The sequence below is a fragment of the Ptychodera flava genome (assembly GCF_041260155.1).
Source record: "Ptychodera flava strain L36383 chromosome 23 unlocalized genomic scaffold, AS_Pfla_20210202 Scaffold_23__1_contigs__length_28996876_pilon, whole genome shotgun sequence".
Taxonomy (NCBI): Eukaryota; Metazoa; Hemichordata; class Enteropneusta; family Ptychoderidae; genus Ptychodera; species Ptychodera flava.
In genome coordinates, this window is record NW_027248277.1 from 8,171,940 (window position 1) to 8,234,429 (window position 62,490).

The 62,490-nt window shown below is 35.6% G+C and overlaps 3 protein-coding genes and 1 long non-coding RNA gene across 5 annotated transcripts in view; all 4 read left to right on the forward strand.

Annotated features, from left to right (window-relative positions):
• The window catches only part of LOC139123736 (tripartite motif-containing protein 2-like), a 12,796-nt gene extending 1,975 nt beyond the window's left edge, over positions 1-10,821 (forward strand). The window contains exons 3-6 of the mRNA XM_070689890.1: positions 6,402-6,417; positions 6,940-7,030; positions 9,635-9,763; positions 10,765-10,821. Coding sequence (XP_070545991.1) covers positions 6,402-6,417; positions 6,940-7,030; positions 9,635-9,763; positions 10,765-10,821 — 293 coding nt within the window. The remainder of the gene's footprint in view (positions 1-6,401; positions 6,418-6,939; positions 7,031-9,634; positions 9,764-10,764) is intronic.
• Positions 1-16,099, forward strand: part of LOC139124174 (uncharacterized) — a 28,300-nt gene extending 12,201 nt beyond the window's left edge. Inside the window, exon 5 of one of the 2 annotated variants that reach the window (XM_070690315.1) lies at positions 15,954-16,099. The gene's annotated coding sequence lies outside the window, so the exon portion shown is untranslated. Of the gene's footprint in view, positions 1-5,487; positions 5,613-15,953 lie in introns of those variants that run through there. The other variant, XM_070690316.1, reaches the window with a different exon arrangement.
• Positions 11,745-12,791, forward strand: LOC139123737 (E3 ubiquitin-protein ligase TRIM56-like). Its single transcript, XM_070689891.1, has one exon. It carries the CDS (start codon positions 11,745-11,747, stop codon positions 12,789-12,791), a length of 1,047 nt encoding a protein of 348 aa, XP_070545992.1.
• Positions 16,100-30,368: 14,269 nt separating the features above from the next.
• On the forward strand, positions 30,369-60,728 carry LOC139124175 (uncharacterized). Its single transcript, XR_011549879.1, has 6 exons — positions 30,369-30,512; positions 30,715-30,888; positions 31,844-31,934; positions 34,117-34,362; positions 58,829-58,911; positions 59,721-60,728. It is a non-coding gene; the product is annotated as an uncharacterized lncRNA (long non-coding RNA).
• Positions 60,729-62,490: the final 1,762 nt, after the last annotated feature.

Consider the following 62,490-nt stretch of genomic DNA (forward strand, 5'->3'; position numbering starts at 1 on the left):
CTGCCCCTGTAAAGCAATTCAATGTGAAAGAATTTATGCGTTGACTTCAGATTGTCATAAAGTTATTCTACTTTCGCATTGTCGGTAAAATATAGAATAAACTTTAGAGGAACTTGTAATATTCTATTTATGATTATCATTTCATGTCTCCCATTGTTTGACAAATATTTTCTTTTTTGATATTTTATCTTATCAGTTTATTGTATTGGGGTTGATTTACAAACATAACTTGTCTTTACATAGAGAGTTCAACGATTATTTGTTTATGTCAATGACTATAGATAAGACATTTATAGAACTATATTTTATGAAGTAGATGTTGATTTTCATGACAGAAGATACTGACTTTAAAGACTAGATTAAAAAAGTATTGATCAGACAGTCATTTTAGAACCAGAATATCTGTCTCTGAATGCACATTTATTTATTTATTTTTATTTATTTATTTATTATTAAACTTCATCACTGGCATACAAAGACAAAGAAGACACAATGACAAACAACGAACTCACCAGGAGTGACACTCAACATTAGAATAAAATGGCCGCCAGTGAAAGGTTGAGACAAACAGGTGACGAGCACCATGCATTAATGCACATAATGTAACTCAACGTGACATGTCTCTGTATTTTAATTTATATGTACTGGTATTGGTGTGGATATAGTCCATAGTTGTGTTCATCAACACTGCATTTTTAGCTCCCATAGCCATATGTATATATGGCAATGGAAGCTATTCTTATAGGCTAGGGAAATGTCTGTCTGTATGTATGTCTGTATGTCTGTATGTCTGTATGTATGTCTGTCTGTATGTCTGTATGTCTGTCCGTCAACATCAAAAACTCCGAAACCCCTGCACATTTCATCTTGATATTTGGTGTGTACATGGATGATGGGCTGTAGATGAGATTTTGTTCAAATGAAGTTGTCATTGCCAAAAATATGCAAATTAAGTGAAAAAATGTAAAAACAGTCAAAATTGAAAATCTCAATAACCACTGAGCAGATTACATGAAAAATTAGCATGTAAGTACTTTGGGTTGACCAGAAATAATTGTGCTTTTTTTGATTTTTGATATTGTTGAAAATATACAAATTAGTGCCAAAAAAGGCGTTTTTGGTAAAAAATCTTCTTCTTCATGAACCGCTGGTCAGACAGCTTTGATATTTGGTATACAGGTCCCTAGGGATAACTCAAATTGGATTTGTTCAAATTGTGATGAAATATGCAAATCTGTATTTTTAAGGAATTTTTTTGTCATTTTTGGTCAAAAATTTATTTCATCAAAACCGCTCGTCTGACAGCTTTGATATTTGGTATACAGGTCCCTAGGGATAACCCAATTTGGATTTGTTCAAATTGTGATGAAATATGCAAATCTGTATTTTTAAGGAATTTTTTTGTCATTTTTGGTCAAAAATTTATTTCATCAAAACCGCTTGTCTGACAGCTTTGATATTTGGTATACAGGTTCCTACAGATAAACTAAATATGATATATAGAATATATGATGAAATCTGCAATTTTGTATTTTTGGTGCAATTTTTGACATTTTTGGTCAAAAAATGTGTTTCTCAAAAACTACTTGTCTGATGCCTTTGATATTTGGTATACAGGTTCCTGGGGGTTCTCCTAGTGTGATATAGTGAAATTGGATGAAATCTTCAATTTTTGTATTTTTGGGTCAATTTTTGCCATTTTTGGTCAAAATATTTGTTTCTCAAAAGTTACTCATGTGATAGCTTTGATATTTTGTATACATTTTTATACATAATTATGATGAAATCGTCAATTTTGTATTTTTGCAGCTAATGTTGCCATTTTAGGTCAGGCCATCCTGAAATGAGCTATCAAAGATCTCAACCATCTTCATCAATACATATGTCACAAAAAGTTGCTCTCTACATAACACAGCAGAGCTCTGTCGACTATTGGGTCGCTTGTTTTTTTCAAAACCGCTGGTCAGACAGCTTTAATATTTGGTTAACAGGTCCCTAGGATGACCTTAGTGAGATGATTTCATACAGTCAGGAAATACTTAATTTTGTATCCATGTCTATAGTAGCTTCAGGGACATTGGCCCTATGTTTAAGATAATGTTGTGATTCAGTAAGCATTTGAAATGGTAAACTGTATTTGGTGTTGAAATGTGGTAAAAAATAATGAGAAAACATAGCTGAGGTGATTTCAGCAGGTTTGGTTTCCAACAAATATATTCAAAGTTTTTTTTCAATGTTAAAGAGTGATGGAGGGGGGGGGGGGGGGGTCCTGGCAGATTTTGAAAAAAATCCAAACAAATGTCAATAAAAAAATCAGCCACAGAAGGTTTGTCAAAAAGAAAAGGTGGGATAGTGGGAAAAAAAGAATGTACAGTGTATCGGATAAAAAAGATGTTCCTCATCAATCTTTGTTTTGTGTGCCATTAAACATGCAGTGTATTTTAGTTTAGGATGTCAATCAAGTTAGGTAAGGATTTGAAAGGAATAGTTAAGTTCACCACAGTTTAACTTTATCTCTTGTGTCATCATCCTTGTGTAATTGGTTAAGTTTGTAAGTTGCTCCAGATGTGGATATACCAGCTGTTCTGGAAGAAAACAATGTTTACTTTTCCCTATAGGGTTTCTGAGTTAATGATTGCATGTTGAAATCTCTCCATGTATCTGGTGCATGGGCAAAATGTAAATATTGGTTGCATGTTATGTATTTCAGTCAATGTCAAATATTGTAAATGAAAAATCAAGAACAGTTTGCTGTGTGCTTGTAAAAGATAACATGTATGTCAATTAAATTATATAAATAATTAAATATTAAATATTAAATTTAATTATGTCAATTAAATATTAAAACTGCCTTGCAGTTTGATTGTCTTAAAAATTATCACAGAAGTAGAAAACGAAAAGAAACTAATCAAATTGCTGTAACATATTCACCCTCAGTGTCTGCAGGCCTATACTTAACTATTTTATCATTACATTCAGTTTTTGTTATATCTTTATCACTCTTCATGGGCCAAGCACACTTGGGGTCAATGTCATCACTCTGTGCCAGTCTGTGAATGTCAGTCTGTCTGTATTTAGGCCCATGTTTCATACAATTGATGGTTTGTTTTGATAACTATATTTGGTACATAGGGATAACCTAGCAATACAATTTTTTTGACAAAATGTGACATGACTTCGGTGACCTTTGACCTCAAATATACATATTTGTCCATAACTCAGTAACCACAAGTGCTACACCCTTCATGTATAGTATGATGGGACACCTTATGATGCCACATATTGTACCTCATTAATTATGTGCATATCTAATTTTGAGCAAGCCAATAGAGCCAGAGGTCTGATTTTTGATATATAGGGATAACTATAGGAGAGAATTTTTTTTGACAAATGTAATGTGACCTCGGTGCCCTTTGACCTCAAATATACATATTTGTCCATAACTCAGTAACCACAAGTGCTACACCCTTCATATCTGGTATGATTGGACACCTTATGATGCCACATACTGTAGCTCATTAATTATGCACATATCTCATTCTGAGCAAGCCAATAGAGCTGGATGTCTGATTTTTGGTATATAGGGATAACTATAGGAGAGAATTTTTTGACCAAATGTCATGTGACCTTGATGACCTTTTACCTAAAATATATGTTTATGTCAATAAATAAGTAACTACAAGTGCTATGTCCTTTGTATTTAGTAGGATGGGAGACCTTATGACAACACATGCTTTACCTCATTAATTTTGCACACATCTAATTCTGGGCAAGTGAATAGAGCTAGAGGTCTGATTTTTTGGCATATAGGGATTAATTAGCAATATAATTTTTTTTCAAAATGTCATGTAACCTCAATGACCTTTGACCTTGATTATACATATATATGCATATCTCAGTAACCACAAGTTCTATACCCTCCAATTTTGATAGGATATTAGACCTTAAGATGTCACATCTTGTACCTCATTTATTATGCACATATGTATTTCTTGGCTGGCCAATACTGCTAGAGGTCTGATCTTTTTTCCCAATTTAGAACCATAACTTAGACATGCCTCATGTGTTTCAAATTGGGAACAACGACATAGACCTATTTGCCCATAGATCTCAACATATACACTCCAGTGATACTTCTTAATGACCACATTTCCCTGCCCCATCAAGACTAATACTCCTATTACAAGTGGGGACTGTCATTGTCAATGACTTGTTTAGTTAATGGTTGTATCACAGTATACGATATTTCTAATTCTGTATTTTTTCCATTTTATATTCTGAATAAATACATTAAAACATATTTCACTGTCTCCAGTACATTACATTTAAGTATTTTCACTTCATGCACTTTATCCCTTTCACACATGTTCAAATATCTGACCAGAGAACAAACACTAAATAGTCCAGGATGGGAGCTACAGTGTCATTGACGCTATTTTTAGTCACACTAAAGATGAACTTTGACCCATCACAATGCTGAGAGTGAAAATAGAGGGAGACTGACTGAAGAATTACAAAATGATGCAAAAGTTTTGCTACAGGTGTTTGAGTTCATGTAAACCCAACATCATGAAGTCAAAAAGTAAATGTTTACCAATGATCATTGCATTCAAACTGGGCTGGTACTTGTTCATTGACACTGTAGCTTATTGATAATTGCACAGACAATCAGCCAGCACTGACATTGTAACTCTTATTTCTCTTTTTTGACTAGGTATATTCATTGTCCATATTCTTTTAATTTGTGTGTGATATAGACTTGTCAATATTACAGTAATGGTTGCAAGATGTTACAGAAAAATAAATTAGAATTTTTTGTAAAATAAAAACTGGTGTACCTCCCTTCTATCTCCATCATACACATCATTCATGTTTCTAAGTTCTTCTGTACAGCCTTTGCAATTCCTACAGTGTAACCATGCAGCAGCATCTTCAAACTTACTGGTGATACAGAAGGACATGATGCTTATGTTTGAAGGATGTTTGTTTTCGTAAGCAAATTCCAAAGTAACTCAAAAGATGTCACTTTGTCGGCCAGTGAGCAGAGGAAATATGGCTTGATGGGTCATTGTCAACAGGCAAAGACCATATTTTGCAAAAACAAATAGACTTAGCAGTAGTGAGATGTGGGAAATAAAGCAGGCTTTAATCAGAATTTTATGGCAACTTGATTCTTTGTGTTTGGGGGGGGGGGGGGGGTTTTGACAAAATGACCAGCCTTTCACCAATTTTTGCTTGCTATCTCTCCTAATCCAAATTGGTCTTATTTAGGGAAAAAACTTCAGTTTTCACTTCCTTCCCAGGCCATGTGTTAATTACATTTAGCCACCTTTTCAATAAATATTTAAACTTCTCACATTCTTTTCCGGTAAAGGTAGAACAAATGATCATTTTCTCACCAGCAAAATTTTAGTTTCAGACCTTTGTACTTACAATTGTAAATTTTATTATCACGATATCCATTGTCTTTGAAATTGAACCACTCAGTTTGCAGACATTCAAAAGGAAGAAGCAATGTATGCTGGGAATTTACTCATAGTTCTTTGTACAGATGAGTTGGATCTGCTTGAAGATGTTCATCAAGCAAAGACCATGGACTGTCTGCCACTATTAGTACCATAGGTAAAATATTCCAGAATTTGAATTAACCAGTCATTCTATTTGTATTGTAGTTTATGAATGAACCAATCACCTTGCTGCATAGAAGCTCTACATTGTTAATTGAATTTTTTGTACAGCTAAGAGTTTTGGCCAATTAAAAGTCATTGTGTAATGTGCTGTTACAGTAATGTACCATGTACGGTATGTATTGCAACTTATTTTATAGGGAGTGAAAATATTACCGAGTTGTGTTGAGGATGGACTGCGCCATAAGGCCAAATTGAGACAGAATGTTTCTGGAGTCGGTGTAGGTGCACTTGACAGGGGGGATAAAGCTGGTGGTCAGAAGCACTTTCTGCACACCGGAAAACGTTGAATCAATCTCCATTCAGTAACCATGTATGAAAATGTGTGTGTATTTGTTTAGTGTTTTTACCTGGCAATCGCTCCTGATTTCGTAGACCTGATTAGTGGATTTCAACTACCCAGGGTTACCCAGGATTACTATAAATAAGGTTGTCACATTCTACCTGTGTTCAATAATCATGGTAGTAGTCATGGCGACTTGTGCAGTAGTTATGGCAACTTGTACTGTAGTAACGGTAAATTGTAACAACAGGCACACCTTAAGATCACATGGCTCAATCTGTATTATATGAACAATCAGGATTCTTAAGGGGACTCCCTACCATTATGAACCACCTTGACCCCCCTTAGGATAATAATGATATGTAAACTGTACAGTGCAGGTCCAAGCATCAGTCTTGACCAACAAGATACCATGTTCTCACTCTTTCCAGACTTCTCTTTTGTCACGTACTTTATAGTACGGTAGAATACATTTTTTGAAAAATGGATATTAAGAGTGTCAAATTTTGAGAAAATTTGCTGGTCTGCTGTTTGTGCAAATTCATTTTCAAAATTATTTAAAATTGCAGAATTAATTATTCCACATAAATTTAACACAATTTGTTAAATTCTGTCGTACAAGTTGACAAGTCAATAATTTAAATAAATAAAGTAGACAAAATTTACTGATATTTAAATTGCAAAAATATTTTAATTAGTGTGAATTTAAGCCAAAAGTAATAAGTCATTTCAGATCATTTTCAAAGAACAGTAATTTTTGCCTAAATGTCAGTTTCGACATTCTTGCACTAACAGGACAATTTAGCGAACTGCCCCACTACCTGAACCACCCATCAATATTTAAAAATGCAGTCTTTATGAAGCATTGTTCCAAACCAAGATAAATTATTTCTACATTTTCAAAGGAAACCTGCTGTAGATTTGAATTGTGAAATTTAAAATTAACTTTTACATTCTCTTTTCCATCAGTCTGCCAGACTGGATTGTCAAGGTGAAGAATGTATCAAATTTCTCAACTTTAGTTGTCACGGGAACAAATGGTACCATGGAATTATTCCAGGTAAATATATTTCATCTTATACTTATTGCAGAATTAATCTAGGGTATAAATTGTCAGACCTTAGTATTTATTGCTTGTCTATCCCCTATATTCTCCACAGAACAATTAAACAGTATGCGCCTCAAAAGTGAAACAGACTTAAATTTTTGCTCAAACTTTCCCATACCTGTACTTGGTGGATCACAATGGAACAGTTTGGAACTTGAGTTCTCCATAACCTGTAGAATACCATTCTGAAGAAATACCCTTATGAGGTACGTCTTGTGTGCATGTGTGTCAATATACACACGAATTAGACAGAAGATTTTGTACCATACAATTTGCAGTACATGCAGTCTATTGTACCTAGGGTATTCAGACTTTATTTACCAGCTTGTATGTGTCAATGTATGGTATCAAGGAAACTACCCTGTACAAGTGTCCTGTAAGAGAAAACTGACAAGACACTGGACGTAGGTAGCTGTGATTATATACGCAGCGGTGCTGGAGCTTATCGTTCATGCTCAGGTCAAGGGTCACCACCATAGAACCGCTGCAAGCCAACCCCATAGAGTTTTGATAGTTTACTACGCCACCGATAGGTGTCGGTAGCTCACAAATAATGAAATGTAAAAGTCTTTGAATAAATCAACTTATACCAACTTCATCATTGACTATTTATGACTCATTCTCTACTCCTGCTAACTTCCTTGACAATAAGAACATATTTTCAACCATTTTGCCATAAGGCGTCGATGATTTTATGCGATGTTTGCCCTCTCACGTAAAACATATGGAATAAGTAGTGGAGGTCAAAAGTTCAAGTTCGAGCTGAAGCCAAAAAAACTGTTGAAAATGCATGTTGTCACTGTCAAAATAATTAGCAGGAGTAGAGATGAGTAGGAGATGAGTCGTAGATAGTCAGTGATAAAGTAGGTAAAGATTGATTTATTCAAAGAGATACCTTTTTCATTATTTTGTGAGCTAAATCAGTGACACCGATCGGTGCCGTAGTAAGCTACCATACAAGTCTATGAGGTGGCTCACAGTTCTGTGGCACTGACCCTTGACCTGAGCACGATCGATAAGCCACAGCACTGCTGCTAATCACAGCTATGACAAGGGATGGCCCTTTGTGCTGTAAAAAATATATGTCATTAAAGGGACAAAGTCGCCATTTTTCATGAATTTTGTTTGATACAAGATACTATACTTATATTGTTGGACATGTTGAAAGATACTGAATAATGAGTGACCATGCATATATTCGACCCCAGTTTTAGACACAATTAATGAAACAATCATTACCATTAATTAATTTTCGCTATGGTTTCATTTAATTTGTCTAAAACCGGGGTCGAATATATGCATGATCACCCATTCATTCAGTATCTTTCAACATGTCAAACAATATACCGTAAGTAGTATCTCGCATCAAACAAAATTCATGAAAAATGGCCGACTTTGTCCCTTTAATCATTTGTCTATGCACTGTATCTGGTATTTTGAATACAATGTACATACAGAACAATGCAGTGAATACACGTATGGTAAATTGTATCCATATTATGAATATTATCTACACTTTATGCATTGTGTATTGATCAGTTCTAAATACTTTGTAGCATTCCTCTGATGAACTGTCACATCTCCATCTCAATAAGAGTCAGTGATACACAGAAATTTAGAAATTTTCAAATATTCCTATGAGATAGAGCTGAATGTGTGCCTTCTAAATTAACTGGATGTTGCATTGACTCAACAATATTTGCTTTCTCCGAAGGAAATTGAACTTGTGGTCGAATGCACCTCAGGGACAGATATTCAGACTCTCAAATTCTCACGATGCTTTTCTGGTCTACTGGTCGGGCTCATGTAAAAGCTCTGGGAGTAAGAAATAATTTCACGATCTTGTTTTTTTGAGAATTGAAAATTTTATTTTTCCATAGCGTTAACACATGGATGGCGGCAATTTGAATTTCAAATATCAGTAAATGTAGGGCAATTTGTTTCTTAGTATTATCAGGTGCCACTAAATGCATAGTGACACCTGACTTTTATAGAGTTGTTAACCTTTTGAGCGCCAAAGTCAATTTTTATCGCCTATATCAAAATGTACACCCAGTGCAGTCAATTTTTTTTCTAATTTTTGCTAAAATTTTGATAAAAATCTGAAGCCAATAAAATGTGATGTTCATTTGGTCCAAAATTGCCAAAAATATTGCGAAAAAAAATTCACAAAATTGGTAAAATGTTGCACACTATAATTTTGGTGGGAAAAATTACAGCGCTCAAAGGGTTAAGAGAATAGTTGAAAGTGTTATTGAAGAAAGTTTGACCAAAAGTTGAAGTCTTTCACTTACAAGGTATGTTATATAGAGCTGACTTAAGGAAAATTAATCTCTGTGCAGTCACAGGCTAAACTGTACCACCGTACATGTAAGAACTACAATCATGGATATGCAACTTCAACTCTGCTTCTTCCACTCAGTGTTACAAATATACTGACTTGATCTTTCAACATTACACTCTTAGCAAGTATATATATCTATAATACCACAAAAAAAATTATATCAGCCATAGTAACAGATAAAACGACAGAGTTTATTATCTGTGTCAATGCAGGAGGTGGTTGAAGATAGAATTTCCCATGAAGCCTTGCTCCATGATGCCTACCCTGAAAACCACCTGGAGACATTTGTTGGCAGGAAGGCCATCTTGAATGCATGGATTCAATCCAGGCTTGCAGGCAGGGTATGCTTGTTATCCATGGGAAAGGTCCAATATGAAAATTTCTGTACTTAGCAAGAGCAACAGACAAAACTTCATAATTGCAGCCACAATGTCATCTGTCTTATAAATATTCAGCAATAATTCAGCTGTATACACTTTCACCTTTCATGTTTGAATTTTAGCATGTGTATAACTGGTCAATCTAGGTGATTTTCAGCAGAATAGTTCGAATTAGTCACAACTCTCTTGCCTCTGACTACTGCACATGTTCAGTCAAAGTGGCAAAGATCATTGTCTGTTGCTCTTGCTAAGTACAGAAATTTTCATATTGGACCTTTTTACACTGATCATCTGGTGACCTTACTGGTTATGTCCCCAGCATTTAGAACACCCTTGTAATATGCTTCTTTCTGTTGGTATCTCTGCTCTGAAGCCACAAGTCACGAATCATCCTAAGGCTAAGTCATAAAATTTATTCCCATTTTTTTTCAGGCTGCTTTGGCCAGATAGTGTGCAGAGAAGTTCTCTGACTCACACCATGTGATGGCGCACTTGCACTGCCTGGTTGTGTATGTACATGTACCAATGTTGTTGCCATAAGCTGCAATGAGGATTCAGTTTATCAGTACAGGTACCAAACTATGTCAAGTAAGGAAACTAATTTGTTTACTTGAAATTTCTTATTATTTTTATAACTTTTACTCATTTGATATACACATCATGGTTTCAAATCATTTGTCATCAGAAGATCTTCAAAGTTCATCATTATTAACAGACTGAATAATATGATGTCAAATTTTCATAGATTCAGGATGTGAAATATATGTCTGTCTGATTCCTGTGATATTACTGTAAAGTTCCTCATTGAAGCTGCATTATCAATAGATTTTAAGTTAATTAATTTTTTTTTTGTTAAGGTTTGTGTTTTACCATTGTTGATACAGATAGAAGCTACCCCCTTTCTTGTAGCAGTCAACATGATACAATAAGATCAAACATGCAGGTGTCATTCACGCTTACAGGAGCAACAACAATTGGAAAGGATTTTAGCCTTGTCAATTGTGGCATTGGATGAATGAAACTGCTGTGTGTGTGCATGTTTGTGTGTAAACATACACACATATTCAGCAGTTTCATATGTGTGTGTATTTTTGGGAATAAGTCATTACGGAATACATGACTTGCCTAAAACTGCTTGCATCATGCGTTTGTTTAATATGATTTTAATGAAAATCAAGCTTGTATTCCAGGTAAACTACTTCATAAGAATTTTTAAAATTTTCAAATTAAATTAGATAAATCGATGAGAGGAACTTTACCCTTGATGAAATCAATCTGAGGATGCTTCCCATTATGTTCATTCCAATTTCCACAAAATATTATCTTATAGTGTGTCATATGAGTCATGGCATATTAGTACTCAGTCACTGCAAATATGCTTACCGGTATAGCTACCATACCTATCAGTCATATATCCATGGATCACTGAATAACACTTTTTGGCAACATTTAATAGAAATAAACCTGCTATTTGCTGACATACATACAGTAGTATTCAAAGTTCTTTAATCAGTTAATGTGTAATCAACGCACTCTCTTAAATCATTTGGGAGTCAATCTTGTGTACAGCATACTGCTCTTAGGGTTCTTTATAAAGTTCAGCTTAGGATTCTATACAAGATCTGTAATGCTATCATTTAACAGACCTAACTAGTAGGAAATCCGTACAGGTCCTTGACAGTATTCTTGTCAAAATGACCCTTGTCCTTGGTCACGGGATAACAGCATTCAATGGAATGAATCGTCTGATCAAGAAGTAGGTCATCCAGGGCTCCATAAGTTAGTGAATATTGTTAATATAGGATTTGCATAGGTTCAGAACTTTAGCCATTCATAAGTCACATGACAACATTTACAGTATCTGCAATATCAGTCTGAGGGTCCTTATCTGCTATCAGCTCTGTACCTGTCTCAAGTTGGTTTACTGACACACCTATGCACAATGGCTGCTGCTCCTGAACGTAAAGTTTTGGAAGAAATTGGTGAAGATTTCCTGTGTTGTACCATCTGTCTGGAGCAGTTCAAGTCTCCTAAAATTCTACCATGTCTGCATACATTCTGTGAGCAGTGTTTAGTCACACTGGTTGAGAAGACTGGATCTCTAAACTGTCCAGAATGTCGACAGCAATATCAGCTTCCTGTTGGAGGAGTGCCAGCGATAAAAGGCAACTTCTTTATGAGCAATCTGGTTGAGATATTCAAGCAACGACTGGAGTCTATGCAGGGAACTGAGATCAGGTGTGGAGGTTGCACAAAGAACACAGCCACTCACAGGTGTATGGACTGCAGACATTATCTTTGTAACAACTGTGTTACAGTACATCGAAATCTACCATTTACGCAGACACATCAACTGATGACCATCCAAGAATATGAAACAGCAAAGTCAACCAATGTAGTAACACTACAAGCAGTGGAATATTGCAGTCTCCATAGAAAGAATGAAATCGAATTCTACTGTCAAACCTGTCAGGTACCTGTCTGTACAAACTGCACCATTGTCAAACACCGCATACCAGAACATGTACACAGAGACTTGAAAGATGCAGCAGATGAGTATCAAACAGAATTGAAAGCCATGGTTGACAAACTGAAAGTGAAAGAACAGGAAGCTGAAAAGAACAAAACCCTGGCCAAGCAGATACACCATGATCTTACAGAGCAATGCAGCAGTGAAGAAAGGAAGGTGAGAATGAAAGCAGAAGAAATCATCAAGAAAATAAAGAGAGAAGAGCAGAGACTGATAGATGAACTGAAAAACACTTACAAAATGAAAATTAAAAGAGCAGCTGTTGATATTGATGAGATGGAATTTAAACATGGTAACATTAAGAGTGCATGCAGTTACATAGAGACACTGATGCATCATGGGAATGCTGCTCAACTTCTCTCCACAAAGGGTGATGTTGGTACCTGCGTCAAGCAACTTATCACCATGGAAACTACTGTAGACACCAATCATGAAGACTTAACATTCACACCAGAGTGATCAATACAGTAAGCCTGGAATTCTTGGAATACTGAAATCTGATGTGTTTATATCAAAGTGTACGGTTAAAAACATTCCAAAACAATTCTGGAAAGGTGACTCTGCAGACCTAGTGATCACAACCAGAGATTCTGCAGGAAACCAAGTCATCCAAAACAACAAGTGAAAGCCAAGGTAAGAAAACCTGATGCATCATGGGAAGACATCCATGTAGCCGATAACAGAGATGGTACACACAGAGTTACAGTGGCTGGACAATTGGATGGAAAATATCAAGTTACCATGACAATAGGAGATCAACCAATACCAGGCTGTCCTGTCATCATACCTGTCATCAAAGGATTGGTGAAGACCATTGGCAGTCAAGGAAGTGCTGAGGGACAGTACAACGAACCCTGGAGTGTGGCCATAAACAAAGACAGAGACATTGTCACTGCAGACTATGGCAATAATAGGTTGCAGATAACTACCAGAGAGGGAACATTTAAGAAAATTTTAAAATTCAAACAATTTGCGAAGCCTTTCTTACCATGTGATATAGCTATATCAAGTGATAACACACACTATAGTTTAGATAACAGCAATAAGCAAGTAACTGTTAGTGATGAGAATGGACATGTCATCAGATACTTTGGACAAAATGAGTTGAAAAATCCATATGGTATTGGGATTAGTCCTGTAGATGGCAATGTCTATGTGACAGATGATGGTGGGGATTGTGTCAGGGTTTATACACAGCATTGCAAATACCTTAGATCATTTGGGTCAGGAGGTAAGGGGAAAGGGCAATTCAGTTTGCCGTGGGGTGTAGTCATTTCAAGTACTGGAATGGTATTTGTAGCAGACAACAATAACCATCGTATCCAAGTATTCAATGCACAGGACCAGTATTTGTATTCCTTTGATTGTTAGAGTGGGGATGGTAAGATCAGATACCCCCATGGAATAATAATTGAAAATGATAAATATGTCTATGTTACTGCACATCCTAGTAGTGTACTGAAGTTTGAGAGTAGTGGTAAGTTTGTTTGCCGTATTGATAGTGATGGTGATGGGCTGAACTATCCCATTGGTATAGCACTGACAGATGATGTACCTTGCAGGGTGGTTGTAGCTGACACTAACAACACTGCATCAAAGTGTTTGTACAGTGAAAGCATTGCAATAAATTATACCAGACTGTGTTGATTGATATATATCAGTCAAATTGCAAGACAAAGAGCCACTGACAAGATTACAAATAATGCAATCATGTAAATGTACATGCATGTATGTTGCAGAACAAGAAAAATGTAGTATTTCAGTAGACTTGGTGATTCATCTCCTTGCCATATATAGACATGTATAATTTGCACAGCAGAGGGAAGATTTAGAGTATTGTATATTTTTATTTGAGTTTGTGGAAAAGTATTGAAACTTTGGTTTTTCCAGGTTTAAAAGGGGCAGCAAACTGTGTCAAACTTCAGAGGAGAAGAAAGGACTAAAATCACACAAACAGTGAATGTCAATAACCTATAATGATAGAAGCAGGGATTGAGGTCTGCCCCTGTGAAGAAATTCAATATGAAAGATTTTATGGCTTGGCTTCAGATTGTCATAAAGTTATTCTACTTTCGCATTGTCGGTAAAATATAGAATAAACTTTAGAGGAAGTTGTAATATTCTATTCATGATTATCATTTCATGTCTTCCATTGTTTGACAAATATTTTCTTTTTTGATATTTTATCTTATCAGTTTATTGTATGGGGGTTGATTTACAAACTTGTCTTTCTTTACTTAGAGAGTTCAACGATTATTTGTTTATGTCAATGACTATAGAAAAGACATTTATAGAACTATATTTTATGAAGTAGATGTTGATTTTCATGACAGATGATACTGACTTTCTAAAAACTAAGACAGTGAAATTTTTGCTTACTCCAAGAGCTTTAAAATGAGAACCCAACAGCAGTAGATCAAAAAAGTATTGATCAGAAAACATTTTAGAATTAGAATATCTGTCTCAGAATGCACAATTGTACCTCAAGCAGAATAATGTAATTCAATGTGACATGTCTGTGTATTTCAATTTATATATAATGGTATTTGTGTGGATATAGTCCATAGTTGTGTTCATCAACACTGCATTTTTAGCCAAACTCAAGATGAACTTTGACCCATCACAATGCCGAGAGTGAAAATAGATGGAGACAAACAGATGAATGGCAAAATGATGCAAACGTTTGCTACAGGAGTTTGATTTCATGTAAACCCAACATCATGAAGTCAAAAATTAAATGTTTATCAATGATCATTGCATTAAAGCTAGACTGAAATTCATGAATCATATCAGTTGTACGTGTTCAACAACACATTAGCTTATTGATAACTGACTGTACAGACAATCAACCTGCATATGTAACTCTTATTTCTCTTTTTTGACTAGGTATATTCATTGTCCATATTCTTTTAATTTGTGTGTGATATAGACTTGTCAATATTACAGTAATGGTTGCAAGATGTTACAGAAAAATAAATTAGAATTGTTTGTAAAATAAACACTGGTGTACCTCCCTTCTATCTCCATCATACATATCATTCATGTTTCTAAGTTCTTCTGTACAGCCTTTGCAATTCTTACAGTGTAACCATGCAGCAGCATCTTCAAACTTACTGGTAACAGAAGGAGATGATGCTTATGTATGAGGACATTTGTTTTCATGAGCAAATTCCAAAGTAAATCAAAAAATGTCACTTTATTAGGCCAGTGAGCAGAGGAAATGTAGTTTGGTGGGTTATTGTCAACAGACAAAGACCATATTTGCAAAACAATAGACTTAATAGCAGTAGTGAGGTGTGGGAAATAAAGCCATAGCTTTAATCAGAATTTTATGGTAACTTGATTCTTTGCACTTTTATTTTTTTTTGACAAAATGACCAGCCTTTCACCAATATTTGCTGGCTGTCTTTCTTAATCAAAATTGGTCTTGTGTAGAGAAAGCAACTTGAGTTTTCAACTTCCTTTTCCGGCCATGTATTAGTTACATATTGCCATCCATTTGAATAAACATTTAAACTTCTCACATTCTTTTCCAGTAAACCAAGGACCAGCAAAATTTTAGTTTAAGACTTTTGTTCTTAAAAGTGTTAATTCTAATATTATGGTATCCATTGTCTTTAGGAATTTAACAACGCAGTTTCCAGACATTCTGAAGGAAGCAGCAGGGTATGCTGGGAGTTTACCCATAGTTCTTTCCATGGATGGCTTTGATCTGCTGGAAGATGTTTGCCAAGCGTAGAACATGGACTGGCTGCCACGATTACTACCTGAGGTAAAATATTCCAGAATTTGAATTTACCAATCATCCTATTGTTGTTTTTGAATGAGGCAATCATGTTGCTGCATAGAAGCTCTACATTATTAATTGAATTTTTTGCACACCTTTAGAGTTTGGCCCAATTAAAAGTCATCGTGTAATGTGCTGTTACAGTAATGTACCTTGTACAGCATGTATTGCAACTTATTTTATAGGGAGTGAAAATATTTCCGAGTTGTGTTGAGGATGGACTGCGCCATAAGGCCAAACTGAAACAGAATGTTTCTGGAGTCGGTGTAGGTGCACTTGACATGAGGGATAAAGCTGGTGGTCCGAAATTCACTTTCTGCACAACGGAAAACGTTGAATCAATCTCCATTCAGTAACCAGGTAAATATGCGTTTATTTGTTCAGTGTTTTTTACCTGGCAATTGCCCTTGATTTCTTAGACCTGATTGGTGGATGTCAAACTACCCAAGGGTTACATGTATGTATAAATAAGGTTGTCACATTCTACCTGAGTTCAATAATCATGGTAGTAGTCATGGCGACTTGTGCAGTAGTTATGGCAACTTGTACTGTAGTAACGGTAAATTGTAACAACAGGCACACCTTAAGATCACTGGCCTCAATCTGTATTATATGAACAATCAGGTTTCTTAAGGGGACTCCCTACCATTATGAACCACCTTGACCCCCCTTAGGATAATAATGATATGTAAACTGTACAGTGCAGGTCCAAGCATCAGTTTGACCAACAAGATACCATGTTATCACTCTTTCCAGACTTGTCCTTTTGTCACTTTATAGTCCGGTAGAATAAAATTTTTTGAAATATGGATATTAAGAGTGTTAAATTTTTAGAAAATTTGCCAGTCTGCTGTTTGAAAATTATTTAAAATTGCAGAATTAATTATTCCACATACATTTAACACAATTTGTTACAATTCTGTTATACAAGATGGTAAGGCAAGACTTGAAGAAACATAGTAGCCAAAAATTTACTGATATTCAAATTTCAAAAATATTATACTTGGTGTGAATTTAAGCCAATGTAATAAGTCATTTCAAATCATTTTCAGAAGTAACAGTAATTTTTGCCAAAATGTCATTTTCAACCTTCTTGCACTAACAGGACAATTTAGAGAACTGCCCCATTACCTTAACCACCCATCAATATTTAAAAATGAAATCTTTATGTAGCACTGTTCCAAACCAAGATAAAATATTTCTATATTTTCAAAGGAAACCTGCTGTAGATTTGAATTGTGAAATTTTAAAATTAACTTTTACATTCTCTTTTCCATCAGTCTGCCAGACTGGGTTGTTAAGGTGAAGAATGTATCAAATTTCTCAACTTTGGTTGTCACAGGAACCAATGGTACCATGGAATTAGTCCCGGTAAATATATTTCATCTTATACTTATTGCAGAATTAATCTAGGGTATAAATTGTCAGACCTTAGTATATATTGCTTGTCTATCCCCTATATTCTCCACAGAACAATTAAGACAGTACGTGCCTCAAAAGTGAAACAGGCTTAAATTTTTGCTCAAACTTTCCCATACCTGTACTTGGTGGATCACAATGGAACAGTTTGGAACTTGAGTTCTCCATAACCTGTAGAATACCATTCTGAAGAAATACCCTTATGAGGTACGTCTTGTGTGCATGTGTGTCAATATACACACGAATTAGACAGAAGATTTTGTACCATACAATTTGCAGTACATGCAGTCTATTGTACCTAGGGTATTCAGACTTTATTTACCAGCTGGTATGTGTCACTGTATGGTATCAAGGAAGCTACCCTGTACAAGTGTCCTGTAAGAGAAAACTGACAAGACACTGACGTAGGTAGCTGTGATTATATACGCAGCGGTGCTGGAGCTTATCGTTCGTGCTCGGGTCAAGGGTCAGCACCACAGAACCGTTGCAAGCCACCCCCATACCGTAGACTTTTGATAGTTTACTATGCCACCGATAGGTGTCGGTAGCTCACAAATAATGAAATGTAAAAGTCTTTGAATAAATCAACTTATACCAACTTCATCATTGACTATTTATGACTCATTCTCTACTCCTGCTAACTTCCTTGACAATAAGAACATATTTTCAACCATTTTGCCATAAGGCGTCGATGATTTTATGCGATGTTTGCCCTCTCACGTAAAACATATGGAATAAGTAGTGGAGGTCAAAAGTTCAAGTTCGAGCTGAAGCCAAAAAAACTGTTGAAAATGCATGTTGTCACTGTCAAAATAATTAGCAGGAGTAGAAGATGAGTCCTAGATAGTCAGTGATAAAGTAGGTAAAGATTGAATATTCAAAGAGATACCTTTTCCATTATTTTGGGGACTAAATCAGTGACACCGATCGGTGCCGTGGTAAGCTACCAAAAAAGTCTATGAGGTGGCTCACAGTTCTGTGGCACTGACCCTTGACCCGAGCACGATCGATAAGCCACAGCACCGCTGCGTAATCACAGCTACGACAAGGGATGGCTCTTTGTTCTGCAAGAAAATATATGTTATTAAAGGGACAAAGTCAGCCATTTTTCATGAATTTTGTTGATACAAGATACTATACTTATATTGTTGGACATGTTGAAAGATACTGAATAATGAGTGACCATGCATATATTCGACCCCAGTTTTAGACACAATTAATGAAACAATCATTACCATTAATTAATTTTCGCTATGGTTTCATTTAATTTGTCTAAAACCGGGGTCGAATATATGCATGATCACCCATTCATTCAGTATCTTTCAACATGTCAAACAATATACCGTAAGTAGTATCTCGCATCAAACAAAATTCATGAAAAATGGCCGACTTTGTCCCTTTAATCATTTGTCTATGCACTGTATCTGGTATTTTGAATACAATGTACATACAGAACAATGCAGTGAATACACGTATGGTAAATTGTATCCATATTATGAATATTATCTACACTTTATGCATTGTGTATTGATCAGTTCTAAATACTTTGTAGCATTCCTCTGATGAACTGTCACATCTCCATCTCAATAAGAGTCAGTGATACACAGAAATTTAGAAATTTTCAAATATTCCTATGAGATAGAGCTGAATGTGTGCCTTCTAAATTAACTGGATGTTGCATTGACTCAACAATATTTGCTTTCTCCGAAGGAAATTGAACTTGTGGTCGAATGCACCTCAGGGACAGATATTCAGACTCTCAAATTCTCACGATGCTTTTCTGGTCTACTGGTCGGGGCTCATGTAAAAGCTCTGGGAGTAAGAAATAATTTCACGATCTTGTTTTTTTTGAGAATTGAAAATTTTATTTTTCCCATAGCGTTAACACATGGATGGCGGCAATTTTGAATTTCAAATATCAGTAAATGTAGGGCAATTTGTTTCTTAGTATTATCAGGTGCCACTAAATGCATAGTGACACCTGACTTTTATAGAGTTGTTAACCTTTTGAGCGCCAAAGTCAATTTTTATCGCCTATATCAAAATGTACACCCAGTGCAGTCAATTTTTTTCTAATTTTTGCTAAAATTTTGATAAAAATCTGAAGCCAATAAAATGTGATGTTCATTTGGTCCAAAATTGCCAAAAATATTGCGAAAAAAATTCACAAAATTGGTAAAATGTTGCACACTATAATTTTGGTGGGAAAAATTACAGCGCTCAAAGGGTTAAGAGAATAGTTGAAAGTGTTATTGAAGAAAGTTTGACCAAAAGTTGAAGTCTTTCACTTACAAGGTATGTTATATAGAGCTGACTTAAGGAAAATTAATCTCTGTGCAGTCACAGGCTAAACTGTACCACCGTACATGTAAGAACTACAATCATGGATATGCAACTTCAACTCTGCTTCTTCCACTCAGTGTTACAAATATACTGACTTGATCTTTCAACATTACACTCTTAGCAAGTATATATATCTATAATACCACAAAAAAAATTATATCAGCCATAGTAACAGATAAAACCGACAGAGTTTATTATCTGTGTCAATGCAGGAGGTGGTTGAAGATAGAATTTCCCATGAAGCCTTGCTCCATGATGCCTACCCTGAAAACCACCTGGAGACATTTGTTGGCAGGAAGGCCATCTTGAATGCATGGATTCAATCCAGGCTTGCAGGCAGGGTATGCTTGTTATCCATGGGAAAGGTCCAATATGAAAATTTCTGTAATTAGCAAGAGCAACAGACAAAACTTCATAATTGCCGCCACAATGTGATATGTTCTTAAAAATATTCAGCAATAATACAGCTGTATATACTTTCACCTTTCATGTTTGAATTTTAGCATGTGTATTACTGGTCAATCTAGGTGATTTTCAGCAGAATAGTTCAATGTTAGTCACAACTCTCTTGCCACTGACTACTGCACATGTTCAGTCAAAGTGGCAAAGATCATTGTCTGTTGCTCTTGCTAAGTACAGAAATTTTCATATTGGACCTTTTTACACTGATCATCTGGTGACCGTACTGGTTATGTCCCCAGCATTTTGTAATAGGCTTCTTTCTGTTGGTATTTCTGCTCTGAAGCCACAAGTCACGAATCATCCCAAGGCTAAGTCATAAAATTTATTCCCATTTTTTTTCTGGCTGCTTTGGTCAGATAGTGTGCAGAGAAGTTCTCTGACTCACACCATGTGATGGCGCACTTCATATGTGCCCTGCCTGGTTGTGTATGTACATGTACCAATGTTGTTGCCATGTTGAGAAGGTCATGCCATAAGCTGCAATGAGTATTTAATGTATCAATACAGATACCAAACTATGTCAAGTAAGGAAACTAATTTTCTTTACTTGAAATTTCTTATTATTTTTATAACTTTTACTCATTTGATATACACATCATGGTTTCAAATCATTTGTCATCTGAAGATCTTCAAAGTTCATCATTATTAACAGACTGAATAATATGATGTCAAATTTTCATAGATTCAGGATGTGAAATAGATGTCTGTCTGATTCCTGTGATATTACTGTAAAGTTCCTCATTGAAGCTGCATTCTCAATAGATTTTAAGTTTATTAAATTTGTTTTTGGTTAAGTTTTGTGTTTTACAATTGTTGGTACTGATAAAGGCCATACCCTTTCTTGTAGCAGTCCACACGATACAATATCACACATGCAGGTGTCATTGACTGCTTACAGGAGCAACAACAATTGGAAAGGATTTTAGTCTTGTCAATTGTGGCATTGGATGAATGAAACTGCTGTGTGTGTGTTTGTGTGTAAACATACACACATATACAGCAGTTAATATGTCTGTGCGTATATGTGAGTATTTGTGTGAATAAGTCATTACGGAATACATTACTTGCCGAAAACTGCTTGCATCATGCATTAGTTTAATATGAAAATGAAGCTGGTATTCCATGAGACCTACTTCAAAAACTTTTTCGAAATTTTGAAATTAGAATTAGACAAATAAATGAGAGGAAGTTTACCCTCAAGGATAGTTTGTCTGAGGATGCTTCCCATTCTGTTCATTCCAATTTCCACAAAATATTATCATAGTGTTTCATATGATTGATGGCATACATGTATTGGTACTCAGTCACTGCAAATATTCTTACCAGCACCATCATGCACATCAGTCGTGTTTACCCAATGTTAGATCACATAATAACACCTTTTGGCAAGATTCAATAGAAAACCTGCTATTCGCAGCCGTAAGTAGTATCCAAAGCTCTTTAATCAGTTAATGTCTAATCAAGGCACTTTCTTAAATCATTTGGGAGTCAATTTTGTGTATACTGCTCGCAGAGTTCTTTATAAAGTTCAGCTATGGGTTCTATACAATAGCTGTAATGCTATATAAGAAATCTATACAGGTCTTTGACACTATTCTTAAATGACCTTTGTCCTTAGTCACATGACAGCTTCAATATAATGGATCATCTGATCAGGAAGTAAATCATCTAGGGCTCCGTAGGTTATTGAATATTGTTAATATATAATTTGCATAGATTCAGAACTGTAACCATTCATAAGTCACATGACAACACTTACGGTATCTGCAATATCATTCTGAGGGTCCCTATCTGCTATCAGCAGTACCTGTCTCTGGTTGGATTACCGACACACCTATGCACAATGGCTGCTGCTTCTGAACGCAAAGTTTTGGAAGAAATTGGTGAAGATTTCCTGTGTTGTACCATCTGTCTGGAGCAGTTCAAGTCTCCTAAAATTCTACCATGTCTGCATACATTCTGTGAGCAGTGTTTAGTCACACTTATTGAGAAGACTGGATCTCTAAACTGTCCAGAATGTCGACAGCAATATCAGCTTCCTGTCGGAGGAGTGCCAGCGATAAAAGGCAACTTCTTTATGAGCAATCTGATTGAGATATTCAAGCAACAACTGGAGTCTATGCAGGGAACTGACATCAAATGTGAAGGCTGCAAACAGAATACAGCAACTCACAGATGTGTTGACTGCAGATATTACCTTTGTAGCACCTGTTCCGAAACCCACAGAAATCTGCCACTTACACAGACACATCAACTAATGACAATTGAAGAATATGAAACAGCAAAGTCAACCAATCCAGTAACATTACAAGCAGTGGAATATTGCAGTCTCCATAAAAAGAATGAAATTGAATTCTACTGTGAAACCTGTCAGGTACCTGTCTGTACAAACTGCACCATAGTCAAACACCGCATACCAGAACATGTACACAGAGACTTGAAAGATGCAGCAGATGAGTATCTTACAGAATTGAAAGCCATGGTTGACAAACTGAAAGTGAAAGAACAGGAAGCTGAAAAGAACAAAACCCTGGCCAAGCAGATACACACTGATCTTACAGAGCAATGCAGCAGAGAAGAAAGGAAGGTGAGAAAGAAAGCAGAAGAAATCATCAAGAAAATAAAGAGAGAAGAGCAGAGACTGATAGATGAACTGAAAAACAATTACAAAATGAAAATGAAAAGAGCAACTGTTGATATCGATGAGATGGAATTAAAACATGGCAACATTAAGAGTGCAGGCAATTACATAGAGACACTGATGCAACATGGGAATGCTGCTCAACTTCTCTCCACAAAGGTGATGTTGGCACTCGCATCAAACAACTAATTACCATGGAAACTGAAGCAGCCACTGAATATGAAGACTTAACATTCATACCAAATGATAAGACCAGTGAGCATGGAATTCTGGGAATACTGAAATCTGATGTGTGTATGTCAAAGTGTACAGTTGAAAACATTCCAAAACAACTCTGGAAAGGTGACTCTGCAGACCTACTGATCACAACCAGAGATTCCACAGGAGAACTAGTCATCCCAAAACAACAAGTGAAAGCCAAGGTAAGAAAACCTGATGCATCATGGGAAGACATCCATGTAGCTGATAAGAGAAATGGTACACACAGAGTTACAGTGGCTGGGCAATTGGATGGAAATATCAAGTTACCTTGACAATAGGAGATAAACCAATACCAGGCTGTCCTGTCATCATACCTGTCATCAAAGGATTGGTGAAGACCATTGGCAGTAAAGGAAGTGCTAAGGGACAGTACTACACACCCTGGAGTGTGGCCATAAACAAAGACAGAGACATTGTCACTGCTGATACAGACAATACTAGGTTGCAGATAACCACTCGAGAGGGAACATTTAGAAAATTTTGAAATTCAAACAGTTTGAGGAGCCTTTCTCACCCTGTGATATAGCTATATCAAGTGATAATACATACCATAGTTTAGATTATTACAATAAGCAAGTAGTTGTCAGTGATGAGAATGGACATGTCATCGGATGCTTTGGACAAAATGAGTTGAAAGAGCCATTTGGTATTGGGATTAGTCCTGTAGATGGCAATGTCTATGTGACGGATGCTGGATTACATTGTGTTAGGGTTTATACACAAGATGGCAAATACCTTAAGTCATTTGGGTCAGAAGGTGAAGGTCAAGGGCAATTCAGTTGGCCATGGGGTGTAGTAATAGGAAGTAATGGAATGGCATTTGCAGCAGATTCCAATAACAAGCGTATCCAGGTATTCAATGCACATGACCAGTATTTGTATTCCTTTGATTGTCAGACTGGGGATGGTGAGAAGAGCTGTCCCATAGGAATAGCAATTGAAAATGATAGATATATCTATGTAAGTGCTATTAAGAGCATACTGAAGTTTGAGAGTAGTGGTAAGTTTGTTTGCCGTATTGATAGTGGTAGTGATGGGTTGAGAGACCCCACTGGTATAGCAGTGACAGATGATGTACCTTGCAGAGTGGTTGTAGCTGATACCAACAACCACTGCATCAAAGTGTTTGTACAGTGATAACATCACAATGAATTGTACCAGACTGTGTTGATTGATATATATCAGTCAAATTACAGGACAAAGAGCCATTGACAAGATTACAGTAATACAATCATGTAAATGTACATGCATGTATTTTGCAGAACAAGGAAAAATGTATTTCTGTAGAATATTGGTGATTCAGCATCTTTTGCCACAGACATGTATAATTTACACAGCAAAGAGAAGATTTAGAGTATTGTATATTTTTATTTGAGGTTGTGGAAAAGTATTGAAACTTGGGTTTTTCCAGGTTTAAAAGGGGCAGTTTTTTATTATTTTTATCTCTGAGCAAATTGATAAACTGTGCCTAACTTCAAAGGAGAACAAAGGACTAAAATCACACAAACAGTGAATGTCAACAAGCAATAATGAGAGAACCAGGGATTTAGGATGCCCCTGTAAAGAAATTCAATATGAAAGATTTTATAGGTTGGCTTCAGAAAGTTATTCTACTTTTGCATTGTGGGTAAAGTATAGAACAAACTTTAGAGGAACGTGTAATATTCTTTTCATGATTATCATTTCATGTCTTCCATTGTTAGACAAATATTTTCTTTTTTGATATTTTATCTTATCAGTTTATTGTATGGGGGTTGATTTACAAACAGAATACTTGTCTTTCTTTACTTAGAGAGTCCAACGATTATTATTTTATGTCACATTCATAGAATTATATTTATGAAGTAGATGTTGATTTTCATGACAGATGATACCGAAAATATTTCATTTAAAATGTTTGTGTAAAAACTAATTTATCATACATAGCATTTGCAAGCAAAAAGGAATAGCTGCAAAGTATTTTTTGAAAGATAAGCAAATTTGATAACATTGTGCATTCCTGCATGTTAACATGTTATCAATGTGTATTTCTCTGCAATGCTATTTCTAAAACTGATGTCAATAAATTCTTCTCAAGAATAAGAATTATGGGTTGCCATGCAAAGTTTTGTACCAGAGAAACGAACTACCTATTTGTAACATTTACCGATATTTGAAATTCAAAATGGCCACCATCCCTGTGTTCACGCAGTTGGAAAAATAAAGATTGTGACTTTCTAAAAACTAAGACAGTGAAATTTTTGCTTACTCCAAGAGCTTTAAAATGAGAACCCAACAGCAGTAGATCAAAAAAGTATTGATCAGAAAACATTTTAGAATTAGAATATCTGTCTCAGAATGCACAATTGTACCTCAAGCAGAATAATGTAATTCAATGTGACATGCACTGTTTGATCTGTGTTTGTCCATTTCAATTTATATGTAATGGTATTGATGTGGATATGGTCCATAGTTGTGTTCATCAACACTGCATTTTTTGTCCAAGTCAAGATGAACTTTGATCCATCAAAGTTCTGAGAAAGTGAAAATAGAGGGAGACTGACTGAAGAATTACAAAATGATGCAAAAGTTTTGCTACAGGTGTTTGAGTTCATGTAAACCCAACATCATGAAGTCAAAAAGTAAATGTTTATCAATGATCATTGCATTAAAGCTAGACTGGTACATGTTCATTGACACTGTAGCTTATTGATAACTGATTGCACGGACAATCAGTCTGCACTGACATTGTAACTCTAATTTATCTTTTTTTCACTAGGTTTATTCATTGTCCATATTTTTCAATTTGTGTGTGATATACCGGAAGGCTTGTCAATATTATAACGGTTGCAAGGAGTTACAGAAAAATAAATTAGAATTGTTTGTAAAATAAACACTGGTGTACCTCCCTTCTATCTCCATCATACACATCACTCATTCACTTATGTTTCTAAGTTATTCTGTACAGCCTTGCAATTCCTGCAGTGTAACCTGCAGCAGCATCTTCAAACTTGCTGGTGAAACAGAAGGAGATGATGCTTATGTATGAAGGATGTTTGGTTTCATGAGAAATTCCAAAGTAAATCAAAAAATGTCACTTTGTTAGGCCAGTGAGTAGAGGAAATGTTGTCAACAGGCAAAGACCATCGTTTGCAAAACATTTGACTTAGCTGTACGTAGTGAGGTATGGGAAATAAAACTATGGCTTTAATCAGAATTTCATGGTAACTTGATTCTTTGTTTTTTTTATTTCTTGACAAAATGACCAGCCTTTCACCAATATTTGATTGCTGTCTTTCTTAATCAAAATTGGTCTTGTTCAGGGAAACAACTTCTGATTGGTTTTCAACTTCCTTTTCCGGCCATGTATTAGTCACATTTTGCCCCCAGTTGAATAAATATTTAAAACTTCTCACAGTCTTTCCAGTAAACCAAGGACCAGCAAAATTTTAGTTTGAGACATTTGTACTTAAAGTGTAAATTCTAATATTATGATATTGAAAAGGCCTTCGATAAAGTGAGATGGGATTTTATTTTTAAGTGCTTGGATTTTTTCAATTTTGGTCCTTCATTTATGTCATGGGTGAAAGTTATGTATAACAACATTTCTACTCGTATTATTAATTATGGTCATATTCTGATAATTTTAGTCTCTCTCGGGGCGTTCAACAAGGTTGTCCGCTGTCACCTTACTTATTTGTAATTGCTGTAGAGATTCTAGCGATTCGAGTAAGAAGTTGTAAAGAACTAAAAGGTCTTAAAACAGGTCCCTTCGAAAATAAGATTTCACAATACGCCGACGATACTAACTTCCCAACTGAACCAGACCCTGGTTCTTTTTATGCATTACTTGATATCTTGAATGTGTTTTCCATAATATCAGGGTTACAACCTAATTATGATAAATGCAAGGTGCTACGTATTGGGTCACTTAAAAACACAGATTTTCATATCAATACCAAATGTCCCCTAATTTGGACGGATGGCGATGTTAATGTTCTTGGTATCCAGATTCGAAGAGATTTATCATATCTTGTTGATGCTAATTTTTATCCACGTTTTGAAAAGGCGAGGAAGTTACTGCAGCCATGGCAGGGTAGGGGGCTCACTCTTTACGGGAAAGTAACAGTCATTATAATTTTGGTTAATTCACAGTTTACCTATTTTGTTTATGTCTCTCCCTTCACCGAATAGCGACTTCTTCAAGAAGTACAATACTTTAATTTTTAATTTTTGTTGGCAGGTAAACGAGACAAGATGAAGAGATGTACTATACAAAACTCCTATGAAAATGGGGGTCTTAAGTTAACAAATTTGAGTGTTTTTAACCTCACACTTAAGACTGCCTGGTTTATTAGACTCTTGTGTAATAATAGTTTATTTTGCAGTAAGTGGTATAAATATTTGCTTTCCAGTTTTGGTGGTCCTCCTTTTTATTATGTTAATTTAGACAAGACTGATTTTGATCTCTTAAAGCCCATTAGTTCTGTTTTCTTACGAGAAATTTTTTCAGCGTGGCTGCAGTATAACTTCACCACTGTTGTTGACAAGGTAGATGTTTGCCAACAACTGATCTGTTATAATTCTAAAATACGTATTACAGACAAGCCAATAATGAGGAAACGCTTTTTTGAGAATGGTATAATTTTTATTAGCTACTATAGACTATAGTCTATAGAAGCTATTGGATGGGTATCCGTCTGGCGTCCGTCGTCAGTCTGTATGTATGTATGTATGTATGTATGTATGTCCGTTTGTGAGGCGTCCGTCCACTCAAATATCTTGAGAACCACGGTACTTGCTGATTTGATATTTGTTGTGTAGATGAAAAATATGATTTGAGAAAACTATTTTTTTAATTTTTTGATATTGTTGAAAATAGGCAAATTAATGCCAAAAAAGGTGTTTTGGTAAAAAATCTTCTTCTTCACAACCGCTGGTCAGACAGCTTTGTTATTTGGTATACAGGTCCCTAGGGATAACCCAACTTAGATATGTTCAAATTGTGATGAAATATGCAAATGTGTATTTTTAAGGAATTTTTTGTCATTTTTGGTCAAAATTTGACTTACATTGTATGTAATTCTTGTACTGTATAAACCCTATCAATTCACCAGAAAAAAATAATTAATGTGATTTTAAATAATTGAATTAATTAGGAAATCATCAAAGCCAAAATAATTTGAGTGTGGAATTATCAGAACGTTCAACTTTTTTGACAGTTCATAGTGAAATGCTTACCATCTTGGAGGATTAAAACATGTAAAGGCAACTTTCCTGAATCCCAACTTTGATTTATTTTGAACCATCATTTATGTTATCTAAAAGAAATTGCTCATAATAGTTTTTCATGATAGGGTGGTCAAATAAATAGAGATAGAGAAAGTTCTAATTTCTATTTATGGTTGACTTGGTAAGGATAAAATAAGATTACTTTTTGAGGAGAAAAATAGAGTGGTCAATTAAAAGAGTGGTCAAAGTGATAGGGTTTTTATGGTAAAGCTTGGCTGTAAGATTCCTCATGTGCTATTTATAGCAATTATGCAATCTGTGTAAACAGTGCAATGAAAGTGTAACATGATTCCTTATCATGCTTTTGATGACCTTGAACTTCTTAAGTTACAAACATTTGTCTCTTCAGTGTGCTTTCTCTGAGTACGTACAGTCTCAACTATTCAACATAACTTACTTACAATGTTAATTTGAAAGTTAAAATGTGCTTGGTTAATAGGATGAAAATACAGATATAGATCACCAGCTGAAGATTCTTTATAACCTGACAGAATTGCTGTTTTATTATGAAGTAAATCTTGATTTAAGCAAGTCTTGTTTACTTTAATTAGAATGTAATTAACTCTCGTTTATTTGCTATTATAGACTAATATAGTCTGATGAAATATGCAAAGTTGTATTTTTACAGAATTTTTTTCCATTTTTGATCAGGTCATCCTGAAATGAGCTATTAAAGATATCCACCTTCTTCATCAATACATGTGTCAGTCACAAAAGGTTATTCTCTACATAACACAGCAGAGCTCTGTCAACTGTTGAATCGCTTGTTTTTTCAAAACCGCTGGTCAGACAGCTTTAATGTTTGGTTTACATGTCCCTAGGATGACCTTAGTGAGATAATTTCATACAGTCAGGAAATACTCAATTTTGTATCCATGTCTATAGTAGCTTCAGGGACTTTGGCCCTATGTTTAACGATCTTCTTGACGATAATTGTAAGTTTTTAGTTATGAAAATGTCATCACAATGTATGGTAATATCTGTACTCGCTTTCAGTACAATCAATTATTGTCTGCAATACCAACAGATTGGAAGAATATTTTACAGAGTTCACATTCATCAAAATTACAGGTCTGTAGGCCTAATTTTCGCAATCCTAAATGTTTGTCTGGTTTAAAAATTAACAGAGAGATTTACACTTTCTTTGTAAATATAGAAACACCTGAGGACCTTCCTCCACACATAGTTTGTTACTGGTACGATTTATTTGATGAGATAATATTTCTGAAAAAGTTGTTAGTGCTTCCATTCCAATTAACTAGTGATATTAAGCTATGGAATTTTCAATATAAGTTGATAATGAAGATTCTTCCCTCAAATCGATTACTTTATAAATGGCGACTAATTAATTCACCGATATGTAATTTTTGCAATGAGGTTGAAGAGGATTAATATCATTTATTTTGGAATTGTATTTATGTAATCGTTTTTGGATTTCAGTAAAGGAGTGGTTTCAAATGGTTACACTAAATACCATAACGCTTACTGCAATCTACTGTATACTTGGTGACTCGTGTTTGAGTTCTAGTTTACTTATAAATCTCATCTTCCTTATGGGACGCTTTTATATTTTTAGATGTAAAAATGCTAATTCACTGCCAAATATTCTTCGGTTTAAAGTGTACATGAATTCTTTTTACAAAACAGAAAAGTATGTAGCAATGTCAAAAGATAGACAAAGATACATGTTGAAAAGTGGGGAGATTTTGTGAACTTTTTTGATGGTTAGCTTTTGTTCTTTCTGTGTTGTCTTTCTTTTTCCTCAGGTCTTTTCTGTTGTCTTTATGTTTGTTTTTTCAATTAAAAAAAAAAAAAAAAAAAAAAAAAGATATGATATTCATTGTCTGTAGGAATTAAACAACACAGTTTCCAGACATTCTAAGCAGCAATGCATGCTGGGAATTTACCCATAGTTCTTTGCATAGATGGGTTAGATCTGCTGGAAGATGCTCACCAAGCAAAGACCATGGACTGTCTGCCACCATTACTACCTGAGGTAAAATATTCCAGAATTTGAATGAACCAATCATCTTATTGTTGTTTAGAAATGTACCGATCACCTTGCTGCATAGAAGCTCTACATTATTAATTGAATATTTTGTAGAGCTAAGAGTTTTTGGCCAATTAAAAATCATTGTGTAATGTATTGTTACAGTTATGTACCATGTGTGATATGTATAATTGCAACTATTTTATAGGGAGTGAAAATATTACTGAGTTGTGTTGAGGATGGACCGTGCCATAAGGCCAAATGAGACAGAATGTTTCTGGAGTTGGTGTAGGTGCACTTGACATGAGGGATAAAGCTGGTGGTCCAGAAGTCACTTTCTGCACACGGGAAACGTTTGAATCAATCTCCATTCAGTAACCAGGTATGAAAATATGTGTTATTTGTTCAGTGTTTTTTACCTGGCAATTGCCCTTGATTTCTTAGACCTGATTGGTGTTTTCAAACTACCCGAGGGTTACATGTATGTATAAAAAAGGTTGTCACATTATTCTAGCAGAGTTCAATAGTCATGGTAGTAGTCTTGGCAACTTGTACAGTAACCATGGCAACTTGTACAGTAGCCATTGCAACTTGTACTGTAGTACTGGTAATTGTAACAACAGGCACCCTTAAGATCACTGGGCTCAATCTGTATTATATGAACAATCAGGTTTCTTAAGGGGACTCCCTACCATTATGAACAACCTTGACCCCCTAGGATAATAATGATATGTAAACTGTACAGTGCTGGTCCAAGCATCAGTCTTGACTAACAAGATACCATGTTATCACTCTTTCCAGACTTGTCCTTTGTCACTTTATAGTCCAGTAGAATACATTTTTTTGAAAAATGGGTATTAAGAATGTCAAATTTTTATAAAATTTGCTAGTCTGCTGCTTGTGCCAATTCATTTTGGACCTTATTTGAAATTGAAGAAAAACATTAATTATTCCACATAAATGTAACACAAATTGTTACAATTATGTTGTACAAGATTGCAAGGCAAGACTTTAAAGAAACAAAGTAGCCAAAAATTTAGATTTCAAAAATATTTTACTTGGTGTGAATTTAAGCCAATGTAATAAGTCATTTCAAATCATTTTCAGAAGTAACAGTAATTTTTGCCAAAATGTCATTTTCAACCTTCTTGCACTAACAGGACAATTTAGAGAACTGCCCCATTACCTTAACCACCCATCAATATTTAAAAATGCAGTCTTTATGAAGCATTTTTCCAAACCAAGATAAAAATTATTGCTACATTTTCAAAGGAAACCTGCTGTAGATTTGAATTGTGAAATTTTGAAATTAACTTTTACATCCTATTTTTCAGCAGTTTGCCAGACTGGGTTGTCAAGGTGAAGTATGCATCAAACTTTTCAACTTAAGTTGCCATGGGAACCAATGATACCATGGAATTTGTCCAGGTAAATAAATTTCATCTCTCACTTATTGCAGAATTAATCTAGGGTATGAATTTTTAGACCTTAGTATTCATTGCTTGTCTATCCCCTTTGTTATCCGCAGAGCAATTAAGGTTGTATGCGCCTCGAAAGTGAAACAGGCTTAAATTTTTGCTCAAACTTTCCTTAAGGAATCTTTCAACCATTCTCTTTTAAAATCAAGAACAAAATTGGGAGTCAACTTTCAAATTTTGGTACTAGAGAAACAAGATTTACCGATATTTAAAATTCAAAATGGGCACCATCCCTTTGTTCACTTTGTGGAGAAAAATAAAATTTCAAAACACTAAGCCAGTGAAAAGTTTTCTTACACCAAGAGCTTTAAAATGAACGTCCACAAGTTGTATATCAGAAAATAATTGTAAAAGTTTGAAAGAGTGAATATCTAGTCCTGAGACGCATGGACTAAAGATGGTATAACAGACCAAGCCAAGTGGGTGAAAATACATAATAGTCGCGTAAGGGAAAAGGTACTTAATGGTCAAAAATATCGATTTTGAGATTTTTACATATCATGAATTTCCACATTTTCAGCTCTCAAATGATGCCTTGCTTAGTCGGATTTGGACTCCGTAATTTGACAAAAAGTGTATTAGAAGATGAGACCCCCTAGCACAGCATTTCAGCCCTTAGATATCAAGCTGATCAGCTGAAAACTGTCACTGATCAATAATAGTGGACTGTATTTTTCTCAGTGTGTGGATTTATGCCATATGAAGTAAAAAATACAAACTCATGCAAGAACACACTTGTTATATTTATGCCTTTGAAAAGCACAGTAAAATCTGGTATAACCTAAGCTGATATGCAATCTGCATTTGCATTTTCTCCAAGACTTTTTATTACTAAAAATCTGCAACATGTTACTATTTTCTTTCTTCAATTTCAAACATTTCATCCATTGAGTTGGAGAAGTAAAGTCAGAGTTATAATAATGTTAGGGGAGTGGGGGAGGGGTGTTTGGTATCGGAAGATTCCATTTTTCTTGTAGGGTGGAAACAGCTATAAGATTATCATGCATCCACCCATACGAATACATAGATACATACATACATACACACACATCCATTTATCCATCAATCCATTCATTCATTTATTCTTATACTATAAGAAGCGTGTGATACCAGATTAAAGCAGTGTAGAACAGAAAAAAAAGAATTCCAAAAAATCTGTAATCATGTGAACTGTTTCTGGGAAATTTAACATTAACATGAGTCCTCGTAGTCAATAAAGCTTCATTTTGTGTGTGCTAAGCAAACTTAACGAATTTCGTCAACAAAAGGAACCAGCACACCAAAATTTCAAAAGTCAAGCTAGCAGTTTTTACAAAGGAAACCTTTTGGCCAAAAATGTTAATTTTCGCCCGAAACACAAAGAAGCAAATTTTGCCATCATTTGAAGAAACATCCTGCATTTCAATGCAAGCACACAAACAAAAATTGGACCAAGCCGTCAAAGTCATATCGAAATCTTGATTTTTGCCTTTTTCCTCGCCTTGTCTCCTCAGATCCATACCCCATAGTATTTCCTTTTCACTTTTTTCAAATTCGAGCATCTGAAGGCGGTGGTCGTAAACAAGGTCGACGTTCAGCTTACGTTAGCAGTGGTTATTGCAACCACAGCCCGTCTCAAACGCACTCAAGACTACATCCTGTTTTTTTAAAAACAGCGCTCTCACATGCACATTTTGAATACCAAGGAATACCCCTTTGACCATATATGGACCCATATATGGACATATTTAGATTACAGGTGACTGTAAACCTTTAAGCTTAAGAATAGTTGAAAGTCTTGTTGAGGAAAGTTTGACCAAAAGTTTAAGTCTTTCACTCGCAAGGTGAATTATATTGATCTGACTAAAGGAAGAATCTATGAGAAACTGAAAACTGACTCACTCAAAGAATTCAAATATTTTTGAAGTCACAGGCTACACTGGCTACTACATGTATTACCGGTACAAGTAGTGTAAGAACTACAACCATGGATATGCAACTTCCAACTTTGCTTCTTCCACTGTTACAAATATACTGACTTGATCTCTCTCCAATACACTCCCGCAAGTATAGATTGATGATAACCCCCAAAAAAATATATCAGCCACAGTAATGGATGAAACTGACACAGTTTATTATCTCTGTCAAAGCAGGTGGTTGAAGCTGAAATTTCCCATGAAGCCTTGCTCCATGATGCCTGCCTTGAAAACTACCCAGAGACTTTAACCCTTTGCACCCTGACCCCCTGGTACTCTATGACGTCATCGTACATTTATGTCAGAGCCGGGTTCAAAGGGTTAATTTGCAGGAAGGCCAATGCTTGGATTCAATCCGGGCTTGCAAGCAGGGAATGATTATTATCCAATTGGAAAGCAGGATCAGGAAAAGTGGCACTTATGGTAGGTTAATGTTCATAATGCTTTCAAACATCTTTCCCCTCTCATTCCCATTTTAGCTACAATGAAATAAACCGTTACTAGGATTACCAAGTGCGATCTCACATAAAAAACTTTTGTTCATGTAAATTAATGGTTGTAGACACACATAACCATACAGTGTAAGATGTACATGTACAGTATAACACTCGCTGAATTTGAAATCATCCATGTACAGCATTGTCATAATAAAAACCATGAAGTCAAATTCAAAGATATAATCGACCACAATAACAGAAGTGGTGGGGGAAGGAAGGCCATGCCACTCTTTATGAACTTTGTGAAATCCTCAGCTGGGAGATCAACAGGAGATAAACACATAAGCCATTTTTAGCTTACATTTGGTATACCAGTGTGAGATTATTGTATAAGCTGAAGCCGGTGGCGTCTGTATGTGTATGTGTGTATGTATTGTTTCTAGAGCCTTCAATCTCTTGGTTTTATTAAGCAACTCTGCCAGCCATTCCATGACATTTCAGTAATTATTTCTCTGTATTTTGTTTATGTGAGATCTATTCTAGAGTATGGCTCTGTTGTGTGGTCACCCCACCAGCAGGCCTGTCAGAAAAAATTGAGCGAGTACAAATTAAGTTGTGAAATACATTTGTCGCAAACTCAGTGTTCCACTGCAGTAAATCCAGCTATTACTGTTTTGGGGCAATTTTTGTCATTTTTGGTCAAAAAATCATAAAAAAAACTTTTTTTCTTTAAAACTACTGCACAGAGAGCTTTTATATTTCCCATTTTATAGATACCAAGGGATGACAATAGTGGGATATGTGGATATTAGAAATATGCAAATTTGTATTTTAAAGACAATTTTGTCATTTTTGGTCCAGAAAATGTCATTTTATGTCAAGAAAACTTGTTCTCAAAAACTACTTGCCTGATAGCCTTGTAATTTGGTATTAAAGTCCTGAAGGATGTTATCTTCTGCTCAAAGTGTTGGGAAACCCCAAATTTGTACAATGTAGGTAATTATCTCAGTCTGTGACCTTAAGTGACCTATACCCACCCAGAATACCGGGTATGTTGTGAGACAGTTGTTAAGGCTGTGAACATAATTATGTCATGTTTGGTATCAATTTGTAGTGAATTTTGATCTAGAAAACAAAGCTGAGGTTAATTTTTTCATTTCGGACCAATGTTTACAACTTTTCCATGTAAGACACACAATAACTGATAAGCAATTTCGATCCAGGATAATTCCAGATGTCACAGTCAGCCCCCACAGTGGAAGGCATTTCACTGTCTGTAACTAACTTAAGTGATGTTTACATTCGAATGACAGCACTGATAGCATTTAAAAAATCCCCAAGGTTGTAAATAGCTCACCTACTTTAAATTTCCTGCTATCTGGCCATTGTAGCTCTTCATGTAACATCAATACCAAGGGAGGAGGGGTATCGGTACAAAATTGATGAGGTAGCATTTAAAATTTTTACCAGATCCTTTGTATTGTATTTTCTCCCAGCTTTTCTTTTTGTCAAGCTGCCTCTGGCTGAGTTTTGTTATTGACATTTGCTAATGTATGTAGGATCTGCGTGTCCCATTGCTATAGAAGTTGGTATGCATGTTTCTAAAGTTGACCTCCAGTACCTATGTTGCAGACCTTATTTGCTTTTGTCGTTCTTTATTTACTGGTTGTACTGTGTAGAAATCTTTGTCATAACATCAACGTACATGTAGAATTTTGTAACATTCATTGTTGATCTCTGGTACCAATAGTAGTATGTACCAATTCTGATCAAATGTGAGCAACACCGTATCATTGGCAGTATGTTTGGTGTTGCCATGATGCCCAACATGACTGTAGGGGGTGTCTTGGTCGATGTCAGTTTCAAAACAAAGACCCAGACTTAAAGGCACAGTTCACGATCCCTGGGATCACCTTTGTTCTAGCCTGTAAGAGGATTATGGAGGTGTGATAGTCTTTTGTTTTCTATTGAAATTGTACATGGGTAAATTTTCTGATGAGACAATCTGGTGCCAACACAGGCCTTTAAGCTTGTGGACGCACACAGTTTCCTCGGGCTAATCTCCTGCATTTTTACAGCAAAAACACAGACCCTGCAATGCCCTAAGAAACTCACAGTGAGAACAAGACTTAACTGCTTAATTTGTATGCCCTTATTTAATTTCATCTCTGCAGATATTAAACTAATCAATGAATAAGTCAAAGTTGAATCTAAAAGTTGAATCTAAAACTTAAACAATTCTTCCACTCTAAGCCAATGCTTGGCAGAGATTAGTTATTATATCAGGCCATGGCCTTCATGAAATTAAGTTTCATTTTATGCCAGTGTGTCCAATTAAGCATGGTATCGGGGATGGATATGATGATATTCTCAAATTTTACCACTATCCAGCCTATGAAAGAAAAGCAAATATTTAAATGGCAGAATATGAGTAAATTGTCTTCTTGTTCATTCTCATAAAATTTGGCAGTAGCTTTGAATTATATTTACATGTAAATAACCTTGATACCGTGTGAGTTTGGACAAAATTATGGAGTAAAGAATCACAAGATAACAGGGTTTTTTTCAGACTTTTCATTATGAGACAATATTTCTTTCAGTCGGTTGTGACCTCTAACTCACAAAATTTTACACATCTTTGGGTCATTTTAAGAATTTGTGGAAATTTCTGTCAGTCACCTCTATACCTCTATAATTACCAGTTTCAGATATTATAAATGTGAAATCACGGCACTTTCTTATATCACTGGGGAGTCAATCTTGCTCCTTTGGTTCTGTGTAAAGGTTCAACTTAGGGTTCTATACAACAGCTGTGAAATGCTATTAAAGAACCCAGGAAATCTGTACAGATCTTTGACAGTATTTTCTTCAATATCACGTCAACCTTAGTCACATGACATTCAATAAAATAGATCGCCTGATCAAGAAGTAGGTCACCCAGGGCTCCATAAGTTAGTGAACATTGTTAAAATACAATTTGCATAGGTTGAGAACGTTGCAACATGGACCACACCTGCAATATCATGCTGAATGGACTAATCTGCAAACAGCTCTGTACCTGTCTCAAGTTGGTTCACTGACATACCTATGCACAATGGCTGCTGCTCCTGAACACAAAGTTTTAGAAGAAATTGGTGAAGATTTCCTGTGTTGTACCATCTGTCTGGAGCAGTTCAAGTCTCCTAAAATTCTACCATGTCTGCATACATTCTGTGAGCAGTGTTTAGTCACACTGGTTGAGAAGACTGGATCTCTAAGCTGTCCAGAATGTCGACAGCAATATCAGCTTCCTGTTGGAGAAATGCCAGCGTTAAAAGGCAACTTCTTTATGAGCAGTCTGATCGATATATTCAAACAACGACTCGATTCATTGCAGGGGACTGAGATAAAGTGTAAAGGTTGCCTAGAGAATACAGCCACTCACAGGTGTGTGGAGTGCAGACATTATCTTTGTAACAACTGTGTCAAGGCTCACAGAAATATGCCAATCACAGAGGCACATCAAATAATGACCATTGGAGAATATGAAACAGCAATGAAAACCAGTCCAGTTCTACTGCAAGCAGTGCAATATTGCAATGTTCACACCGAGAATGAAGTCAAATTCTTCTGTGATACCTGTCAGGTACCTATCTGTAAGAAGTGCACCATAGTCAAACACCGCACACCAGAACATGTACACAGAGACTTGAAAGATGCCGCAGATGAGTACCTTACAGAATTGAAAGCCATGGTTGACAAACTGAAAGTGAAAGAACAGGAAACTGAAAAGAACAAAACCCTGGCCAAGCAGATACACAGTGATCTTACAGAGCAGTGCAGCAGAGAAGAAAGGGAGGTAAGAATGAAAGCAGAAGAAATCATCAAGAAAATACAGAGAGAAGAGCAGAGACTGATAGATGAACTGAAAAATGGTTATAAACCGAAAATTAAAAGAGCAACTGGTGATATTGATGAGATGGAGTTAAAACATGGTAATATTAAGAGTGCATGCAGTTACATAGAGATACTGATGCATCATGGGAATGCTGCTCAACTTCTCTCCTCAAAGGGTGATATTGGCTCTCGTATCAAGCAACTGATTACCATGGAAACTAAAGCAGACTCTGAATATGAGGACTTCATATTCACATCAAATGATGAATTCTGTGAGCAAGGAATTCTGGGAGTACTAACATCTGATGTGCGTTCAAACTGTACAGTTGAAAACATTCCAAAACAACTTCTGAAAGGTGACTCTGCAGACCTACTGATCACAACCAGAGATTCCACAGGAAAACAAGTCATCCCAAAACAACAAGTGAAAGCTAAGGTAAGAAAACCTGATGCATCATGGGAAGACATTAATGTAGCCGATAACAGAGATGGTACACACAGAGTTACTGTGGCCGGTCAATTGGATGGAAAATATCAAGTTACCATGACAGTAGGAGATCTATCAATCCCAGGCTGTCCTGTCATCATACCTGTCGTCAATGGATTGGTGAAGACCATTGGCAGTAAAGGAAGTAGTGAGGGACAGTACAGCTATCCCTGTAGTGTGACCATAAACAAAGACAGAGACATTGTCACTGCAGATGGGCACAATAATCGTTTGCAGATAACCAACAGAGAGGGAGAATTTAAGAAAATCTTGGAATTCAAACAGTTTGATAAGCCTTTCATACCATATGATATTACTATATCAAATGATAATACACACTTTAGTTTAGATAACAACAATAAGCAAGTAGTTGTCAGTGATGAGAATGGACATGTCATCAGATGCTTTGGACAAAAAGAGTTGAAAGATCCATATGGTATAGGGATTAGTCCTGTAGATGGCAATGTCTACGTGACAGACTATTGTGGGAAATGTGTGAGGATATATACACAACATGGCCAATATCTTAGGTCATTTGGGTCAAAAGGTAGAGGGAAATTGAATGGGCCGTGGGGTTTAGTTGTATTAGGTAATGGAATGGTATTTGTAGCAGACTACAATAACCAGCGTATCCTGGTATTCAATGCACATGACCAGTATTTGTATTCCTTTGCATGTCGGAGTGGAGATAGTAAGATGAGAAGTCCCAGGGGAATAGCAATTGAAAATTATAAGTATGTCTATGTTACTACTGAGATCCCTGGTAGTGTTTTGAAGTTTGAGAGTGCAGGCGGTAAGTTTGTCTGTCGTATTGATATTGACAGGGATGGACTGAAATATCCCACTGGTATAGCACTGACAGATGATGTACCTTGCAGGGTGGTTGTAGCTGATACCAAAAATGACTGCATCAAAGTGTTTGTACAGTGATAACATCACAAGAAATTCTACTCAGATATGTTTAAGAAACTCTGACAAGATTTACATCATTTTAGCAAACACTTTGTATATTTGTAAATACTGTATACATGCATGTAGCAGAAAGAAGAAAAATTTTGTATTTGTGTACATAACTAGTATAATATGATTCTTCCTTGCTTGCCATAGACAGATATACACACAGCAAAGGGAAGATATAAATTATTGTATTGTTTTTTAATCCTTTGCCAATTTTAGGTTGTGAAAAATTATTGAAGCTTGGATATTTCCAGGTTTAAAGAAATTCCTGTATGAAAGATTTTAAGGACCGGTTTCAGATTGTCATGAGTTAGTCTACTTTTGCATTGTGCAGTGGGTAAAATATACAAACACATTTTAGAGGAAGTCGCAAATAATCCATTCAAAATTGCAATTTCATATCTTCTGTTATCAGATTATGTTTTCTTTCATTATAATTTATACAGTATCAGTTTGATTTACAAAGAGAACACTTCCTGCTTTACTTTGACAACTTAACACCTATTTGAGCTCACATTCCAAACTTGACTAATGAAGTGATTCAGTAGCTTTAATGGATTACTATTGATTTGACATTTTTGGGCCATTCTTGAGGGGTGCTAGCAGGTTAAGCTTACCCATTCCAGATATCTTGTACCATCAAATATTATGTGGATCAAGATGGTCCTTTCTGAAATTGTCATTTTAACTCATATTTGGTATATGTATGGTATATACTGGTATACCAAAAAAGAGCTCATGTGGTAGGTTAGTGGGGCCTGTATGTATGTATGTTAGTATGTGTGGATGTATGTCCATCCACATCAAAAACTCCAAAATCACAGCACTTACCATCTTAAAATTGTGGTGAAATTGTGATATCTGTATATTTGAGGCAATTTTTCCAGTTTTTTGGTCAAAAACTCTTCTCTGAGAGCACTCGTCCCATTGCCATGAAACTTGGTGTGCATGATCCTAGGGTTGGCCTTTCTCAGATTTGTTCAAATTGAGGTGAAATTTTCATATTTGCATTTTGGGGGGCAATTTTTCCTATTTTTGGTCAAAAAAACATTTTCTCCTAAAGTTCTTCTTGGATTGCTTTGAAACGATACTCTTGATTCTAGGGTTGTCGCCTTTCTTAAAATTTTGGTGAGATTTTCATATTTATGTTTTTGGGCCAATTTTTCCAATTTCTTGTAAAAAAAATATGTTCTCTGAAATTGCTCATTTGATGCTATGAAACTTTGTATGCATGTTCCAGGAGGGTAAGTATGCTCACTGTGGTTGAGTTTATGCGACCTGGTTATTTTATTACCTTGAATGATTTGGATTATTTGGTTTGTTTTGACATCAGATATTTACCAAACAGCTAAAATGGTGAGTGGGCAGTGTCTATGTATGAATTTATGTATTTATACATGGATGGATGGATGGGTGTATGGATGTATGTACATTGTCCACATCAAAAACTCCAAAACTGCAGTACTACCATCTTACATGTAGCTTTTGGTGTACAGGTGCACCCAGCTTTTGAAATGTTAATTTGTTCAAATTAACATGTTAGAGTCACAAATATGCAAATGAAGGGAAAACAAGAAAAATACTTCAAACTGCAAAAACTCTGTAACCACAGGTCAGGTTTGGTTGAAACTTGGTTTGCAGGTTATTTTAGGAAACTTCAGTTAGGTGTGTACAAAGTCTTGTGAAATTAGCATTTCTATGTTTTAAGGGAAATTTTTTCTGAATTTGGTCAAAAAATCTTCTCTGAAGTTGCTCAACCAATTGCGTTGAGCTTGCCATGCATTTTCCTCGGGTGACCTCAATCAGGTTTCTTCACATCATAGTGAAATTGACATATTTGGACCCATTTTTGGTAAAAAAGAATGTCTTCTCTTAAATTGCTTGTTTGATTGCTCTGATAGGACTTACCCCAGCCATGTTTGTAGAAATGGTGAAATTTTTGTTATGTATTTTTGTTTAAATTATTGTCAATCTTATTCTCTTTGTGATACCACTGTTAAGTAACTGTGAAATTTAATATAAGGTCCCCAGGGATGAAGTACATGAGTTTGTTCAAATCATCATAAAGAAGTTTGCTATATTGTACCGGGTATTGTAGGGATAATTGTTGTTTGTGGTCAAAAAAAATGCCAAATAACCTAGAATAGTACGATCACAAAATCTTGAGAACTACTGCATTTTATTGGGTCTTAGATGCATGCTAAACAGGTAATAGGAATTTGCTCAAATGAGGTTATCATTACCAAAAATATTCAAATAAACAGAAAAAACTGAAAAAATTATTTTCAAGACTTAGTTACTCAAGGTAGATCTTTTTTAAAGTTTCATAAGAATATCTTCAATTCATGTATTTCTTTTCACAATTTTCAACAAAGAAAAAACATGTGTTTTCAAAAATAGTCTGCTGTATTGACTTGATGAACAAGTGTATGAATTTTTGATATTTTTCTTTGTCGTTTTTGGTAAAAAAATCTCTTTTAAATTACAAGAAGCTCTTCCAACGCTTGTTTGAAATTTGGCAGGAAGATTCATTTGAGTGGCAGTCCTGTTACTTATTTAGATTATGTTGAAATAAACAAAATTATTAAACATTGTCGTGTGATTTTCTTATTTTTGTGATTTCATACCTACTCAAATTATGAGTGCAAATTTCATTAGTTTACAAGCTTTTGATATGGTAAACAGTATTTTTTGTTAAAATGCAGTAAAAAGATCATTAGAAAGCAAAGCTGAAGATGATCAATGCTCAAGAGGTTGTAAATAGTTTACATATCATACATTTCCTGTCATCTCAGTGGCATTTGTATCTCTCTAAGTAAAGACAGCCAATACCAATGTATTTTTGCACACAGTTAACAAAGCATCTCTATGGAAGATGCCAATTAGGCCAAGATTGGAAAGGACACTCACCAAAGTGAAAAAGTTGATCTCAATCAATTTCACCACCCTTGTGTGATTTGTTTGCAAGTAATTTCCAGTTGTACAGGAAGACAGAAGGAAACAATGTGTACTTTTACCTGTAGAGGGTATGGTTGTACGTTGAAATTTCTCCATGTACCTTCCCTTTGGTATTTGGTGCATGGGCAATATGTAAACATTGGTTCATTTGATGTATTTCAGTCAATGTCATCTACTATTCATTAAGAATCAAGAAAAGGTTAGCTGTGCCTGGAAAATATAACCAATCTGGGTTGTGTCTCAATACAGCAGGGATTATTTTTGAAAATGGCAGGAGAGCTAAAATTCACTCTCCTGAAAACATCTAGGCGAGTGATTTAAAGCCACACTTTTCAATCCCAGGTTCTCGCATTAGTGGTCAGTTCTCCTCCCAGTCAAACATATGGCCATTACGATGTTTGATTTCTATTACATTAATTACACAAACTGATTTCAATCTTTTGTCACCTTTTGCTAATCTTGCAAATAGAGCTTATATAACCGTTTGATTGAGGTTGCCAACGGTCATTTATTCCCCAGCACCACACTCGAATTTCTTTAAAAAACGTCTTCCAGTCACGTTAGAATTTGAATATAACCATAGGGTTCGATCGGCAGCAGCTTCGTGCTGACCGCTTGGCAGTCTGTCAACGTTTTTGCGGTCCGAAAAATCTAAAAAGTGGCATTTTTCTGGAGCGTGTGCCCTCATGTTGTCTGTTTGGTGTCCACTCACACAATGATCGCGGCCATAGGTTGGCACCCTTTTAAAGGGAGGCTCCGCCTTTAACAGCTCCCCTGAAAATAGTCAGGTGAGAGAAAAACAAATAAATTTGTATCATCTCTTGTTATTTGAAAGTGGCTGAACAGTTCCCCTGAAAACAGTTTGCTGAGTGCATGAATAAAATTTATTACAAAAACATTATAAGCATTGTCCTTTTTTCACTGTTATGTAATAGAGAAGGGAGAAAATACGGGTTATGTATTTGATAGGTGGAATAGGATAAGCAGTGTTCTCCTACCCAAATGTTCATAACGTATTGGCTCACTTTCAACATGTTTTGAACATTAAATATGCAGAAATGTGGCCTCTGTTGCATTCACAGACAAATACCGTAGATGAAATTATACTTTTTAAAAGGACATGTACCTTTTTCATGATTTTTTCATACAAGCCTTTTAAAAATATTATACAGTATGCATATTAGATAAATTGACATTAACACAAAAACCTACCAAGAGAACAGTGCTGTCGTCAAACATGTTTGATTTTGAACATTGAGCTATTTTTTACCTCAATGGTTTGAACTACGCCAAATACACGACACGATTTTACACTGAATAGTGCTACCAGCAGTCCACAGTCAAGTTATGTTTCATTTGTTTGCATCCTGCTTAAACATCCTGCATGGTCGTTAGTCTTCAACCAATTGTTACTGTGATATTTCAAAGTGATAACAATTAAGTTTTCATTTCACAAAACAAAACGAATTTATCATAACAGCAATGTTGAGGTGCACGATCCGTGGTGTGTACAGACATGCATAACTCCAATGCCGTAGGCCAAAATGTCGCAAAAATTTTACGTCTTTTAAGGTTTTATGGTACCATGAACCCATGATTGTTTTACAATCTTTTTTTCAGCAGTATTTGGTATCTGTCCAACTTTTTTGAGTCAGTGTAATTATTTTAAGATTCAAATGACCAAGAGACCTAGCAATCGTTCAATCTAAACTTTTTGGTCAAAGATTATGCAAATTTGTTTCCGCAAGTGGTGACGCGACGTGTAGTGCCATTCATGTCGTCAACATTTTCTCCACACTCGACCTCGACATGGACTAAAAAGGTCCGTGATCTCAATTGCATGAGCAAGATGATCCGCATTTGTTACGCATATTTTTCTTATGAAATTTTGCTGCGGCAGGATAACTGTGTTTTGAACACTACAAAAGAATATAGAACTCCGTTTTCTTGGCTTCTAATAGAAGCCAAGAAAACAGAGTTGGTTTAATTTGAAAATGTGAGAATGAAGGGCTGTCTTATATACATTTGTGTACATGTACATGTAAATTCTGAACTGTAATATTGGTATTGAGGCGAACCGCTATCACTAGACGAGTTCTATGGTAATACTGTATCATATTGTTGCACCTAAATTAATTCATTCCATTGCTAGAATCTGCTTGCTGAGAACGTAATTCATACTGAAGTGAAGTGAACTGAATATTGAAAGCATAATTTTATTAGCTACACTGTGCTATGCCTGTCGATCGGAGGAGAATAGAGTATGTTACATTTTGTGCTTACATTACAACATGTGCTTGTTGTCTCAAAAACTTGGGTCCCAGCCGTGGCGCGAGCAGCTAATCGCTCTCGCGGACTTTGATTTGCACGAGCATTAGGGGAGCGGAGCAATCGCTCACCACAAAATATAATGTCTGAATACACCATACTAAGATTTACTAATCAGTGAGCATCAATGGCCAATGTCATGAATAATTAATTAATTTCATCCAGGCTTGTAGATTGATATGTGTTGGGAACTTTTGGCCAGGTTTTACCCTTTTCTTTCAGAACTCGGAAGTTTTTAGATGTAAACATTACGTATATGGTTCAGTCCAGTCAAAATGGCGACTGACACAGATGGTTAGTTCATCAAATATTACTACTTTTGATAGTTTTTAGCTCCGCTGTCAGCGACGCGGAGCTTATCAAATAGGTTGATTTTCCGTCGTCGTCCGTCGTCGTCCGTCGTCGTCCGTCAACAATTGCCTTCTCCTCTGAAACCGCAAGTCCAATTGCTTTGAAATTTTATATGCAGCTCACTTGGGGTGACCTCACTTAAGTTTGTTCAAATCGTAGTGAAATTTGCATATTTGTATTTTTGGGGCATTTTTTGGTGTTTTTGGTAAAAAAATCTTCTTCTCTGAAACCTCTTGTCTGATTGCTTTGAAATTTGATATGCAGTTTACTTAGGGTGACTTCAGTCAGATTTGTTCAAATTGTGGTGAAATTTGCATATTTGTATTTTTAAGGCAATTTTTGTCATTTTTGGTAAAAAAATCTTTAAAAATCTTCTCCTTCAAAACTACCAGTCAGATAGCTTTGATATTTGGTACATATGTCCCTAGGGATGATCTATTTCAGATTTGTTCAAATTGTGCAGAAATATGCAAATTTGCATTTTTAAGGCAATTTTTGCGATTTTTGGTCAAAAAATGTATTTCTCAAAAAGTACTGGTCTGATAGTTTTGAAATTTGGCATACAGGTTTCTACAGATGAACTAAGTAATATATATATTGAATTTCTGATGAAATCTGTAATTTTGTATTTTTGGGGCAATTTTTGCCATTTTTGGTCAAAAAATGTGTATTTCCAAAAGTACTCATCTGATAGCTTTGCAATTTGGTATACAGGTTCCTACAGATCACTTTAATGATATTTATTGAAATTATGATGAAATCTGCAATTTTGTAATTTTGGGGCAATTTTTGCCATTTTTGGTCAAAAAATGTGTTTCTCAAAAAGTACTGGTCTGATAGCTTTGAAATTTGGTATACAGGTTTCTACAGATGAGCTAAGTAATATATATTGAATTTCTGATGAAATCTGTAATTTTGTATTTTTGGGGCAATTATTGCCAATTTTGGTCAAAAAATGTGTACCGGTATTTCCAAACTACTCATCTGATAGCTTTTAAATTTGGTATAGAGGTTTCTATAGATGAACTAAGTAATATTTTTTGAAATTATGATGAAATCTGCAATTTTGAATTTTTGGGTCAATTTTTTCCATTTTTGGTTAAAAAATGTGTTTCTCAAAAAGTACTGTTCAACAGCTTTGAATTTGGTATACAGGTTTCTATAGATGAACTAAATTTGATCTTTTGAAATTATGATGAAATCTGCAAATTTTTATTTTGGGCCATTGTTGCCATTTTTGGTCAGAAAATTTTATTCTCCAAAAACTACTCATCAGATAGCTTTGGTGGACATGTTCTTAGGGATGATCCGATGTGATATATGCAAAGTATGATGAAATCTTCAATTGTGTATTTTTGCAGCTATTTTAGCCACTTTTTTCTGGCCACTGCATTGAGCTATCAAAGATTTCCACCTACTTCATCAACATGTGTCAAAATAGTTGTTCTCTACATAAACACAGCGGAGCTATATCGGCCGCTAGGTCGCTTGTTTCTTGAAGGTATGACTCCTAGAAATCAGGATTGACACATTTCGGCCAACCAATAAACCAATTTGCACCTTATAAAAATTCAGAAAAGAAAATCGAAATGGAGCTAATTTTCAATTTTCAGATGGTTTCGTCATCTTGATTATTAACTTTTAGGCCCATTTTTAAGTTTAAATTCTTTGGTCTGAGATTGAAATATAGGAAATAGGTGTATACTGCCGTGAGGATGACACTTTGCGGTCATTCAAATTTCCCTCTGACAAACTCTATTTCCAACAATGCACTATTTCAATTTTCCCAATTTTCAAATTACCAAAAATCTCATTTTCTTATTTTATCTTGGGCTTGGCAACTGATAGTATCTATCGCCTAGGATTGCATCAAATTGTGACAATTATTTCCGCAGCAACTTGTTTGAATGGACTGAGTAACGAACATGCAAAATGGTGTTGCTGCCGGAAAGAAAAGTTGTTTGACCAGACCTACTAAAGTTTTGCGTGCTATCCGTCAATGTCGCAAACTTGTACGGTGTAAAAATTGTGACAGCCATCAGCCAAATCAGAGTGCCGCATCCACATTTAATTTTATCTGATTAATTTATTCAGCTGTCAATCTTTGTATGCAATGATGTTCTCCGTACAATGATCTAGCTGTCATAATTTTTAAACCGTATGCCGGCCAACTTTATAAATTGCATACACAACCCGATCCAAATCTTGACCTTGAAGGCGATGATATCATGTTTGAGACTTGGTTCGCGGATTAAATCGCCACAATTTGTGGCGCAATAAGCAAAATCCCGCCAACGGAAACAATTTTACTCTGTTTTTAATGTGCACCATTCCTATTCTGCCCTGCGTTCAGTGATTACCAAGAGACGGCATCGGACAATCTCAGTCCTGTCCCCCTGCAACTTTCAGTGACCTTTCAAGAGTACACCCCTCACAAAACCTATCGCTCTTATTACATTGTTATCATCGTACATTATACCACATAACGAGAATAAAAATATCGGGCATGACATCTGTGATTTAATTTCAAACTTCAAACTTATACACATGGAAAGAACGGTAAAATTTCGCACTTGGTGAACTTGCAAACACATCTTTGTGGCAAATCACAGTGATATTGAGGAAAGGATGACGGTCATCGTTTTCATTACCAGAAACTCGCAATGAAATGTTACCATGGTAACAGAGTGTTGGTAGACAAGTTTGCTACAGATGGTGACATGTGGATGCACCACCCAATCATCATGCAATAATTGTAAGTTGGAAGCAATCAAACTCAAAGTCCAAGCCGAAATGACAAAGTAAAATATTATTGGCTGATAAATATGTGCAATTATCATTACGAGCCCGCCCCAGTACATTTGGTCATGCGGAGACAAATGTTACACCTATATTCCAACTCGATACAGTTATTTCCGCCATAGTATCCAAAGATACTGCAGCCAAGCCCCAAATGAAAGGGGAAAATTGGTTATTTGGTATATTGGAAATTGAATAAAACAGAAATAGTGCATTGTTGGAAATAGAGTTTGTCAGAGGATAATTTTGATGGCCGCAAAGTGCCATCCTCACAGCAGTATATACCTATTTCCTACACTTCAATCTCAGACCAAAGATTTTAAATTTAAAAATCGGCCTAAAAGTTAATAATCAAGATGATGAAACCATTTGAAAATTGAAAATTAGCTCAATTTCGATTTTCTTTTCTGAAGGTGCAAATTGCTTTATTGGTTGGCCGAAATGTGCCACGGATTATTGACCCTAGTAAATTTGCAGTAACTGATTTGTTGCCAAATATTGCCTATTGTTGGTCTGACTTTAAGGATACAAAACAAGTAGTTTCCAAATTTTAGGTCAATTTTTCAAAAATCTCTGATAAGCTTCATTGAATAGTACTTAATCTATGTACCTAATCAGGAATACCATGGTCCTCACAATTTTTACAAAAACAGAGCTTTTCATAATCGAAACAAATTCATTTTGTGAGCACATTTTGGAACTGCAAGGTGCACCTAGGGGTGGAGATGTGAATTCGTTTAAATGAACTTGTCAGTGTCAAAAATATGCAAATGGGGGGAAAAAAAGGAAAAACCCTGCAAAAACCTAAAACTTTGTAACCATTGGTCAGATTGGGTTGAAACTTGGCATGCAGGTTTCTTTAGGTATTCTTAATTAAGAATGTAGAAATTGGGATGAAATTTGCATGTTTCTATTTTTGGGGTAATTTTTTCAGTTTTTAGTCAAAAAATCTTTTCTCTCAAACCACTTTCCGATTGATTTGAAAGTTGGTATACATGTTCCTTAGGATGACCTCAGTCAAATTTATACAAATTGAATTGAAATTTTCATATTTGTAATCTGATAGCTTTGATATTTGGTATACAGGTTCCTAAGGGTGATCAAAATTTGATGTATTCAAATTCTGATGAAATCTGCAGTTTTGTATTTTGGGGGCAATTATTCTCATTTTTGGTCTGATTGCTTTATAATTTGCTATACAGGTTCCTAGGGTTAATCTTCATATGATACATTGAAATTAGGTTGAAATCGGTAATTTTGTATTTTTTGGGCAATTTTCTGCTATTTTTGGTCAAAACTTTTTTTCTCTAAAAACTACTGATTTGATAGCCTTGATATTTAATGTACAGGTTCCAAGGGTTTATGTAAAAATGATAGATTGAAATTAGGATGAAATCTGCAATTTTGTATTTTGGGGCAATTTTTCTCATTTTTGGTCAAAAATTTTTTTTCGGGAAAATTTACTTGTCTGATTGCTTTGATATTTAGTAAACAGGTTCCTATGGTTTATCTTAATATGATATATTGAAATTAGGTTGAAATTGGTAATTTTTTTTTTTTGGGCAATTTTTGCCATTTTTGGTCAAAAAATTTGTTTCTCAAAAACTTCTTGTCAAATTTGTATATTTTAGGTAATTTTCTCAGTTTGTGACCTTGCATGACCTATACCAACCCAGGATAATTTGTTAGACAGTTTCGAAGGCTGTGAACATAATTTTGTCTTATTTGGTATCAATTTGTAGTAAATTTGATCCAGAAAACAAAGCTGAGGTTAATTTTTCATTGCAGACCAATTTTTGCAACTTTTCTACATAAGACACATAAGAACTGATGAGAACTTTGGATCCAGGATAATTCTAGAATGTCGTTATCACGCCCCCCCCCCCCACACACACACACACACCCTTCCCAACCCCACACCCCCACAGTGGAAGGCATTTCACTGTCTGTAACTAAGTGCTGTTTACATTCGAATGATAGCACTCATAGAATTAATTAAAAAATCCCCAAGGTTGTAAATGCATTTCCTGCCATCTGGCCTTATGTAAATATGTCAATACCAAGGGATGGAACATTTGATATTCAGAAGGGGTAGGGTCTAGAAGATTGATGAGGTGGCATTACTTTTTTACCAGATCCCTCGTACATTTTTTCCCCACTCTCCCACCTTTTCTTTTTATCAAGCCTTCTCTGGCTAATTTTTTTTGTTGACATTTGCTTATTTATTTAGGATCTGCTTGTCCCATTGCTAAGAAGTTGATATGCATGTTCCTAAAGATGACCTCCAGTACCTAAGTTGGAGACCTGATTTGCTTTTGTCATTCTTGTTTTTCTGGTTTTATTATTTCTTGAATGGACCAATTCAAACCGAATGTGAGCACATAGTGTCCTTGACAGTATTTTTTCATGTTTCTAAACTATAACTCAACTATCCTAGAACAGATTTAGTTTAAACTTGGCACACAGACATTGTATCATAGTGTACATGCGCATGTCAATTAATGGTGTGATGCGATCCAATGTGGCCAGTGTGATGTGATCCAATATGTCCACAAGGCAGCTATTTTGTTGCTTTTGCTACGTAAGAGCATGTCTGTTTTGCTATCTGTAGAACTTTGAAAGAAATGGCATGATCTACCAGGCCAGAGGGCATGTGTAATTGAAAAATGTGACATGCATGTGGTATATAGTGGAGTGCATTCAGCCAAATCTGTGTCATCTGTTACACCATAATCCAGCGGGGTCTGTGTTATCAGCGATGACTTGTTCAAGTTTGAATCTGCCATGCACTTCTCCAATAATTATAGTGTCAGTACATACATGAATGACACAACTTTTTCTTCTAGTTTTTGTCGCATATTATAATATTTGTACTCGCTAAGTATATGTCACCACACAAAAAATCTGTGCTGTTACTTCAATGACGTCATCCTGTGGCCAAGGTACTTGCCATCACTTCTAATGCCATTGGGTCACCTTTGCAAAGTCTACCAATTTACGGCAAGCTTGTGCCAAATAGTAACGTTAGGCAAAAATGTTGTCTATGATTCAGACATTTATTTTAGCAACTAAATAAATATAAATAGGGATATAGCTATACTGGATATAAATATACTGTTATATCCTTAGTATTATAAAAAGCTGTATTTCTACTCCGTGATTGCACTGACTGCTAGGCAAACGAGACGACAGTGGGGATCAGAATATCATGTGGATAGTCAGACAGTTGATAATTGAATGCTCCAAATCTCCCTAGGGTGTAACATCAGATAGTGTTTACCGCATGATAAGCCATCGTTTACATGAGAACTTAAAAGCTTCCGCCCAGTTTATGCAAATAACTGCATCACCAGTTATCCCCTATTGTGCACCCACAGTCCTGTTACTTCCCGTTTAAGTACAGTCATGGTACAGATTGCCATAGTGAAGACAGTTTGGAAGTACAGGGAATTAAATTATGGATCAGAGAAAAAACATTGCATATCAGCGTTTTTCAGAGTTTTTCGCTATAAGAAATAACTGCTTCCATGGTCAGTATAACGTGTAACTCAAAAAATTTCACATATCTTCAGATCATTTTATGAATTTATGGACATTTCTTTTAGTCACCTCTAGTAACCTCTATAGTTACAAGTCTATCAGATATGGTATGTGTTTCTGTAAACAAGGCACAATCTTGTGTCACTGCGGTGTCAATCTTGTTTACAGCATACAGTGCTCTTACTTAGCGTTCTCTATGAAAGTCCAGCTTATGAGTCTTCTATCCAACAGGGCTTGGGCTATCATTTAAAAGCCCAAAGAAATCTGTACACACCTTTGACAGTATTCTCATCAAAATTACCTTTGACTTCAATTGCATGACAATATTCACTATTAAATGGCTTGCCAGTCAAGAAATACCGGTAGGTCATCAGGGCATCATAAATTAGTAAATACTGTTAGTATAGAATTTGCATAGGTTGAGAACTTTAAGCATTGGTAATTAAGTCACATGACAACAAGGACTGCACCTGCTACATGTATATCATTCTGAGGGGCCTGATCTGCAAACAGCTCTGTACCTGTCTCAAGTTGGTTCACTGACATACCTATGCACAATGGCCGCTGCTCCTGAACATAAAGTTTTAGAAGAAATTGGTGAAGATTTCCTGTGTTGTACCATCTGTCTGGAGCAGTTCAAGTCTCCTAAAATTCTACCATGTCTGCATACATTCTGTGAGCAGTGTTTAGTCACACTGGTTGAGAAGACTGGATCTCTAAACTGTCTGGAATGTCGACAGCAATATCAGCTTCCTGTTGGAGGAGTGCCAGCGATAAAAGGCAACTTCTTTATGAGCAGTCTGATCGATAAATTCAAACAACGGGTGGATTCTTTGCAGGGGACTGAGATGAAGTGTAAAGGTTGTGAAGAGAATACAACCACTCATTGGTGTGAGGAGTGCAGACATTATCTTTGTAACAAGTGTGTCAAGATCCACAGAAATTTGCCAATCACAGAGAAACATCAACTAAATCATCAAATGCAGTTACACGACAAGCAGTGGAATATTGCAGTCTCCATAGAAAGAATGAAATTGAATTCTACTGTGAAACCTGTCAGGTACCAGTCTGTACAGACTGCACCATAGTCAAACACCGCATACCAGAACATGTACACAGAGACTTGAAAGATGCAGCAGATGAGTATCTTACAGAATTGAAAGCCATGGTTGACAAACTGAAAGTGAAAGAACAGGAAATTGAAAAGAATAAAACCCTGGCCAAGCAGACACACAGTGATCTTACAGAGCAGTGCAGCAGAGAAGAAAGTAAGGTGAGAATGAAAGCAGAAGAAATCATCAACAAAATAAAGAGAGAAGAGCAGAGACTGATAGATGAACTGAAAAACGATTACAAACTGAAAATTGAAAGAGCAGCTGTTGATATCGATAAGATGGAATTAAAACATGGTAATATTAAGAGTGCATGCAGTTACATAGAGATACTGATGCATCATGGGAATGCTGCTCAACTTCTCTTCACAAAGGTTGATGTTGGTACTCGCATCACAGAACTGATAACCATGGAAACTACGGCAGACTCTGAACATGAGGACCTAATATTTGAACCAAATGATCAGTACATTGAGCAAGGAATTCTGGGAATACTGAAATCTGATGTGTGTATGTCAAATTGTGCAGTTGAAAGCATTCCAAAACAACTCTGGAAAGGTGACTCTGCAGACATACTGATCACAACCAGAGATTCCACAGGAAAACAAGTCATCCCAAAACAACAAGTGGAAGCCAAGGTAAGAAAACCTGATGCATCATGGGAAGACATCCATGTAGCTGATAACAGAGATGGTACACACAGAATTACAGTGGCTGGACAATTGGATGGAAAATATCAAGTTACCATAACAGTAGGAGATCAACCAATACCAGGCTGTCCTGTCATCATACCTGTCATCAAAGGATTGGTGAAGACCATTGGCAGTCAAGGAAGTGCTGAGGGACAGTACAGCAATCCCTTGAGTGTGGCCATAAACAATGACACAGACATTGTCACTGCAGATACAAACAACAATAGATTGCAGATAACCAACAGAGAGGGAAAATTTAAGAAAGTTTTGGAATTTAAACAGTTTGATAAGCCTTTCTCACCATGTGATATAGCTATATCAAGTGATAATACACACTATAGTTTAGATAACAACAATAAGCAAGTAGTTGTCAGTGATGAGAATGGACATGTCATCAGATGCTTTGGACAAAATGAGTTGAAAGATCCATGGGGTATTGGGATTAGTCCTGTAGATGGCAATGTCTACGTGACAGACTCGGGTGGGCATTGTGTCAGGGTATATGCACAAGATGGCAAATACCTTAAGTCATTTGGGTCAAAAGGTAAAGGTCAAGGGCAATTCAACAGTCTCTGGGGTGTAATCATAGCAAGTACTGGAATGGTATTTGTAGCAGACTACAACAACAAGCGTATTCAGGTATTCAATGCACATGACCAGTATTTGTATTCCTTTGATTGTCAGAGTGGGGATGGTAATATGAGACATCCTAAAGGAATAGCACTTGAAAATGATAAATATGTCTATGTTACTACAGAGATCCCCAGTGGTCCATCAAAGTTTGAGAGTTGCAGTCTTTTGAAGTTCGAGAGTAGTGGCAAGTTTGTTTGTCGTATTGATATTGATAGTGATGCACTGAACCGCTCCACTGGTATAGCACTGACAGATGATGTACCTAGCAGCGTGGTTGTAGCAGATAGGGACAACCATTGCATCAAAGTGTTTGTGCAGTGATAAAATCACAATAAATTGTACCAAAATGTGTATTGTTGATTGGTCTCAGTCATATTACAGGACTGGGAGCCACTGACAAGATTACAAATAATACATGTATAAAATGTGTATGCATGTTGCAGAATATGGAAAAATGTTCTATTTATGTTCATTATAAGGCAATTCAGCCATGCATAATACACACAGCAAAGGGAAGACAAAGATTATTGAATTCTTTTAATCATTCACCGATTTAAGGTTGTGTAAAAGTATTGAAACTTGGATTTTTCCTTGTTTAAAGGGGCAGCTTTTTTATCAGCTTTCACCCTTTGAGCGCTATAATTTTCCCCCGCCAAAATTTTAGTGCAAAATTTTACCAATGTCTATGAATTTTTCTGTAATTTTTTGATAATTTTGGACCAAATGGACGTCACATTTCATATTGGCTACACTTTTTTCTCAAAAGTTTGGTAAAAGTCTGAGAAAAATTGACTTGGGTTTTATTTAATAAAGGGGACAAAAATAGACTTTGGCGCTCAAAGGGTTAAAAGACTAAAATCACATAAACAGTCAATGTCACAAACCTCATATGTGAGAGCCAGGGATTGAGAGGACGCCCCTCTAAAGATATTCATTTACAAATGATTTTAAGGGTTGGTTTTAGATTGTTGTAACGTTAGTCTATTTTTGCATTGTCAGTAACATGTTTTAGAGGAAGTTGTAATATTCTATTCATGATTATCAGTTTATATCTTCCATTATATTAGACAAATGTTTTCTATTTTGATACTTTATCTTGTCAGTTTTTAGCTCACATTTGGTATATGTATACATATATCAAAAAGAGCTTATATGGTAGGTCGACGGCATCTGTACCGGTATATCTGTATGTATGTTGTATGCATGTATGTTAGTATGTACGGATGTACGGTATGTCCATCCACATCAAAATCTCCAAAGCCACAGCACCTAGCATCTTAGTACATGTATTTGGTGTACAGGTGCACCAGCAGTGGAGATATGAATTTGTTCAAATGAATATGCCAGTGTCAAAAATATGCAAATGAGGTAAAAGAAAAATCAAGCAAATCACTAAAACTCTTGTAACCACAGGCCAGATTTTTTAAAACATGGTATGCAGGTTCTTAATGGTGACTTTAGTTAGATTTGTGAAAATTGTGGTGAAATTTTGATTGTTGTATTTTTAGAGCAAATCATTCCCATTTTTTGTCAAAAAACCTTCTCTGACTGCACTCATCCCATTTCCTTGAAACATGTTATGCATGATCCTAGGGTTGTCCTCTGTCAGATTTGTTCAAATTGTGGCAAAATTTTCATATTTGTATATTTTGGACAATTTTTCTCATTTTTGATAAAAAATAATTTTCTCTGAATTAAATATTCTGATTGCTTTGAAACCTGGTATTCATGTACTAGAGGCAACCTCAGTTGAGTATCTTCAAATTGTGGTGAAAATTTCATATTTTTAATTTTGGGGCAATTTTTTCCAAAAAAATCAAAAATCGTTTTTCCTGAAATTGCTCATCCAATTGCATTCATGTTCCAAGGGATAAACATAGTCAAGTATACTCACTCTGGGCTGCCAAATCAAATCAAATGTGAGCCAAGTGTCATTGATGCTATGTTTTAGTGTTGGGGTTTATTTACTAACAGAATTCTTGTCTTGCTTTATTTTAAGAAGTCATCAACCATGTTTTATGTGAACCGCTATCCAAGATATTCATAGACGTATATTCTTTGAAATAGTGGTTGATTTTTATGACACATGATACTGAATATTTCATTTTAAATTTTTCTGTAAAATTTAATGTATTGTATATACATTTTCAAGAAAAAAGGACAATAAGCAAAGTTTTTTTTATTTTGAAGATAAGCAAGTTTGATAATATTGTGCATTCCTACATCTTAATATTTTATCAGTGTGTATTTCACTGCAATACTATTTCTAAAACTGGTGCACATAAATTCTTTCATCTTTTTTCAATGTGACTTAAGGTAGTATGCTCCTCTGAAAGTGAAAGACTGAAACTTTTGTTCAAACTTCCTCAATGAAACTTTCAACTATTCTCTCATCAAATCAAGAACAAAAACCAGGGGTCACTGTGCATAGTCCAAACCAGAGAAAGAAATTACCTATTTGTAACATTTACCCATATTTGAAATTCAAAAATGCAGTCATCTCTGTTTTAAGTCTATTGGAAAAGGTACATTTTATGATTTTCGAAAAACTAAGACGGTGAAATTTTTTCCTACTCTAAGAGCTTTAAAATGAGCCTGCGCAAGTGGTACCAGTAGCTCACATAAATAATAAAATATTTGAGAGTCGGAATATCTATCCCAGAACGGGTATTGTACCTTCAGCAGAATGATGGAATTCAATGTGACATGAATTTTGCTATCAGTGTCTGTATATTTCAATTTATATGTACTGGTATCGGTGTTGCTGTAGTCCATACTTCAGTTTATTTACACACTGCATGCATTTTTTATTTTGACCCATCACAATGCTGACAGTGAAAATAGATGGAGGCGAACTGATAAATGGCAAAATTATTGTTTTGCTACAGCAGTTTGATTTCATGCAAACCTAACAGCAAAAAGTAAAAGTTTACCAATGATGATTGCATTCAAGCTAGGCTAACTCCATGAATAATATTAATGATACATGTTCATTGACACAATAGCATATTGACAGCTAACTGCACAGACAATCAGCCTGTACATGTGACTTTAATTTCTGTGTTTTCACTAGTTTTATTCTTTGCCTATATTTTTCATTTTTGTGTGTGATATCTTGTCAATATTACAGCATCCGTTGTAGTGTGTTATTGAAAAATAAATTGAATTTGGTTGTAACATAAGCACTGGCTTACACCCCTTATATTAACATCATTCACATTTTTAAGTTCTTCTGTACAACATTTGCAATTTCTATAGTACATGTATAACCACCCGACAGCATAATCATATGTATTTGTAACAAAAGGAGATTATGCTTATTTGTGAAGGTAGCTGTGATATCGCAGCGGTACTTGTGGCGTATATCGAACGCGCTCACGTCATTAGGGTAATCGCTACAGTCCCGCTGCGAGCCAAACCATGGGCTTCGTTGGCAGTTTACGACGAGACCGACCGGTGTCGTAGATTTAGCCTGCAAAATAATGAACTATATTAGCCTTTGAATAAATAAACTTGTTTCACCTTTATCATTGACTATCTGAGACTCATTCTGTACGCCTGCTAACTTCCTTGACGATAAGAACATGTATTTTCGACCATTTTCCCGTGAGCCGTCAACGGTTTCTGCGATGTTTGCCCAATCGCACGTACAACGCACTGAATACGTTGGAGGTCAAAAGTTCAAATTCAAGCAGGAACCATCGACGACTCGTCGAAAAACGGTTGAAAATACAGGTTGTCACAGTCGTGTTCGTTAGCAGGAGTAGAAGATGAGTCGTAGATAGTCAGTGATACAGTAGGTATAATTTTACTTATTGCAAACTTTATTTATTTTGTGATTTTGCGAGATAAATCTACGACACCGGTCGGTCTCGTTGTAAACTGCCAACAAAGCCCATTGTTTGGCTTGCAGCGGGACTGTGGGGATGACCCCAATGACCCGAGCGCATTTGATATACGCCACAAGTACTGCTGCGATATCACAGCTAGTGTGAAGCATGTTTGTTTTTATGGGTAAATTTCAAAGTTAGCAATAAGATGTCAATTTGTTAGGACAGTTGTAGTTTGGTGGTGGGTCAGTGTTAACATGCCAAGACCACTTTTTCAAAAAAATATCCAGCTAGCTGGGACCATGAGATTTAGCTGTAATGAGTCTGGGAAATAAAGCCATTGATTTAATCTGAATTTTATTGTATTTTTATTCATTGTGTTTATATTTTTTGACAAAATGACCAGCCGTTCACCAATATTTGCTTACTGTCATTCCCCCATCAAAATTAGTCTTGTTTAGGGAAGCAACTTCAGTTATCAACTTCCTTCTCAATCCATGTCACATTTTGCCATCCATTTGAATAAATAATTAACTTCTCACATTTTTTCCAGTAAACCTATGACCCATGATCATTTTCTCACCAGCAAAATTTCAGTTCGAGACCTTTGTACTTACAAGTGTTTTAGTCACACTTGTAATTCAAATAGTCTTTCTATGTCAAGTGTCTATCTCAACATTAAAAAACATACAAAGAATATGAAGGTTTCATTTATCACAAAATATATTTGACACAAGGGTATGTATGTTTTTAAATTAATAATCAAAGTGAACATATTTTGCTATCAAACATTATTCAAATACTGAAGTGGTCAACATCATATTGTCTTTTTTTCATACTTTTCATAATGATTCCTTTTGTTTAATAGACCCATGGGATTGCATTACAGATATCAAAGTAGCCAATGGAGATATCCTGATAGTGTCACATGACAGGAATCTGAAAATTTGGAGAAGCAGTGATGTCACACAGGTAAGCCTGAGTAGTCTTTGAACCTCCTCCCGCCCCAGATTGAATTGGCTAAACCACAATATGGCAGGAATAGGGGTGGAAGGAGTGGAATAATTCAATCCATTCAGTATTCTGATACCAGCCACCCCTGGCATATCATTACTGCAGAGTAATGTAAAATGTATCTTTCATAATGATACTTATTTTTCAAAATCATGGAATGTCATACCATAACATGTCAAATCTATTGTACAAGATTGTCTGGTCTTTCTTTGTAATTATCCTCATTCAATATCTAGAACCTAGTAACATTGTTAACTTTTGTTTGTTTTATTTTTTGACTTGGTTTCACATCACTCTGGTACTGCAATGGTTTTGGCACACATCAGGAATATTTGACCCCATCCTCAGAGTAGTAACAATTGCCTGTCAGAGGGCGCCTGTCATGTCCAAGCATACACATACTCCCTAAAATAATGTTAAATTGTATGTCTGGTCCAGCATCCTGCAATTTTGCCTTTGCGTCCCACAAATCAGAATGCAGGTTGCAGTCTCTTGATACACTACTGTGCTTTCTTTTCAAAACGTTTTATTACAAAGGCATGGCAACCAATCAGCTACACAATAATCTCAGTCTTAGACTCACTAAGTTGCTGTGAGTAATTAAAATATACCAATAAGCTATAACCTGTTGTGCTCCTGTACATTGCCAGTGTAATTCATATATGAAGTTATTGTAATATTCATAAATAGTTATAAGCATATTAATGACATTTGTAGACTGGTCCTATGATTGGTTCTGATAATCTTTTTATGCAATCTCTCCACAGATTGATCAGTTCTTCTGTCAGTCACCAGCTATTGTATAGCCAAGTCACTTCAGCTTGCTGATAATAACGTCATATATTTGGACACTCTAGGCAACCTTTATTTCTTGAAACGGCAGTCATAATTTCACTGCATATTTTCAAACAACAAGAAATCCCTGTACTTTTTAAAAACTTTCAATTATTAACGTATTTCTCCTACATGGATAAAGTTAAATTTGATAAAGTATTTCCTCATTTTCTTGCGAAATTATTTACCACTTTTTCACACTCAAAAGTAATTCCTAGAAATAATTGTAAATACAGAAAATTGTACTTACTCAGTTTCAGCTAGATTACAAACTTTACAATGTATTTGATTTGTAATGTCAGAGGAGAAGGTATTTGTTTTTTTCCTGCGTTTGATTTTTGTTCTTGCGTATCTGTAAATAGTGTTAAGTAAGTTATTGAAAGCTGTATGATTAACCATAAGTTTCACGTGAAATAAAATCTGATAACTTTTCCAGCATTCATGAAGTAGACATTTATTCGGTATGTGAGTTATTTATAAATATATTTTAGCTTTGTCAATACCAGTCAATTTTGTGACGTCATCCCCTCAGATTATTATTGATTATGTATCCTATTATCCAGCATTGTCAACTCAGATATTTTGAACATCTACAAAGACCCTGACATTGCCATGACTATAAAAAATAGTGATAATATACTCCAGCTGGCCAATACAGGGCTCAAGTAAACTTATAACTCCATAATGTATCAGTTTCACCCCTCATGCATTATGTTGTGCAAAGTTGCTTTCATCCATCATGGGCCCGGAGGGGGTACATTGTACAATTAAATTATTTAAATTTAGCAGATGCACTGATTACTGGCCTATAGAACAGTTTTGACACAAATGTTAACATATTTGAAGACATACAGAAAGATTAATATCAAGTATATAATATCATGTCTTTTGAAAGACACAGGACCATTCCATTCTCTTGTCAGTGCCAATAAGTGTGCAAACTTCACCAGTATTGAGTATTCAAATATCATAGCTATGAATTTTACAGATGAATGCTGGTTAAAATACCAAGTTATTAATGAGTCATTATTTGTTAAAGCAGCGTAATATAGGGTTATTCACAAAATACGGCCCTGTATGGACGAGGGCTCAGTGAGTGACACATTGGACGACGAAGGCGAGTCCCAATACGTCACTCACTGAGTCCCCAGTCCATACAGGGCCGTATTTTGTGTATAACCCTATTATTATACACCTACCTCCATTAATCGTCCGTATAAACTAATTCTATGGTAAATTTTGAGGGATGCGGCACGCGCGATATGAGTGGAACGCGCGCGATTGTTGCGTTGGCACGAAGCCAATTAATTTCCAGTGCAGTACAAGCAAACTTCGCTGAATGTTTTCAATTTAATTAGTTTTTTAAAATAAAAATCAATTGCATTTAGACTCAGTTTTGTGTTTAGCGTGTTTTAAACCTTATACTACGAATACATTTTGGTGGAAGTTGTTATTATGTCTATAACTCACCGTAAAATAGTTTGTTTACATCCGATAATCGCTAGGTCAAACGTCAAAACAGGTGCGTCGCGTGTCTCCCGTATTCGGGACTCCGCAAAATACGGAAAGTTATTGGACGGTCAAACTCCCATAGGTTACGGCAGTAGGTGTATAATAATGGTAGTAACTTAATGATACACTTGGTATGAATATTTTAAGTTATTTATAAAACATTAAGATAATTGTATGATGATGTGAGGATTATGATGATAATGATGATGTTGCTGATAATGATAGTGGTGGTGATGATGATGATATTGATGATAATGGTGATGATGATGATGATAGTGATGGTGTTGATAATGATGATGATGATGATATTGGTGATAATGGTGATGATGATGATGTTGTCATCAATGGTGAATGAAAAGATAATGATTACAGTGGATAGATGTCAGTGATTACAAAGATGTGAATGATAAGTGACTCTGTCGTAATGCGGAACACTGATGATTGAAATGTTGACAAAATATTGTTGAAGGAGGCAGTACTATGAGGCAGTGGTTTGGGTACCGGACTCACTATCACTATCACTCAGTAGACATAAACACAGTATATACAAGCTACAAAGTAGTAACCTGGTGTACTTGAAAGAATTTAAAGAATTTGTTCAGTTTTCTTTATTTTTGTAGTGATATTCAGATAATTTTACTGTATTTGTCAATACCATGTATTATGTTTTTCATCTTCTGATGCTGTACTAGAAAAATGTTTGTATATTCTTAATAATTATCCAATTACATGTCAGTAAGATAGCTTGTTACTAAGGTAGTATGCACCTCGAAAGTGAAATACTTAAACTTTTGCTCAAACTTTCCTAAATGAAACTTTCGAACTTTCTCTTACCAAAGCAAGAATGAAAATCAGGGTCACTACAGAGACGAATTACCCAAGATTTCCTGATATTTGAAATTCAAAATGGCCGCCATTCCTGAGTGTACTCTGTAGGGGAAAAAAAAACAAACAATTTTCTATTTTCTTAAAACTAAGACTAAAAATTTTGTTTCGTCAAGAGTTTTAAAATGAACCTCGACAAGTGGTAGATCAGAAGAAAATTGATAAAATTTGAAAGCCCGAATTTCTGTCTCCGAGGCGCTATCTACCTTAAGACAGCATCGCCTTCTGTCATGAAGACAGAGTTTCGTCAAAAATGCCTGTCTTTTTGCCGATAATTCTGGGGAATAGAACTTTTTCGTCTCTGGC

What these genes read in the sequence shown, in the direction of transcription:
- LOC139123737 (XM_070689891.1), top strand. Translation starts at nt 11,745, where the DNA reads ATGGCTGCTGCTCCTGAACGTAAAGTTTTGGAAGAAATTGGTGAAGAT.